The sequence below is a fragment of the Malania oleifera genome, chromosome 10, assembly GCF_029873635.1.
Source record: "Malania oleifera isolate guangnan ecotype guangnan chromosome 10, ASM2987363v1, whole genome shotgun sequence".
Lineage (NCBI taxonomy): Eukaryota > Viridiplantae > Streptophyta > Magnoliopsida > Santalales > Ximeniaceae > Malania > Malania oleifera.
Window position 1 is genome coordinate 36694937 of NC_080426.1, and position 72089 is coordinate 36767025.

General features: G+C 36.7%; 1 protein-coding gene across 4 annotated transcripts; it reads left to right on the top strand.

Annotated features, from left to right (window-relative positions):
• Positions 1-5861: 5861 nt before the first annotated feature.
• Positions 5862-54962, top strand: LOC131166072 (uncharacterized). 4 transcript variants are annotated; one of them, XM_058124306.1, is made up of 13 exons: positions 5862-6265; positions 16209-16393; positions 16468-16574; positions 20062-20142; positions 20956-21059; positions 21188-21274; positions 24574-24776; positions 46782-46983; positions 47079-47129; positions 47219-47317; positions 47453-47512; positions 48310-48434; positions 53565-54962. In XM_058124306.1, exons 1-13 carry the CDS (start codon positions 5996-5998, stop codon positions 54733-54735), a joined length of 2745 nt encoding a protein of 914 aa, XP_057980289.1. In that variant the 5' UTR covers positions 5862-5995; the 3' UTR covers positions 54736-54962. The 4 variants fall into 4 exon arrangements, with proteins under 4 accessions (XP_057980289.1, XP_057980290.1, XP_057980291.1 ...); XM_058124307.1 differs by having other exon boundaries at positions 48313-48434; XM_058124308.1 differs by having other exon boundaries at positions 16471-16574.
• The last annotated feature ends 17127 nt before the right edge of the window (positions 54963-72089 follow it).

A 72089-nucleotide genomic window follows, 5' to 3' on the forward strand; every position in this document is an offset into this window, starting at 1 on the left:
ATTCTCATTTTGATAACTTTGACATATTAGATATGTTATATTAGTTGTCAACATTTTGATTCATATTGCATAATAAGCTCAATAGTTGTTTGGTGAAACTCTTTTTTTTTTTTAATGTTTTTGATCTATAAAGTTAAATTATATTGACCAAATGTACATTGTGCATTTTGAAATGTTTGATTCTCTTGTTAATCTGAATAAGAGCTGCTGGTTGCTATTCTGTTTTAATTCTTTAAGATCTGTTGTGCCACCAAAGAGCAAGACAGAGAGAGCTGAATAAAATTTGACTGCAGTTTGGCTAGGCTTGTGCTTATATATAATACTTTCAAGATAAGTATAAGCCTTAAAGTGAGCTTGTTTAGCTCCAAGTCCAAATCAAGCTGGTATGGGTTTGACCTAGTGGAAGTATGGCTTGCTCTGTTCGCATGTTTGAAAACTCTTCTTTTAATTTTATGGGTATTTCAATGATTAGGTAACATGTTTAAAGTACTTACATTTAAGTACATGCGGTACACATTAATTGATTTGTCATTTAGTTTGTATAATAAATCTATTGTATTAGTGCTATTAATATTATTTTCTTAACCATCCAGTTTAATTTTTCTTCAATATTTCTCTTGCCATTACTGAAATAATATTTTACATATTTTATAAATTTAAAGTTTTTTTTTACATAGTTTTAACTTAAAGTCTTCTCCACCTCTTTGTTAGTTTTAACTTAAACTCTTCTCCACCTCTTTGTTCATTAAGCAAGACAAATGGAGCATCATTTTTAATAGTTATAGTAAGTTCATTTGTTAATTATGAATCCTAGATGGACACTTATTATGATTAAAATTTTTTTAAACTCTCATTTTTAGTCTTAATGTTGGTGTTATTTTATTGTACATATCCTTAATTACGTTAGAATACCTATTGTGTCTATATATATATAAACAAAACAGACAAACAAAATCAAGTCTTAGTCCCACTAAGTGGGGTCGGCTATATGAATCTTTTTTCGTCAATTTATGCGATTATGAGTCATTTTTTTTTATAGATTCAAGGATATTAAATCCTTACTCATCATCTCCTTCCAAGTTATTTTAGGTCTACCTTTTATTGTCTCCCCACAATAATTAAGTCACTCTTCCTCACAGGTGCACTATAAGGCCTACGTTGTAAGTGTCCATACTATCTGAGTCGTCATTCCCTTATCTTATTTTCTATAGGAGCTACACCTAACTTATCATGAATATGTTCATTCCTTAATTTATCTTTCAATGTTATATCACTCATCCAACTAAGCATCCTTATCTCGGCAACTTTTACTTTTTGGATATTATGTTTCTTCGTCGCCCAACATTCTGATTCATATAGCATAGCTGGTCTTATAACTGTCCTGTAAAACTTCCCTTTCAATTTTAAGGGTATTCTACGATCACATAGCACACTTGAAACACTTCTCTATTCTATCTAACCTACTTTAACTCTATGCATTACATCATGTTCAATTTTTTCTTTAGTTTGCATAATAGATCCAACGTATCGAAATCTACAAGTGCTATTTATTTTTTCATTATTAAGTTTAACTTTGTCTCCAATATTTCACTTATCATTATTAAAATTAGATTTCATATATTTTGTTTTATTTTTTACTTATCCTAAAGCCTTTAGATTTCAAAGCTTCTCTCCATAATTCTAACTCAGCGTCTACTCCATCCCTAGTTTTGTCAATTAATACAATATCATCTGCAAACAACATACGCCATGAAATCTCCTTTTGAATACTCTTAGTCAATTGGTCCATCACTAAAGTAAAAAGATAAAGACTCAAAACAGATCATTGATGTACACCTATGGTAATTGGAAAATTTCTAGTTCTTCCATCTATAGTCTTTACACTAGTCATTACTCCATCGTACATATCCTTAATGACATCGGTATACTTATAACATATATCATTTTTTTCTAAAACCCACCATAGAACTTCCCTAAGTATCTTATCATATGCTTTCTCAAGGTCAATAAATATCATATGCAAGTCTTTTTTTTTTCCTAAACTTTTTCATTAATTTTTTTAAAAGATAAATGGCTTATGTGGTAGATCTCCCAGGCATAAAACTAAATTGATTTTCTGAGATCTTCGTTTCTAACTTTAATCTTTGTTCAACAACTTTTTCCCATAGTTTTATCATATGACTCATAAGTTTAATTCCATGATAGTTATTACAATTTGAATATCTCCTTTATTTTTATATATAGGTATTAAAGTGTTTTTCTTCCATTCATTTGACATTTTCTTAGTTTTTACAATTGTATTAAATAAATTAATTAACCATATAATTTCGTTATCACCCAAGCATTTCCAAACTTCAATTGGGATGTTATCTAGTCTCATAACTTTCCCATTTTTCATCTTTTTTAGTGCAAACACAACTTCATGAACTCTAAATTTGTGAATAAATCTTATATTTTTAATCTTTTTCTCATTTGACAACTCTAAGTTTAAGCCTTTTATTTGGTTTTCGTTAAACAACTTACTAAAGTAATTTCGCCATCTTTCTTTAATATTGTCATCCGTAACCAAGACAATATCATCCACACTTTTTATGCATTTTATATTTCCTAAGTCCTTACTCTTCCTTTCTCTAATTTAACAAGTTTAAATATATCTCTTTCCTCTTCTTTTGTACCTAATCTATCATACAAACTATTAAATGATCTATATTTAGCTTCACTAACAACACTTTTTGCATCTTTTCTTGCCTCCTTATATTTTTCAAAGTTATCTCTATTTCTATATTTTTGCCACGTTTTATACCAAATTCTTTTTGTCTTTATGATTTTTTGTACATCTTTACCTCACCACCAACTTTCTTTGCTATTCGAGAATCTTCCCCTTGATTCACCTAAAATCTCTTTCGCTATCTTTTTAATAGAACTAGCTAATCTATTCCAAAGAGTATTTGTATTAATCTCATCCTCTAAGGTCCAATTCCCATCTTTGATCATTTTATCTTTAAATTTTATTATATTTTCTCCTTTTAGGTTCTACCATCTAGTTCTCCTACATTGGTTTCTTTTATCCATTTTCTTCCATTTTTTAATACATATATCTAACACTAAAATTCTATGTTGTGTGGTTAAGCTTTCACTTGGAATAACTTTACAATCCTTGCATAATAAACGATCTGCCCTCCTAGTTAAAAAAAAATTTATTTAACTTCTATTTTGTCCACTTTTAAAGGTTATTAAGTATTCTTCTTTCTTCTTAAAGCAAGTATTCATTATACTAAAATCATATGACATAACAAAGTTTAAGATCATCTCTTCAGACTCATTTTTGTCTTCATATCCATATCCTCTATGTATCCTCTCATAATTTTTATTATCTCTTCCAACGTGTCCATTCATATCTTCTCCTATAAATATTTTTTCAATCCCTGGTATGCCTTGTATAATACTATCTATATCTTCCCAAAATTGTCTCTTAAGATTTTCTGCTAAGCCAACTTGAGGAGCATAAACATTAATTATATTTATTATCTCTTGTCCTAATACCATCTTGATATTTATAATTCTATCCCTTACTCTTGTTACATTCACAGCGCTATCTTTTAAGTTTTTGTTTATAATAATGCCTACTCTTTACTTATGTTTTTCCTTTCCAATGTACTAAAGTTTAAATCCTGATTTATCGATTTCTCTAGCTTTCTCCCCCACCCACTTAGTTTCTTGAAGGCAAATTATATTAATTTTTCTTTTAATCATTGTATCCACAATTTCCATTCTTTTACCTATAAGTGTCCCTATATTCCAAGTTGTTAATTTAATCCTAGTTTTCTGAATTAACGTCTTTACTTGTTCACGTCCATAATGATGCAGGAACCCTGGCATATTTGAAAGTGTACCTGGGCGCCGTCACGGCGTGTCGCTTTGGGGCGACGACCTAGCCCACCCTCGCCCACTTTTTGCTACACCTAGGTGTTTCAAGTGCAACGTATCGCTCGTAGGGGACGCCCCAGCAAATATTCGGTAAGGATTCATATCATAGTGATCTGACAAATTTTACGCTGGCTGTTAGTTACCTAACGCAACCCTCCTCCTTAAAAATCATGTGCACTTTCCTCTTTCTTTTCCTTAAAATTTTATATTAATCTTCTTAAACAATATAACTTTTGTAGTCAATATTTCAAGTATAAACTAAATTAATTATTTGAGCCCCTTGTTGTTATCTTTAGTCTGTTTAATTATCCTTTCCTACAATTTTATCGCATTGCTCATGAGTTTAGTTTCACAATAGCTAATATAGTGAATATCTCTTTAATTTTTATATATAGATATTAAAGTGTATTTTCTTCATTTGCTAATCATTATCTTAGTTTTATGATTGTGTCAAGTAAATTAATTAACCAAATAATTCCATTATTACCTAGGCATTTCTAAACTTCAATTAAGTTATCATCTAATCCTATAGATTTTTCTTTATTCATCTTTTTAGATGCAACCGTAGTCTCATTTACTCTAAATCTATGAATAAAACTCAAAATTTTATCATTTCTTCTAAATTCATTACTTTTTGAGCATTAAAAATGAAAAATGATTTAAAAAAAAAAAAAAAAAATTACAATTCCAAAATTGAGATTTGGTGCATTCCAATTGTGTCTTTCAACTCCTTTTCCCTTTTAAATTTGTTTTCATTTTTTTCTTTCTATTAGAATTGAGTTCCACTTTTATTTTAACCACTTACTTTCAAGAGGTCATTGTGTAACAGGACTTCTATTGAGTTTGATTGTTATTCTTCTTCTTTTAAGAAAGCATTTTGGGGAGGGCGGCGGGCGTGGGGGAAATGACAAGTTGCCTTTACACTAACAAGACTTAAGTCCTTGCATGATGGTGTTGGCTCAAGGGGTTCATAGAGGCCTAGTTTATGTAAAATTGATTCCATTGCATAAGAGATCTTATTTCTTGAAAAGCTTCCTTGGGGAGTAAATGTAATAGGGTTTAAGTTGAACCATATAAACAATTCCTCTCATTTTGCCATCGTTAATTATATTGTATTTATTAATGTGATTTATTGAGCTTATTTTTAAATTAAAAATCAAAAACACCAATCCAATACATGTTGTTTTGAACAATTTGATCAATAAGAGTTGTAAGTCGGAGATGCATGAGTATGACTATGAAATTTGAGAGAGCCAGCAAGGGAGAGGGGAAGAGGGTTTATACACTTGTCATATATAATGTTGAGAGGGACTTTTTATTTATTTAAAGTATAGACCATTTATTGAGAGACATTTTTTGTCTTAAAACACGAGTCAAGAATAAAATATTCACTAGAGTTTCTCAATTTTGCTATTCCTTACAAGGGAAAAACATAAATAAAATGGCATCACATTATTTGTTAACTTTTTTATTTCTTTTACTTAATAAATTTTAACAAATTATGTGCTGGCAAATCATTTGTGATTTTTTTTTGATAATTTTTTTTGATAATGAATAAAATGTTTCAAGAGACATTTAAACACCTATCAATTTAATAAAGATAAACAACAAAAATGGATGGAGATTAGAATTGCAAACCTAGTACAACTTAATAAACTCTTCCTAGTATAATAAATAGTAATTGTTATATGATAAGATTCATTTAAATTTTAAGATTTTAATAAAAAAAAAGTTTATCTCCCATTGTAAAATTCAAATTCGGCCAACAAGCATAAACCTTTTTAAATCAAAAGAATATGTGAGAGGTCTACGAAACACTTGCCTGAATTTATACTGGTATTATCACGTGAACCCGTATCATTATGCGTGGTGCGGTACAGCTGTAAATCGAACGGCTGGCAGCCGTTAATAGAGGACTTAATTGGTGATAACCGTACCAAATTTACCGCAGGGAAATAGGTACGACGACACCAAAACTGGAAGTGTGAACCGCATTCTCGTCTCCGCCGAAGTGACCACAGAATCTCGTTGAGTAGGGTTTCAAATTCCCCGCCACTCTTCCCTTCTAATGGCGGGAGAAGGTGAAGGGCCGGAGACTCCATTGATGCCCAAGCAAGTCCCAAGCCCCAAGGACGATGCCCGCATTGTTTCGCAAACTAGTTCGTCTCTTCCACGATCCGAGAACGACGCCTCTCCATCGACGAAGAAGCCTGTGAGCCCCAAGGAGTTCATACTCTCAGTGGCTACCAAAATATCCTCACAGCCGCTCCAGAGCTCTGATCCCGACGTTTGGGGCGTCCTCACTGCCATCTCCAGCAACGCCCGCAAGCGCCACCAGGTCTAAAATCTTAAACCCCTATATATCCTGTATTTATTCTTTGGCTGGAACCGATCATAGACTTCAAGCTTTGAATTTGTTTTTGGTTTTTGTGAAACGCAATACGAAATTATGTTGACTTTTTTTGAATTTCACACAATTCCAAATCTAAATGTGAACTCCTTGCTTCTAACTGTCAATATCAAATTAGAGAACTACTTTGTCAAATTTCACAAATATTTTTATTTTTTTTAAAAATAATTATTTTCACCGTCGGTTGAGTTTAATGGTTGGTAGAGCGTGAGTATTTGAACTTGCAGTGTGAGTTATGAATGCAAAGGATTGTGGTTTGGGTTTTTGAGTGAGGTTGTTTTCAGGTGAAATTATCGAGCTGGAATTTAGGATTGGACTTGACTAGGATGTTTGGTGCATATTGCTTGTTTTCATTGTGTTTTTGGGCGCTATGGTTACAAATGCGTCATCTAGATTAGATCCATTGTGCAAAATGAGGGTCATCACAGAAAGATGTCAATGTGATCAAATTTAAATTAATTTGCTTCACTGAGATTTAGATGCTATTTGTTGGTACGGATGCTTTTATCTATATTAGCTCCATTTTTTATAATTTGGGGGTTCTTGCCACAATTAAAGTTCTATTATCAGATTCAAGCTTTAATGAAATGACCCAGTTTTGATTTCTCATTTCCATTTATGGTGATCGACTACTGCCTCCCTATTGCGTGTAATAGTTGTATGATGTAGGCCAGCAGAGAATGAAGAGAACAGAGAGAGAGAAGGAGGAGGAGAGAAAATGAGGAGGAAGAAGAACAAGAAGAAGAAAGGATGAGGGCGAAAGGCATAAATGTTGGGAGAGGAGCAAGGAGGGCAGTTTCTGATTCAATTTGAATTGCACAACTGAAAATGAAGAGGAAGAAGAACAGCAAGACGGAAGGATGAGGAAGAAAGGCAGAAATGTGAGGAGAGAGAAGCAAAGACTCATAAGAAACTAAAGATACCCAAAAAACCGTGAACTAACTTAAATTTGAAATTATAAAAATTTTCCAAATTTTATAATTATTTAATTACGCAAAAAATCCTGAACTAACTAAAATTTTGAAATTATAAAGATTTTCCAAATTTAAAAAAAGAATTTAATTTCTAAAATTATAGCTAATTTATGTGCCTAAAATTTTCCATAGGCAGTCCTTCAAAACTCTTTTGGCTGGAGAAAAATTGACCTCGAGTTATAAAATATTGCAGTAATTGCAACTTCATAAGATGGAAAATAGTTGTGCAAGTTGCGAAATTGTGAGGTGACATGAGCTGCATTGCATCCTCAATCGCCAATAGAAAGCAGCAAAACTTTTGTCCAACTACAAGCAACATAGAGTTCTCCATTGTCCTTGTGTTAAGTCACAAGTCTTCCAAACAAAAAATCAATTTAAAATATAATGGCAACACAAGAAAATATGTGTTTGGACCATTTGGTCCATATTCAAGAATGTTGGAAAAACAGTGCATTAGAGTTGGTTGAGGAGCATCCAGAGGGAGAAGAAGCAGGTGATGGAAGCGTTTATGTTATGGATGGAGAAGAAATCATCTAAAAGGAATTCTCGACGAAGTTTAGTAATTGAGGACTTTTCAACAAAATTAAAGCAAACTATTGTAACTCATACTTTGGGTTAGAAGTAGGCAATTGTGGTTCATGAATTGAGTCATTAACAAGCATTTCAGTCCTTGTAGTCCTTGAAGTTTATTGCAAGTTTCAAGAACCAAGTTTGATGACAAGTCAAGATCCTTCTCTGGTCTAGAAGAAGTGTTGATATCGTTTGGGGTGACTAAAGGCAAACCTAAGACCTCATGTTGATTAAGAGACTTATGAAGAAACTTCAAGAGAAGAGAGTTTATACAAGGAGGCCAACAAATCCTCCTAAAAGAAAAAGAGAAACGAAAAAGAAAGAAAAACAATATATACAAGAAAAGAAGGAAGAAAAAGTAGGTAACAAATCCTTTAAATCATGTTGAAATAGAAACCAAAATTGTCAAAATAACTTGAAGACAATAACCTGGAGCAAAACAAGAAGACAATCATGTTCCAAATCCTTAATCTAATCAATTGGAAAATAATGACCATGAAAAATGGGAGCATTTTTCCTTAGCCAGATCATTCAAATGGAGTAAAAACTATACCACCATTGTCTCCTTTCATCATTATTCTTCTGTCTAAAAGCAGTTAGCAAAATAGCCTCTAAGGAACTAGGGCACACCCAACAATCTCTAAATAAACTAAAAAGGTTATTCCATAAACTCAGGCTCCATTCTATACAACAATGAAGAAAGAGTTGAGCATGGTGCTAAGTACAAGCATAAGACATCACACACACGTCAAGAAATCTTATAAGGTCTTCTAATTTGTGTTGGATTTATGATGTTAACTTTATAAATTGGCTGTCTACACACAAACCTTAACCTTAGAGGGATTCTTAGGCCTATTCACTTGTGGGGGAAAAATTTCCAAATAATTACAAAAATGCCACTTTGTTTTCCAGTTTTCCTAATTTGTATAGGAAAGTTGGAAATATCTTTTTTTATTGTTTTCTTGATTTCTTACATATGTATTGGAAAAGTAGAAAACAAGGAGGCATTTTTGTTTTTAGTTAGAAATTTAGAAGTGGAAAATAAAAACTGTTTTCCACAAGTAAAATGACCCTTAGCTTTCCACAAATGATTAACAGGAAGACAAGAATGACGAGGATAAGAATAAAAAGATTTAGAAGAGAATCCACCATTGGCATCTATACCCCAAACATTGAAACCATGTAGGAGTAATGAAAGGATTCCAACAAACTAAGAAGCAAGTAAGGCTCCTCAAACTTCCCGTCATCAACATTTCTCTTTAAATTGAAAAGCCCATATATATTAAAAAACAGAGAAATAGGTGCATCTTGCCACTCGTCGACGATTCTGTCCACTCGTCGACGAGTCTTTGCTGCTGCCCTGCACCAAGACCACGTCCATATGTTTTTCCCTTTGTTTATAAACTCTCGAAGTATAAGAGCCACACCATAAACAACAATCTCCACCTTGGCAATTATAGGCCCCTTAGGAGAACCTGAAAAACATATCTGACTGCTCCACCTTGAATTCTGAACCTTCGGTTGGAACCGTCTCTTTTCTAGCACTTGGAGACATGTACCAAGTCCAAGCAGCGTCACTTGAACTTGCCGATGGCAAGTTCAGCTTCTACCATCAACCCCAATACAGTTGTAGATCTAACACCCGAAGACTTCACCCTAGGCTTCCAATAAGACCATCCCACAATAGTAAACACAAAAACTGCTACAAGTCTTATATTACCAAAGCCTCCTGCATAGTTTTCAACAAAACTAACAACTGACGATTCACTCTGTTGTCTGTTGAAACACTCCATTACACAATCGTGGAGGACCTTTGACATATCTTGGATATCACAGCCCGTCCTTGGGTACCGAGCGGTAGACATTCCATATAGATTATCCACAAAACTCCCCTAAGATAGCAAACAAAAGTCTCCCTGTACTTCCGTCCATAAAGCCACCTTGGGATAACACCAATCTCCCTGTAGCTCTATCCACAAAGCCACCCTGAGATAACACCAATCTCCCTATAGCTCCGTTTACAAAACCACCATGAGATAACACCAATCTCCCTGCAATTTTGTTCAAGCGAATCAGCAAACCAAGACCCATCTTGGCCGTATCCAACACATTCATGTCAAAACCTTCCAACAGAGTATCCAACTGATTAGCCTCAGTTAAAGCCTTTCCAGCCAATAACATGTCATTCACACACAACAGATACATCACTCCATGACATCCTATCATCCTTTTCCACACTGGAAGGCTCACCAACTCACATACCTAAGTAGTAGTCTGATAGTACATATGAGCCCACCATGATCCTGCTGGTCTCCTGAACTGAAAACTCCCTGCAATATGAACTTTGTCATCTTTGCCTTGAGTCTGTTGCTCCACCTGCATCACATGCCCATTCATACCGTGATACTATTAACCTGAGATAGAATTCCCCGCATTTCTGCCCCGAGTTCCTAACTCCACCTGAATAACATGATTGCTGCTATTGCAGTTTTTTGGCATTTTTTTCTCTTTCTTTACCTGAGTATGTTGCCCCATGACTTTATCACCAAACATCATGTCCTCGATCACCCCTTTGTTTGCTATAGGATCACCCAGCTTGCACCCACCTTTCTTATAACCCAGAAAGATGTATTGTTTGGACATAACACTAAGCCTAGATCCTCCATTACTAGAATAGTGCACCAGTGGACATCCACTCACAACCTAGTAGTCTACCGCAAAACCTGCTCACAAATCACTTGCAACTTTCCTATCTAGCAATACCTTTGACGATCGGTCACACGAGAAACCCACCATACTCATTGACTTCACCAAGAAGTACCTTGCAAGCCCTGCTCACAAACTTCTTGAACAAAACCAGCGTACTCAGCTCCAATGTTTGACTTGAGAATCTCTCTCCCGATCTGGTTCTCCACCTCAGCCACTGCATGAAGTACACCAAGACCTTTCGTGATAATCCCACGAAAAACATATGTCTATCCCTTGATGATATCATCATTGGTTCCCAAACATTTGAATGCATGTAGTCATCCATATGCTTTAATTGCATATGCCACAAGAAACCCGACTCAGACTCAACAGTTGCAATCCCACCTACAATTGTAACATCTTGTAGTGCAAAGATGTTTCCCGCTACTTTATCCCCTTTCATCACTATCGAGTTACCACACATTTTCATTTCTTTGCATTCAGACTCGTAAGGATATCCATTACGGTCTAAAATTTCCAAAGAAAAGACCATTCTTTCTTTAGACCTGATTCATGCTTTACATCACATATGACTTTTAAAATACCATCATACATTTTGATTTTGACATTTCCAATAACAAATATTTTGCATGAAATATCATTTTTCCATCAAAATACAACTAGTATAAACTGACCTGTCGGTGTCAAACCTTTTTCTAGGATAAAAGCATCCGGTGACTAAGATTCAAGAATCACCCGTGAGGCACTCCGAACCTGATGAAACACGTAGCATATCTCCAACACTACATTCTGAGTCTTTCTGCACTACACTTACATATTTTGATGAACCCTTAGACATATATCGACATTCTCGTTTTCACCAAACTAATGCTGGAGAATTCTCATCCATGACGTGATACAACACGTCCTTAGCCAAAAAAAGACGAATGATTGCTCCCAATTCATTTCAAGTCGTTGCATCCATGCTCTCCGGTTGAAATTCTGTATAAACCTTAACCATGCCTTGTTACAACATGAGATCCTTAAATTTGGAGGCCATATAACACTCTCTGATACCAATTGTTGTGAAAAATAAGGGTCTCTTCCAATAATGCGCAACGAAATAAACATTGTATAAAGAATCACACATACATACTTGCAACAAAGTAAATGGTGAATACAAAAAATATTCCACAATCATAGCAATGTAAAGAGAGTAAAGATAAGAGCAATGACACCAGTAATTACGTGGTTAAACAAAACCTACATCCACGGGAGCAGTCGACAAGAGATTCACTATGAAAATCAAAGTCTCACTGTACAATGATCTTTTCTCCTTCACTCACCCTCTCTTACTCTCTTACTCGCTCTCTCTCTTACATATTGAAATATGCCCAAAATGACATATATAATAGCCCCTCGGAGGTTTCTCTCCGAATACCCAACCACTCCAACGTTCAAATTCAAAATTTAAATTCTTTCTTGCAGCCCAACGACCACTCGTCGACGAGAACAGGGCACTCGTTGACGAGCCAGAGAAGGCCACTCGTTGATGATTTTGTCCACTCGTCGACGAGTCTTTGAACTTTGAGATTTCCTGGCTCTAGGTATCTCCTCGTCGACTCACTATGAAAATCAAAGTCTCACAATACAATGATCTTCTCTCCTTCTCTCACCCTCTCTTACTCTCTTACATTGCTATGGTTGTGGAATGTCTTCTGTATTCACCATTTACTTTGTTGTAAGTATGTATGTATGATTCTTTATACAATGTTTATTCTGCTGCGCGTTGTTGGTAGAGGCCCTTATTTTTCACAACAATTGATATCAGAGCGATTATTGTCATGGCATTGGGATCATCTTCTGCAAGATTTGGCGTTGTCAAATTTGTTGGAATCGGAAACTTTGGTTTGTGGTAGAGGAGAGTAAAGGATATTCTTATGCAACAGGGAATGACTAAGGCTCTACTTGGTGTTCAACTAGTTGGAATGGATGAGGCAACATGGAGATAATTGGAAGCAAAGGCTTTTTCTACAATACGCTTGTATTTGGACGATAAAATTCTCTATCATGTGATGGAGGAGGAATCTCCAGCGGCTGTGTGGCGAAAGCTTGAAAGCCGGTATATATCTAAATCCTTGTCGAACAAACTTTTTCTCAAGCAAATATTGTATTGACTTAAGATGGTTGAGAGTTCGGACTTGAACCAACATATCAACATTTTTAACCAAATTGTGAGTGATTTGGCACGTGTTGATGTAACATTCGAGGAGGAAGATAAAACATTGATGCTATTAAATTCCCTTCCTACGTCTCAAACTTATGAAAATTTGGTTACAACTCTTACATGGGGCAAAGATAATATGAATTTGGAAGAAGTCACAAGCGTATTGCTTGGTTTTCATCAAAGAATGGTGATTAGCAATGAAGCTTCACATGGTGAAGGACTTGTTGTAAAAGGTAATCAAGAACATGGGAGATGTAAGATCCAAGGTAAATCTCGGTTGCAATCCGGAAAGAAGAAGAAGGACGTGAAATGCTTTAAGTGCGGTGAAATTGGGCACATAAGGCCGAAATGTCTGGAGTGGAAGAAAGGGAATTCTGAAAATCAGTAAGGTTCGTCAAAATTTGCATGTGTAGTGGAAGGAGATTCAGAATGCAGTGATGGAGATATGCTGTGTATTTCATCGGGTTCGGAGTGCCTCACAGAAGACTCTTGGATTCTAGATATCGGATGCTCTTATCATATGACAGCAAATAGAAAATGGTTTGACGCCTACAGGTCAGTCAATACTGGTTGTGTTTTGATGAGAAATAATATTTCATGCAAAATACTTGGTATTGGAGATGTAAAAATAAAATTGTATGATGGTGTTGTAAGAATTATATATGATGTAAGGCATGTGGAGGGTCTAGGAAAGAGTGTTATTTCATTGGGTATTTTAGATTGTAACGAGTATAGTAATGAGTCTGAAAAAGGAGAAATGAAGATGTGTGAAGGCGATTCGATAGTGATGAAAGGAAAAAAGATAAAGGGAAATATCTATGTATTGTAGGGTGTTACAGTTGTAGTTGGAGATGCAACTGTTGAATCTGAATCAGTTACTTCGTGGTATATGCAGTTGAAGGATATGGGTGACTACATATATTCAGATGTTTGGGAACCAATGATGATAGCATCAAAGGAGAGACATGTATTTCGTGAGTTTATCACGAAGGGTCTTGGTGTACTTCATGTAGTTGCTGAGGTGGAGAACCAGATCGGAAGAGAAATCCTTATGTTAGACATTGGGGACTGAGTACTCTAGTTTTGTTCAAGAAGTTTTGTGAGCAGGGCAAGTTATATGCTGAGCTTGCAGGGTACTTCTTGATGAAGTCAGTGAGTATGGTGTGTTTCTCGTGTGATCGGTCTCCAAAAGTATCGCTAGATGGGAAAGTTGCAAGTGAATTGTGGGCATGTTTTTGCAGTAGACTACTCGGTTGGGAGTGGATGTCCATTGGTGCACTATTCTAGTGATGGAGAATCTAGGCTTGGTGTTTTGTCCGGACAGTACCTCTTTCTTTATTCACTAAGAAAGGAGGGTGCAAGCTGGGTGATCGTGTGGCAAACAAAGGGGTGATTGAGGACATGACTTTTTGTTGATAAAGTCATGGGGCAGTGTACTCAGGTAAAGGTAAAGGAAGAGAAACAGAAATGTGAGAAAACTGCTGCAACAACAATCATGTTATTCAGGTGGTGTTAGGGACTCAAGGCAGAAATGCAAGGAGTTCTAACTCAAGTTAACAATATCGTGGATTAAATGGACTTGTGATGCAAGTGGAGCAACAGACTCAAGGTAGAGATGACATTGGTCATATTGCAGGGAGTTTTAGCTCGGGAGAGCGGCAAAATCACGGTAAGCTCATGTGTACTATCAGACCACCACTCAGGTGTGCGAGGTGGTGAGGCTTCCAATATGGAATAGGGTGATAGGATGCAGTGGAGTGATATGTTTGTTGTGTATGAATGACATGTTATTGGCTGGAAATGCTTTAACTGAGACTTTAATCAATTGGGAACTCTATTGAAAGGTGGGTCTTGGTTTGTTGATTCGCATGGACAAAGCTGTAGGGAGATTGATATTATCTCATCGTGGCTTTGTGGATAAAGTTGCATGGAGATTAGTGTTATCTCAGGGTGGCTTTGTGGATGGAACTGTAGGGAGACTTCGTTTGCTGTCTCAAGGAGATTCTGTGGAGAATCGTTGTGAAATGTCTACCACTCGGTACCCAAGGACAGACTGTGATGTCCGGGATATGTCGAAGGTCCTCCATGATTGTGTAAATGGGGTATTTCAGCAGGCAACAGAGTGGACCGTCAGTTGTGAGATTTGTTGAAGACTCTGTAGGGGACTTTGGTGATATAAGACTTGTAGCAGTGTTTGTTCATTGTTGTTGGAAGGCTTTGTTGAAAGCCTAGGGTGAAGTCTTCGGGTGATGAATCTACAACTGCATTGGGGTTGAAGTTCAAGCGGTATTGCTTGGACTTGGTATTTGTCTCCAAGTGTTAGAAGGGAGACATAACCGAACCGGGCGATTCAAGTTCAAGGTGGAGCAGTTCATATGTTTTTCAGTATTCTCCTAAGGGGGCGTATAATCACCAAGGTGGAGATTGTTGTTGTTTATGGTGTGACTCTTATACTTGGAGTTTCATAAACAAGGGAAGGACGAAGAACATGGAGGGGCTGCACAGCAAGGACTCGTCGATGAGCTCAGGGAGCTCGTCGACGAGTGCCGCTTGGGTTGTGAAGAGAAATTCAAAATTTGAATTTGGACGTTATGGTAGTGGGGTATTTGGAGGGAAATCTCCGAGAAACTTCTATTTATGTACTTTTGAATATATAAGACTAGTGTATTGTTGTTCTTCACATTATAGTGAATATTGAGTGTCATTTTCTTTATTCTTATGTGATAAATTGTTGTTTCTCATCCATATTGGTTGTGTTGTTGAGGCTTGGTGATTTGTAGTAAGTTTACATCTTCCGCTGTGTGTGTGTGTGTATCCTATACTCAATTCAAATCACAACAAATTGCCCCACACCAAGACCACATCCATATGTTTTTCCCTTTGTTTATAAACTCTTGAAGTGTAAGAGCCACACCATAAACAACAAGGATTCATATAGCCGACCCCACCTAGTGGGACTTAAGGCTTGGTTTTTTTGTTGTTGTTGTTGTAGGGTAATCTTATTATTCTTCATTATGTTACATGCAGAATGTAAAGGTTAATGGCTGTTGTAAATTACATTCTGTTAGTTTTTTTCCTGTGGATAAGAGTTTGGCATGTGACTTACATTTTTACATAATAGGTCTGCCACATTTCATCAGAATCAACTTCCTCCTTAATTTGTCGACTTTGAGTGTATGCCTCCTTAGTGTTTTGGTTGCTTGCTAGAATGAAGGTGACAGAGCATTATGGTTTGAGTTCACTTCCTGCAAAATTTTTCTAGATGCTGCTTTTATGTCTTTATGTCCACATTATTATATTTGTTTTTTAGCTGTTGACCTGGCTTTTGTGCTGACGCTGGATATTCTTAAATTAGCATATTATAACTTATATATTGTTTGTGATTTGAGCTGATGAAAATATTGTAAACCAGGGCATAAACATGCTTTTGACTGCTGATGAGCACTGCATTGGGCGTTTAGTAGACGATATGCGATTCCAGATTGAATCAAATGCAATTAGTGCATACCACTGTAAAATTTATAGGAAGCGGGTTGCCACCGAAGATGTGGAGCATCTGTCCAACCTCTACACATCTGCCTTCCTGAAAGATACTAGGTTGTGTGTAATTGTAGGATTTGTTTAATGTGTTTTACTTTGTTAAAATTTCCTCATTTGATTGAGCTCATTAGCAGCACAAACGGGACATATCTCAATTGGGGGAAGTTGAAGAAGAACAGCTCTGAAGCTAAACTCCAGCATGGAGATATTATATCATTTGCAGCCCCTCCTCAGCATGGTAATGCTTAGCTCTTGAGAATGCATGCTTCCCCATGGTCTTGTTTTTGTCTAAGATAATTTTTTCTCTGAATGAGATTCATGCCTCACTGACTATAGTTATTTTTTACATTTACTTGCAAAATGGTAATTGTGAGGTTCCTGTATACGGGGTACTTTCACCTGATTATTTGTACTTATATCTGCTTTACTTATTTACTATTCTTGGCTGAACACTTGCTTTGAAGGGGGCATTTGTTTTGCATGTGGTGATGGCACCTCAAGATTAAGGCTAATGCTGATGAGGTTTATGGGATCACCGTGTCATCCATGTGGCAGAAATCTGAAGTCACCTTTTGTGATCTTACCATTTCTCAATCCAGTGATCTCCGTCCTGGTATTGAGGAGGGTGATCCAATGTCACCTAAGGGCAGCGATTCTGCAAAAGGATTTTGGGGCTGATGCCGCTGATTTCTTCCCTGCCCTAGTCCACAACATAAACAAAAAAATGCCCCTAGTCCCACTAGCATTAGATCAATTATAACAGCTGTGTTGTTGTATGATGTTAATTATACCTGCTAATAAAATAAATATTTATATATAACAATATATGATAAAAATACTATATAATACATAAATATAAATAATTAAACAAATAAGAGGTATGCAAACATATAAAACCATTGCTGTATGTTAGCATTGCACACATTTATTTGGAACAAAGCTCCCCATCTTATACTAATTTTATGTTACTACAGTGAACAGGTTTGATGCTAAATAAGATGCCTATTAAATCCTAACATGAAATAACATCAAAACCAAGTAATCTACGTCACTTGAATATTTGATTAAGGTCCTTTGACATTGCTTAATTAGTGGAAAGTGGAAACAGGAACTAGGTTCAAACTTCAAACAAGTGGTAGAAGAATAGTGTCACTGTTGCGAGCAATATGCTGATGCTGGTGATGCCAAAATGAAGGGAAGAAGCAGTTCCCTGTTGCAGTGTTTGCTGCCTTGAGGTTGAAATTGCAGACTGCAATAATGACAGGTGGATGAGCTGTCAAAGGTGTGTCTGGTTGGTAAGGGCAGTCAGGTTTGTCTGGAAAAATGGTGTCTTGTGGGTAAGTTCATGATCAATGAAGATGCCGGTGCCTGACCTCCCTTAGTCCAAATAATTTCTCAGTCGGGGAAGAATGCATGCATTCGTGCCCATAAGCAAATAGGCATCTCACTATGCATGCGCCTTATTTCTGAAGTGTGAAGTGAAATGCATGCCATTTTGTTGGTGTGTGCAGCCAACAAGCAAAGGTGTTTGCCTTTTGGGATTATTGCATTTCCAATTGCACCTTAGGGCATTTTAGCTACATCTGAAGAAGCTCCTGAGATACACTTTTTAAAACATTGCCTGATGAGAGGAAAGAAGAAGGGAGGCTATGAAATGAATTTCCAAGGGCTTTGATGCAAAACTCTAGCTGCAATATTTGCATCCTGCCCATTCTCTTGCAGTCCATAGATCGGTAAATTATTATCACTTCTCTCTCTCTCTCTAGGCCATGCAGTGGTTGTGGAAACTGTAATTACCAGCTCCTTGCCAGCACCATTAAAACCTATTCATCTTCTTTTATATTCAGGCAAACTTCACAAAGAAAAATTTAATTTAGTTTTTTTTTTTCCCCACTTTCCTGAGGAATCATATAGTGTTCCCTGTTCACCTTTTTTTGTTTTTGGGGGGAGGGGTGGTTAGAAGGTGTTGTTCTTGTTATTGTATATTTGCCTTCTATTCAAAATTTCAATTACGCTTTATCTGTATTCTTTTAGACTGCTATACTAGAACAGTATATGGGGTCTCTTATATATATAATAGCAAAAGAAAAGATCTCATTAGAAAGACAAGAATTTACAAAGAGGAGAATAAGACATCAAAAATCCAGAAAAAGAAAGATACTGAAACAAAAAGAATACTTTGAAATATCAAAGCAAAAATTCCTCCAATCTTGCTGAATATACGAAAAGCTTTCTCCCTTAAAGCAACCAGAGACAACACACTATAAAGAAGCCAAATAATGGATCTTCTCCCAAACCAGCTGTCTGCTCAATTTCATCCTGAAAAAATCCGTGCATCTCCCTCCAATCATAAACTCCACAGCTCTGCAAAAATTCCAAACTTCCACAGAGCAGTCCTATTCTTTGTCCTTCCAAAGCCCTCAAAAGAGATGGCCAACATTCTATCCACGGTCACTGGACAAACCCAAGCTTCTCCCAACACGCCAAATAAATTATTCTAGATGCTCCAAGAAAAATCACAATGTAAGAACAAATGAGGAGCCAACTCAGAATTCAAATAGCGAAGTACACACACAAATGCAGATAAGGCCTTCAAACGTCTCCTAATTTGCAACAGATTATTAGTTTTGATTATATTAAGCACAATCAACCAAATGAAAGGCTTAATCTTTTGGGGAGCTTTAGCCTTCCAAATATTTGAAAATAGATGAAAACAAGATGTGGAACGGGTCAAAAACTTAAGAATAAACTGAAAGATCCAAAGCCCTTGACGGAGTATCCCTATCTGAGGAAAGATTACTATTTTTCAATGATGACAACAAGGAGGAGAGTTCCATCATCTCTCTTATCATTTAGAGATCATTTGAAATAAAAGTTCCAAGAAACTGGAGGGCTACCTGAATGAACCACAAAAAAAAGAGAGATCATACTATCTTGCCCTAAGCTCAATCGAAAGACGTGAGGAGAAAATGTGGATAGAACATCATTCCCCCACCACGGATATTTCCAAAAGCAAATCTGAGATCCCCTCCCCACAACAAAATTAATGTGAGGAGTGAATACGGGATAAATCTGAGAAATAGATTTCCATGGGCTCTCCAAAGAACATCGCAAACACTGGTTTCCCACCCTTTTGAATCCAACCCATGCTTAATTTTAATCAATTTATGCCAAAGGGAATGATCTTCTAATGGAAAACGCCATAAACATTTAGGTAGGAGCCATGTTTTTAGACACCAAATTTACAAGACCCAGCCCTCCCTCCCTTTTAGACCTGCAGACCTCCTCCCACCTGACCAAATGATCCTGAAACACCCAACTCCTGAGTCCTGACCATAAAAATCTCTTAGAATTTTCTCAATCTTATTTGCAATCACCTTTGGAATTTTAAAAATTGACAAATAATATTAGGGAATGCTAGATAAACAAGCCTCAGTAAGGGTAATTCTGCCCCCAAAGGAAAAAAGTGCCCCCTTCTCGCCATCCAACCTCTTCGCTGCTTTTAGAAATTGACAAATAATATAGGGGTCTGATATGTTTTTAAGTTCCTCTTGTTTTGGTTGTTTTACTTCTTCTTATAGAATCTTTTCCCTATTTTTAAGATGATAAAATAGTCTAGATGAAGAGTTCTGTTTTGTGAGCCTGAACAAGCAATAATTTGAGTTTGAGAAAAAATAAATTATTTTCTTAGTTACTGATTTTTTTCTTGTATGATGTGGTTACAGAGCTTGCATTTGCATTTGTATATCGAGAAGTTATTAAATCTATGTCCTCAGCAGATGGTGCAGTTTTGAAGAGAAAAGCTGGTAAGACTCATTATAACATGAAATCATGTGTAGGAGCTGCTTACGTTCTTATTTTATTATTTTTCTTTTTACAGTTCTGAATGTATGTGCTGCTGTTCTTAAATGTTGGTGGACATCATAAATGAAGCATCTCATTGTTTTGATTGTTCTGGGTTTATGTGTTGGATTAACCCATTGTGTTCTGTTAATGTGAGTAGATTATCAATCCAGTTATTGTAGTATAGATATTCTAGTGCATTTCACCTTGTTCCTGGTTTTTGCATTGATTGGTCACAAGACTCACAACATTTGTGGTTTATAGTAGTCTGGCAATGATAACTAGTTCTTTTTTTTTTTTCTTCTTTTAATTAAATGCAATGATCAGATTTCGAAAGAATGAAAAATTTCGTAACTCGTCAAGATAGTAAACATATTTCCTAAGTAGATTATTCTCCAAACAAAGTTTTCCAAAATTTTGAATTGATCGATGTGTCCATAAACTTGAGTATTTGATTGTCATTACATTTTAAGTGTAGAGTGGATAATCAAACGTTGTGGTGGTTCTGAATATCTGATCAGAAATTAGCTATGCTGATGTTTTCTAAATTTATCTTATTAGTTCTTGACTTTTGTCGCAACACCTTTACTGTTAATGCTTTATTTCATTTGAGTTTTGACAGTTAACCAAGACATGCACTTGTCATGTAATGGATAATGTACTTGTTGGTATTTTTTGACTTTGATCACTCTTTATTTGGTTCAATATTCAAATATAAATCAAGCTGTCAATTTCGACTCGTCTATGCTTTGAGACATGGCTGTTTTTCTGTGAAGAGGATTTCGGTTCTGAAAACAAGAGAATAAAAGGTATTGGCATCGGTGCTCCTGAGGGTCCTATTTCTCTTGATGATTTTCGAAGTCTTCAGCGGTCAAACATGGTATCTTTCATTTTGAACATTAGACTATTGTGACGGCGAATTTTAAATATTAACTCGTGAAACTGAAAAATCATAATTATTTTTATTTTTACACAGTTCATAAATCTTAAATATTTCTATACATGCAGGAGTTGAGGAAGCAATTGGAAAATCAGGTCCTTACAATAGATACAATGCGCAATGAGAATCGTATGGCTGTTGAACGTCATGAAAATGTATGCTCTGCCTGTATTCTGATTTAGTGACAGGAAATGTATTAGTTTTGTGTTTTACCCCTTGTTGTATCCAAGGTCTTAAATTTCGATTTCGACTCAAATTTCGAAGCTCCAAAAGTACAGAAATTTCGACGGAAATTTCGATTTCGATGTCGATTTCGATTTCGATTTGAAAGAATAACGGAAACTAGTAGTAAAGCATGGAATTCTTTGTGAAACTTTAGAAATGGTTAACGAACATAAAAATATAAGTTTTAAGACTAATATATTACAAATTAAATACATCTATGTTTTGTATGAGGTGGAAAAGTTGTAAAATAGTATGTGTATCAAACATGTTTGTAAGATAATGTACGTTAAACATATTCAGTTAATGCAAATGAAATTCATAAATCATTTAAATATTATTTATTATACAAATATTGATAATTTAGATATGAATGGTTAAATAAAATATTACTATAAGTTTATTTTTTCATATAATTTCAAAAGCACTTGTAATAACCTTTTGTTTCAATAAAATAAATAAAATAAATTAAAAGAAAATTTTCACTTCATTCTCGTGGTTTCGATAAAGTTTGACAAATTTTACTAAAATTTCGAGGTTTCGATAAATTTCGGATGATTCGTTGAGATTTCGATGGAAATTATGCAAGACGGAAATCGACTGCAATTTCGATTTCGAGGGCGACGGAAATCGGAAATTTCGACAGTTTCATGGAAATTTAAGACCATGGTTGTATCTTGGTTTTGTGTGTTTATTACATTTTAGGGGCCATTTGGTATCATTGCCAAAAACTATAGAAACAAAAACTAAAAACTAGAAACAGAAATTAACTAGAAACCAACAACTTGTTTGGTTTATATTTATAAAGCTAATACAAATTTAAAAATTGAGTAAAAAATGTTCATTTTCATCTTTAAATCAAATATTTTAAAAATATGATTAAAATAATAAAATTACAAATAATGCACAATAAAAAACAATAATAAAAATAAAAATTACTTAATTCATATACTTTCAAATTTTATTTTACAATAAAAATTTTGTCGGGCGTGAAAATTGAAAAATACTAAAAATATTTTGTAATTTTATTTATTATTATTTTTTGAAAATGATGTATATTTTTATTTTAATTATATTTAAATTCATGTGATCATTTTATTTTAATTTTAATTTAAATGAATGATTTATTCCAAAAAAAAACTATTTCTTGATATTAAAATTTGTAGCCATGGGTTGTCAAAACAATTGAAAATCATAAAATCTGGTTTTTAGTTTTTTCGCAAATAGCTGAAAACTGGCAACAGAAACAGAAAACTAATAACATAAACAAACACGTTTTAATATGTTTTTTAACTGTGCAGAAATAGAAAGAGAAAATAGCAACTACCAAACAGGCCCTCAGCTTTCTAGCCTGTTTGGTAAAATTTAGCTGCATTTTCATAATATGTTTGATATTCTGTTAAAATTATTATCATCATTATTTCTTCTCACTGAAAATTTTTTGATGGGTCATGGTGAGTTTCTGTTGAATGGGATTTAAAAGATGAGGGAACCATTATGGGGTTATATCTTGAGTGTTGATAGTTTGCAAAGAAGGGAAACATGTGGGTGCATCGGTTCTACATTTATAAGAGGGACGCAGAGTCAGGGAAACTTGTGGATTACCCTGTGCTACATTTGTAAGAGGGATGGTGAGTCCATAAATCATTTACTGCTTTGTCATTTGTCTCCCTGCTACTAGAAGTTCAGAGTTGGTGAATTGTCTCTTGGGCTGTGGGTGGATTTGTGCCAAATTGATAGAGGAGCATCTTGATTGGCAGGGGCTTTTTGGAAGGGAAATTAAGGAGAATAGGCTTGGAGTTCATCCCTCCAGCGTTTTTAGGTTCTCGTGGAGACTGGGGAGAAAGGAATGATGGAACATTTTGGTGGCAAAAAAGTCATTGTTCAAGCTTTGAAAGGGCAATGGCTCAGGAGTTGGGACTTTCCATTTTTTTTGGAAGTCCTACACTTCTCATATGTATGTGTATTCATATATATTGTCATTGAGTTGTCTAAGTTAGGAAGCTAGGTGAAATGTGGTGGTTTTGTGATTTCATTTTTTTTTTTTTTTTCAGGCCATCCTTTATTATTCTCTTTTCTGTTGGTGCTTTATTTGTCTCTTCAAGATTACTATTAATGTTGGGGCTGCTGATTTACATAAGAATCCTCAGGGTGTGTTACCTTGAATTAAATCATAGGGTTCATCTTGATGAATTTGTTTGTCATGTTTTTCTGGGCTGAAGAACTGGCAGACTCTGTTCTTATTACTTGTAAACACGCTCAGGCTCCCACTCTCATGTCTATTCTTGGTTTGGAAATTTTGAAATTTTTTGAATTTGTGCATTAAGCTGGTTTTGAACGTAGAGACTTTAATAGCTTGCTTTATTGGTATTGTATGGGAATTTTCTAATACAGAAAATTGAATATTAGATATTGATGGTTCATATTTTTATTCTGTTTAGAAACTGGTAAGTTTGGTACTTGGTCTATTTTGTGTGTTTATTGACTATTTCATTGGATATTGTATGGGGGTGAAGTATGGCATATATTGATTTGGGAATATTATTCAAGTTGATAGTGTTGTTTTAGGGCCTTAATGTGCTTCTTTTTTTTATTTGATCATTGTTTCTCTGATCTTTTGCTTGTTTTTTGAAATTTGGGTTTTCTTTTCCCGGTTATTGTACTGAAAGAAATTCACTTTGCTCTCTTTTTCATTGATTTCCTGTTGTTCATATGTTCAATCTTAAAAAAGTGGATTAAACTTCTGTGAAATTTTGGTACTTCATTTACTTTCTTTAGTATAATTTTTTTTTTTATATAAATAGGAGATAAATTTTCTTGTTTAATTTAATAACTAATTAATCAGTACAGTTGAACTAATAAATTAAACTAGATATGTATAAACTCTACTTCTGATTGAGGATCAAGAGACAATGAAGAAGTTTATCTTCTGAAAAATTCTGTAATTTGCTTAATTTCAGTGAGATATCGAAATTGTTCTTGAAAAATTAGCAATGCTGTGCATAAAATTGAAGATATGAAGCATGCTTTCATGATGGTGAATTTGTGCCATTGCTTGAATTTTACATATGGTTCATTTTTTCTATTTTCCCACCATTTGTATGTTGTAATGCTTTCATGTTATGCAGGATTTGGTAATTTAGAATTTGGCTTTTGCTTGTACTTTAAAGAGGTCAGTAGCTCACCTGGACTTTAACTCTTTAAATTAAAAAAAAACAATATTAATCTGCAGGAACTGAAAGAGCTGAAAGACTCAATTACAAAATCTTACCTTGACCAACTCAAAGAGTTGAACGATTTGTTGGAGGTTAAACAGAATGAGGTGGTGGAGCTCAATAGAATATCAGCTGAACAAAAACATTCTCTCCATGATCTTAATGAAAGGCTAAGTGCTTCTATGCAGTCATGTATTGAGGCAAATGAAATAATGAATAGGTGAGACACATGCTCTTTTTCATAAACAGCAGGTGTGGCACAACTTTTGCCATCATTTTTTTTTTAATGTATTTAATTGCTACCTGACTAGATAATATTACTTTCCTTTGTGTTGTCTATGTTGTATTTTTTGCTTCAACAATCCCTGATAGTGCATTTTATTGTTATTTATATTATTGACCTAGGTTGTGATTTGTGAATTGGTTGTCTGGGATATCTAGCTGTAATTTTTAACTCTGCTGATTGATTTAAATGTTATGATGTTGTGACAATTATAAGTTAAACAAACTTTTTTTTTTTTTTTTCCAATAAAAACAGTTGATTTTTTAAATTGGCTCCATAATAAAGTTTGGAACATATGCTTATATGTAAGTGGTATGGGACAAAGCTCAAAATGTTAAGTGTTGTCTTGCAAAGAAAGGCAGCAAGATGGTTATGCAAGTTAAGAGAAAAGGGTTGAGAAGGATGAGGGATCACAAGAGTAAAGGCGAATTGGAGGAAAGAAGAGAGAATGAGAGGGGACACCTAGCCAATGGTATAATTCCAAGGAGAACAACTTGTTTACTTAATTCTATTCTTGAAATCTCTATGCACAAAAGGGTTATTAGAATGAGATAAGACACTCATAATTTCCTAGTATAACCCTAATAATGAAGACTCCTGATCCTATGGTGAAATTAAATCCCTATAATTAATTCAAATTTGAATAGAAGAAACCCAAAAGAGCAAAAACTAGTGGTGGATTAAAATTTTGTTAGTGGGGCAATGTGCACACATAAAAATTTATATTTACTTAGATTACAAATTATACTCTATATTATCTGCGTGCAAACAAAAATAAACATTTAAATCAATAAGTCAAGGCATTTTTAAGGTAAGTGGTCTATCAATGAATTTTTTCTTTCTTTCTTTCCTTTTTTAAGGGGTGACAAGCTAAGAATTTAATAACAAAAGTTATATTATTTTTGGGGGAGTTAGTGAGAACATTTACTTGTTACTCCCTTGCTCCTAGTGTTGATCCGCCCTCACCAAAAATCCTTTACTTCACTGTTGCAAGCTTACAGCAACTTCAATTCTGCTTCAATTCCCAAAAAGAAGTATTATTAATCTTTCAGCTCATGGGACATGGGTATGACAAGTCAAGGATATTGTGACATGCAAATCTTTATAATATAAGACATGATACATCAGGACACATTATTTAATAAATACATAATACTATATTAAAATATATTATAGGAGATAAATATTAAAATTATAAAATTTATATAAAACATTAGTAAAAAATCCAATATAAGTACATGTGTATCTTTTTTTTTTTTTTTTTTTTAAATTATTTATTTTATAAACAATCTTGATATATCACTTTTCTCGTTGTAATTGTCAGCAACTTTACTGTATTTTTTTTTCAAAACTAATATTGTGAATTTTTGTGAATAAAAACTAAAAAAAATTTATATTATAATGTATTATTATATGTCTAAGCTTGTTAGAAAAGTATCAAAGGAGTGCCAAGAAGTGTCCCACAAATATCTAACTTTAGAAATATGTTTTTGATGTATTCAAAAAGTTCTGGTAAATATCTGACTATAGAAATATATTTTATAATTATGAATATGTTTATGAAGTATTGGATACATGTAAAAATTTTTTCCAAACAAGTGTTGGTACGGGATGGACACTACATGGATATGGTACCTCTGTGGAAGTTCCTGTGCCACATGTCTGTGGTTATTAACTCAATAGCTAGTAAATTCATGAACTAATTTTAATTTATGATTACTAATTAAATTAGCTGAATTGAACCTACTTAATTTGGGAGATAAAGCAGGCCACACAGGTGCTGGGATATAAATTACTAATTATTCCAATACAATGCCTGAATCCATCCCAAATTTCCCCTTTCTTGCTAATATGCATTGCGTCATGTCACGAGCTAAGCTTGTTTAGGGCATTATGCTTGCCTGTGACCGCTTATCTCGTGTGCTTGGGATGAGTTTCCATCATGTAAATACTAGTGTAGGGTTATTTTCTACTAGTAGAGTCTTTGTAAGCCAAATAGGGCAGTATGACTCCTTGGTCACTTTGATGTTTCCTAGTGTCAGGATTATAATTACATAAAAACCTATGTAGGGGAGGGTGAGTGTTCATCAGTCATTGTAAAACTCACTAGCAATTGTCAACATGCTTAGCCTACTTGCCTCCCTCACTAAGTACACCATTTCAACGGAGGATTTGTTAATGAATTACGTTTGCTTCAATGTTTACTGCTTGCTTACCATGGCTTTCATGAATTGATTACTGTTTTCGCTGCTATCTGAATGAATGTTAATGAAAGTGCTTCGTGGATGAATGTTGATAAACAATAGGCTGGCTAGTTAAACAAGAGTGCTTTAGCTAGCTCCGCACGACCCTTCACAAGGGTGTGAAAATAGTCGGACCGTGACACTTGGTATCAGAGCCAAGTCGGTGACACTTGGTGAGAGCCCAAGGTTGAGTTGGTACGTGAATTCGATTGCCTTCGTTGTTGGATTTGGGAAGTGGTAAGTGACCATGGCACCAAACACTGCTGAGAGGATCAATGTGCTGGAAGCACAGGTTGAGACAACAACCAACACTATGGTTGCGGAGGTGGCCCAGATTAGAGAACTTGTTGATGAGGTGATGGGATCACAAAAACATCAAACAGGTTTGATAGGCGACATGTCAGAGGACTTTCGCCACACAGTTGAAACTTTGTAGTTGCGGATGGCTGATCTGGATGCAAAGGTGAATCTGATGGTTCTTGCTATGGGGAATTCCAACACTTCGGGAGTTAGCAAGACCAAGGTGCCAGAACCCAGGACGTATGGGGGTGCCCGAGATGCCAAGGAGTTAGAGAACTTCTTGTTTGATGTGGAGCAGTACTTTCGCGTTGTGAGGATGGCCTTAGAACAGACAAAGGTGGATACTATGATCATGTACTTGATTGGTGATGTCAAACTGTGGTGGCGTACCAAGTATAGAGAAATTGAAAATGGAAACTGTGTAATTGATAGTTGGGCAGACTTGAAGAGAGAGCTCAAGGCCCAATTCTTTCCTGAGAATGTTGAGTATAATGCAAGGAGAAAATTGAGAGATCTCAAGCATACGGGGTTGATCAGCGAATATGTGAAACAATTTTCTATTTTAATGTTGCTTCATCGTCTCAAGGGTTTAACACACCCAATGGAAAGGGGAAGAGTAAAATTTTGTGCTACTTGTGTTGTGGGCCTGATAGAGTTTTTGAGAGCCCTCACAAAGCATCACTTAATGCTTTACAGGCTTCCATTGCAGAGCAGGCAGTGGAAGACGATGAGGAAGAGAATGATGCCCCGACAGTGGGTTCAGTGCGCTGGTGAGCGCATTGGAAAAGCAGGAAAAAATACCAAAAGTTACACGAGCAAAAGGGTCAATGTTTGAGGACTTGAAGATAAATGGGAAGAGTACTCGCGCTGTGGTGGATATGGGGGCTACTCATAATTTTGTTTCGTAGTTGGAAGCATGGAGACTCAACTTATCCTTAGAGAAGGATATAGGACGCATGAAAGCAGTTGACTCTGTAGCCCAGCCTACTCTGGGAGTAGCCAAGCAAGTGACTGTAAAGCTTGGACAGTGAGAAGGTCATGTGAATTTCACAGCGGTGCCATTGGATAACTTTCCAGTCATTCTAGGAATGGAGTTCCTAAGGGGAACGAGGGCAGTGCTGATGCTTTTGGCTAGTTCCCTGTGTCTAATGGGAGATCACTCGTGTATGGTGCAAGTCGTTGCAACGAAAGGAGACGGCGGGAAGTCCCTTTCAGCCATACAACTCAATGAGGGATTGGGTCAGGGTGAGCAGACATGTCTAGCCATGGTGGTGGTAGACAAAGAAGTAGGCCAAGAGCTGGAGCCTACGACCATCCAAGCGGTGTTGGATGAGTATAAGGAGGTGTTTCCGGATAAGCTGCCTCACAATTTGCCTTCACGACGGACTGTGGAGGATGAAATCGAGTTGTTATCAGGAGTGAAACCACCTGCTAAAGGGCCATGTCGGATTGCGCCTCGAGAGATAGTAGAGTTGGGGAAGCAACTTGATGAATTGGAAGCGGGATGTGTTCGCCCTTCCAAAACACCGTTGGGAGCATCGGTGTTGTTTCAGAGGAAACATGAAGAATATCTACGGAAGGTGTTCAACAGGCTGAGGGGAAACAGTCTGGATGTGAAGAAGGAGAATTTCTCTTTCGCTTGGCAGAGCAACAAATTCCTTGGTCAAGTGGTTGAATAAGGTCGTATCTGGAGGGTTATGGAGAAGGTAAGGATGGTTCAAGAATGGAAGATCCCCACGACAGTGAAGGAGTTGCGTTCCTTTCTTGGCCTTACTAATTACTACAAGAAGTTCGTTGAGGGGTATTCGTGGAGAATTACTCCAATGACAGGACTACTGGGAAGGTATTATTGGCCGCACACGTAGGATGATGTGGTTGATTATACCAAAACTTGTCTCACTTGCCAACCAGACAAGGGGGAGCGGAAGAAATATGGTACTTTCATGGCCGCACCAAAGTACTGTTCGGCAGAGGAGACGACACAATTGTTCCTTGTGACTATTGTGAAACCTTGGGGTGTTCCCCAAGTTATTATTTGTGACCGAGACTTAATGTTCGCTGACAACTTCTTGACATAATTTTTCAGGATATTCAGGTCACATATTGACATCTCTTCGAGTTCTCACCGACAGACAGACGGACAGATGAAGAGATTCAGAGAGCTGCTAGATGAGTACTTGTGCCATTTTTTCAATGACAACCAAAAGAATGACGTGCAACTACTTGATGTGACTCCATTCTGTGGCAACGCCCAAAAGTGCTCAACAACCAACAAGAGCCTTTTTGAGCTTGTTACAGGCCAGCTGCCGCTGTTACCTCACACAGTGGGCGAGCCGCACAGACAAAAGAGTCCCAGGGTGTATATCTTCACCAATGAAGGGAGACATAATGTAGAGTTTGCCCAAGCCTATCTGGAGAAAGCTTCTGAGCAGATGAAGAAGTGGGCAGATAAGGGGAGAAGACCGCAGCTTCATGTAAGCTGCCTCAAGCCGTTCAACGCCAACACCAATGACCTGAGTAGAAGTCAGTTCAACAGAGCAGAGTTGAAGATAGTGCAACCTGAAAGACATGACGTTGAAGAGATCCTTGCAGACAGACAGTTCATATCCTCAAGGAAGAAGCGGCAGAAGTTCCTAGTGAAGTGGAAATGCCTTTATGACAAAGAAATCAGTTGGATTTCTGCGGAAGATATTCAACCGTTCGTGGACAAATTTGAAGTGTACCTACCGCCAAAAGTCTACGAGGACGTCAACCGCATAAGTGGGGGAGAATGTCACGAGCTAAGTTTGTTCAGGGCATTATGCTTGCCTGTGACCGCTTATCTCATGTGCTTGGGATGGGTTTCCATCATGTAAATACTAGTGTAGGGTTATTTTCTGCTAGTAGAGTCTTTGTAAGCCAAATAAGGCAGTATGACTCCTCGGTCACTTTGATGTTTCCTAGTGCCAGGATGATAATTACATAAAAACCTATTTAGGGGAGGGTGAGTGTTCATCAGTCATTGTAAAACTCACTAGCAATTGTCAACGTGCTTAGCTTACTTGCCTCCCTCGCTAAGTACACCATGTCAACGGAGGATTTGTTAATGAATTACGTTTGTTTCAATGTTTACTGCTTGCTTACCATGACTTTCATGAATTGATTACTGTTTCTGCTGCTATCTGAATGAATGTTAATGAAAGTGCTTCGTGGATGAATGTTGGTAAACGATAGGCTGACTAGTTAAACAAGAGTGCTTTAGCTAGTGCTGCACAGCCCTTCACAAGGGTGTGAAAATAGTCGGACTGTGACATGTCACCATGAGAGAAATTTTAAAATATTAGATGTTTCTGAGTAGACTGGAAAATGGTCTGCAAAAGAAGGATGAATTGTAATTTTTACTTCAAAAATTGCATATACTTTGTAGCTCTTACCCTGAAAAAGTCTTTTATTACAACAGCAGCAAGCCTTTATCCCAAGTGTTTGGAGCTGGCCCAGCTTGCTACATGGAATCATAGATCCTCTTCTCCATTCAAATATATTTATACGACATGTCTTGCTCTCCTAAAAATAAAGTTTTATTGAATCTTTTCTAATTAAAGTCACGTCATGTTCTTCGTGGTCTTAGTTTCATCCTAATAGTGTGTTCTACCTCATTAATCATTTTCCTTGTTGGCATCTATTTGGCCCCAACTGCACATAGTGAAATATGAAATGAGTCATTTCAACTACCCTTTCCCCTGAGCTTTGTTCTTAATTTCTCAACATCCATATAATATGTAGTTATATTTTATAGAAATATAGATATGCATCTACATTTCACACCTACCATTGAGAAAGAAATGCTTTGGAAACTTTTTGAGAGGTTTAAATCTTTATATTGTGGCTCAAATATCTTTAGTTCCCATCATTACTGCTATTAGTATGGTAGCTATCTAATAAAGATAAACAAAGTCTAGAAATGTAATTTAAATGCTTGCTTACATCTGTGAGTCCATATAACCAAGCACTATTACTATAAAAGACATCCAACCATTTGCTTGTGGCAATGCTACTTTATGTGTTTCTTTATATGTTTTAATGGACCCTGTAGTGACCTGATTTGTTCAAGATGGAGCTTAACAAGCACCAAGTCACCCATTTTGAAGTGCAACAGTTTCCTTCCTTGATCTCTTAACTTCTTCATCTACTTGGAAGCTTTCTTTAGGTATGCCCGGGCAATCTCTGCTTCTGTCTCTAGGTTTTGGTGAAAATGTATGCTTTTGAATGGTTTCCTCTGTACGACTCATCCATTGTGTGAGGTAACAACGACTGCTAGCCTATAAGAAGCTCAAAAGGACTCTTGTTCATTGTTGAGCTTTTTGGGATCGAATGTGTTCACCCAATTCTTTTGATTGGCACTAAAGAAATGGTGCAAGCACTCCTCTAAAAGCCCGTTCAATCTCTCCATCTACCCATCTTTCCGTGGATGATAGCTTGAAGAGATGTCAAGCTGTGACTTGAGGATTTTGAAAAGTTCTACCCAAAAGTTGTCTTTGAATCTTGAATCCTAGTCAATGATAATGCCTTGGGAAATACCCCAATACTTCACAATATGTTTGAAAAACAATTTTGTTGTCTTCTCTTTCGAATAGTACTTTGGTGGGGTATGAAAGCACCATACTTTGAAAATCTATCTATGGCCACAAGTATAGACCCTACGTCTTTGTCTCTAGGCAGGCTGGTGATAAAGTCAAGATAGAAACTCGCCCATTTTCTCGTTCATACTTGAAGAGGCTCTAGTAGCCTTGCAATCTTGTTATGCTCCACCATGTCTTGCTTGTAGGCAAGACAAGTTTTTGGGTATACTCGACGACCTCATCATGCATTTGTGGCTAGTAATACCTTTGCTTCAACAATGTCAATGTGTGATGCCATCCTAGATGACTTGCCTACATGCTGTCATCACACTCTCTTTGTAGTGTCTTCCTCAGATTTTTGGGTCGAGGCACAAAGATTCGGTTACCATATGTCATCGGCAATCCATCTTCTAACTAGAATTCGCACACTTTGCCTTCTTCGACCAACTTCATGAGATTTTGGGAAATTGGATCTTTGGTAAGTTTCTTCTTAATGCGCTCCCACATTGTTGTAGTAACCTTACTTATTGTCGAGTTATCATTTGTAAGGCTGCAATCTCGACCTTCTTGCTCAGTGCATCTGTGACTTGGTTCATTCGCCTTGCTTTGTATTCAAATAAGAAATCAAACTTAGTCGGGAATTCTTGGTGATAGGCCTACTTGGGTGATAATTGATAACTTTAGCTATGTAAAGAAGAGATTAACAACTGAGTTATCAGTTTTCACCACAAAATTCGACCCAAGTAGGTAATGCTGCCACATGTGAAGGAAATGTATCACCATTAGCATCTCCTTCTCTTGAGTTGTTACTTCCACTTTGCTTTATAAAGCTTACAACTCTCATGTGCAACTGGATGTCCATCCTATTTAGAAGACTTCTTCAAGCGCATAGTTTGATGCATCTGTCTGTACCTTGAAAGGTTTCATGATGTCTGGAAGAGTAAGTACTGGATCTCGCATCATGGCTTCCTTCAAATTGTCAAAGGCTCCCCAACACTTTTTGTACAGTTCCACCTCTTACCCTTCTTTAGTCGTTTTTGTCAGTAGGGTAGTTCTCTTTCCAAGTACTCCTCCACAAACTTCCCGCAATAGTTGTCAATTCCAAGAAATGAATGCAACTCATTCATTGTCGTTAGGATCTTCTAGTTTTAAATAGTTCTTACCTCTGAATATGACCTTTCTCGATCATATGACTAAGGAATTTGATGTTCCACCTAAGCGAAAAGCACTTCTCTCTCTTCACATAAAGGTTGTTCTCCTTTAGCATGTTGAACTGCTTCCGTAGATGCTCTTTATATTCTTCTAGAGTGGAATTGTAAACAACAATGTCATCTAGGTAAACGACAACAAACTTGTCGAGGTACCTATGAAATAACTAGTTCATCAAGGTGCAGAATGTTGCTGGCCCATTCATTAACTTGAAGGGCTTCACCAATAATTCATATGTCCCATACCATGTCACATAAGTTGTCTTCAGTACATTCATATATGCTATCCTCACTTGATAATAGTCTAACTGGCAAGTCAAGTTTGGCGAAGTACTTTGCATGACTTAGCTGACCAAATAGAACAACAAACAGAGGAATGTGATACTTGTTGTGCACCTTGTTAAGTGTGCGGTAATCCATTGACATCCGCATCCTCTTGTATGTTTCCTTTGAAACAACATTGGTACTTTGAATGGTGCTTTGGAAGGACGTATATAGCCCACGACCAATAACTTATCAAGGTTTTTCCTTAACTTTGCTAACTCTGGAGGTGCTACGTGATGTAACCCTTTAGCATGCGACTTCACTCTTAGTAATGACTTGATTTCATGCTCCACACTTGTCGTGGAAGTAAGTGACTTGTGAGGTAGTTTTTCTAATATCACAACTTTATACTCATCCAACACAGCTTGAATGGCAGTAGCGCCCACTCGTGGCCTACATCTTTGTCTACTACAACATGGCAAGATATGTCTATTCATCCCCTTTCTTCCTAGAGTTGCATTGTAGATAGGAATTTTTCATCGTCTCCTTTATTTGGAACGAATTGCACCATGCTATGGTGGTCTCCCATCAGACAAATAGAACTAGCTAATGACATTTGTACTGCCTTAGTCTTCCTCAAGAATTCCATTCCAAGAATCACTTGGAATGTAACGACCCGGCCCTTCATATGGACCCAGGTGTCACTCACTTATACCAAATACCTGTAACTGTTTAAGATATATAAACAACCCGCCCTAAACAGGGACATACGGGTATAAATCATACATGATCACGATGTAAATGTTACGGAAAAACATAAACATCCATTGGGATACCTATCAGTCTTATACCAGAGTTTACTAATACATCCACAATTACATAAAACCAGACATAGAATAAATCTTGTTGTCATAACCCTTCAAAAAGGACTTTGATCTAGGTTTAATACAAGATTCAAATTCTTACGTAAGTTAACCAAAAATAATCTCCCCAATCCTTTTATCTACTAGGACCGGCGTACTGATGGACCTGAAAACAAAGGTTGTAAGATAGGGTGAGACACCTCTCAATAAGGAAGAAAGTGTTACAACAGTGTGTGACTGCATATATGCACATTTTCATAAGAACTCATACATTGAAACATTTGTTTATAATACTGTATCATATAACATTGTTCTGCACATCAAATATTTAAATCATGCATATGATTATTAGAACACCTCCAGTTTAGTATGAAAATTTTCCTGTTTATCGCGTGGCACGGGTTGTGCACTGATTGCCTCTGACAGTGTCCTGTTCGTGCAGACAAAGCCGAGCATCTTTTATGATGCGACCGCCCCCTGGTTTAGTTTTACCAGCAGCTTACTAACTCCTCGTAGGTCGACCATCTAATATACCCATACTGATTTTCTCATGTATGGTTGCATTGCCAGCATCGGTACCTAGCCCTAGGAGTTTATTTCAACCCCCGAACTGGAGTATTTTTCAACCCCTTTATTGAAAGCTTTTTCAACTTCTTACGTTGGAGTATCTTTCAACCCCTATTACTGGAGTATCTTTCAACTCCTTTTGGTCACAAGCTGTGGTTCCAGTATCATATATATAATTTATAGCAAAATAGTAACCTATGCAATTCCAGTGTTTTTCACAAATTTAGATCATCACATTGGGTTCAAACCGGTGCCTTTCCACTTAGTTTACCTCTTTTTGCTTACTGATTCAGCTCGGTGTATCATCGGCTTCCGTTATTCACATTCTCAGTATAACAAGTTGGAACTTCGTTCCCATATCTATATCAATAGTATAGAAAATTCATACATTTCCATTTCAACATATTCAATATAACGAATTGGAACTTCGTTCCCATATCTATATCAATAGTATAGAAAATTCATATATTTCCATTTCAACATATATCACACAAGTTTAATTCCAAAACCCGCTAAATGATAGAAATTCCATAAACGTCATTTAAATGAATAAATAAAGGATTCGAGCATCTCCTACTATATTATACATACAAATAAATGATTTTCGTAAAGTTTGGAGATCATACACCGAAATTCTCGTTTTTACCAAAACCGTAAAATCGTAAAACCAGCATTTCTACTCGGTAGAATTTAGCAAATAAGCAATTAAATCATACATAATAACATAAACTAGCTTTTTAGCTGTTTAGTTTTAAAAAAAAATGACTGTTGTATTCAAATTCCCCTTACCTTAAACTCGAAACGAAACTTCGTACGATAATGATCCAAACCGACCCTGAAAACCTAGAATCACTGAACATAACCTTATATTTTCTTCTACTATCCAAATATCCAATTAAAACTAAAGATCAGATCCCTACCTCGATTTTTGGGAAAACCCAAAAATCTCCGAAATGACAATCTGATCCGTTAGAATTGTAGATTTTTCTCTTCTGATCCACGCAATACCCTCCGTCTTTGGAATCGAAGGACGAACGACGAACGACGAAGAATTCTAGAGAGAGAGAGAGAGAGAGATATTTTATGTTTTCTTAACCCCAAAGCAACCCCAAAAGAACCGCTTCGTCGACGAGGACGCTGACATCCTCGTCGACGAGGCTTTGAATTTCGTCGACGAGGATTTCCCGAGAACCTCCCAAAACCCCTCGGTATTCCCTCGTCGACGAGGCTCTGAATTTCGTCAATGAGGAACTATAGGGACCTCGTCGACGAAGGCGACCTTCGTCGACGAACCCTACTTATTTGAAGGTTCGGGTCTCTACAATCTCCCTTCCTTATAAGAATTTCGTCCTCGAAATTTTTTAACAATTATTAACATAACCTTTTCTTATAATTTCGCTTTACTAAAAAGTTGACTGTCACCTACAAAGTGACTTTGGTCCAAATTCATTACATATCCTCACATATGGCGGAGGAATACCGTGGTTACACAAAGGATACATTGGAAGATTACATATATAAACAAACTCTCCCAATGATCCCATCATTCAATCTATACCACTTACACTACTATATACCTACGTACTATCAAGTAATTGCGGGTACTTCTGGCGTATTTCAGATTCTAGTTCCCATGAAGCTTCTTCTGCTGCATGGTTACGCCATAATACCTTTACGAGAGGTATTTCCTTAGTCCGTAACTGCTGCACCTTCCAATCCAATATCTGCATTGGTACTTCCTCATACGATAAGACATCACTGATCTCTAGAGGTTCGTAACTCAATACGTGTGATGGATCTGGTACTTCCTCACTGCAGACACGTGAAATATATCATGGACTCTAGATAATGCTGGAGGTGAAGCCACTTGATAAGCAACCAAACCTATCCTTTCAAGGATTTCAAAAGGCCCGATATATCAAGGACTTAGCTTCCCCTTCTTTCCGAATCTCATCACCCCTTTCATCGGAGCGATTCTCAAGAATACCATATCTCCTACCTCAAATTCCAACTCTCGTTGACGAGGATCAGCATAATTCTTCTGTCGACTTTGAGTTGCTTTAATTCTTTCCCTGATCAATGCTATCTTTGCAGAGGTCCGCTAAACCATTTCTGGACCTAGTATCTGCCACTCACCTACTTGATCCCAGTACAATGGAGATCGACACTGACGACCATACAATGCCTCATAAGGTGCCATCTCAATACTTGCTTGGTAACTGTTGTTGTCTGCAAATTCAACAAGCGGTAGATATCGTATCCAACTATCACCAAACTCTAGTACACAAGCCCGCAGCATATCTTCTAACGTCTGAATAGTCCTCTCCGAATGTCCATCCGTATGTGGGTGAAAAGACGTACTGAACGTCAATCGCGATCCCAAGGCATCCTGTAAACTCTTCCAGAAACGAGATGTAAAATGCGGATCCCGATCTGAAATAATAGAAATAGTGACACCATGGAGTCGTACCACCTCCTGTACATGAAGTTCTGCCAGCCTATTCAGAGAGTAGCTGACTCTGATTGAAATGAAATGTGTAGTCTTCGTCAACCGATCTGCTATAACCCATATGACATTTTGCCCATGCACCATCGTAGGTAAACCCGTCACAAAATCCATCGAGATGTGTTCTCACTTCCGCTCAGGGACGTCAAGTGGCTGAAGTGGTCCTGCTGGCTTTTGATGCTCTGCTTTGATTCGCTGACATGTCAGGCACTGCTCTACAAATTGGGCGATCTCTCTTTTCATGTTGGTCCACCAGAAAGATTCCCTCAAATCCCGATACATTTTTGCACTACCAGAATGTACAGTATAAAGTGATTGATGTGCCTCCTCTAGAATGACCTGTTTAATCCCACCATCATTCGGTACCCAAATTCTGCCACGAAATCTCAATATCCCATCGCCAGAGATACTGAAATCCGGCTTTAACCCCTTCTGAATTCCTTCCGTAATCTCAACCAATTCACGATCCTCCCTTTGCGCCACACGGATCCTCTCCTGCAAAGTCGGTTGTACCACCAAGCTAGCAAGGACAGCCTGGTGGTTTCCTTCCACTACCTCCAAACTCAACCTCTCAAGGTCCATACAGATCTGATGCTGAACCTCCACTACTGAGACTAATGCATCAACAGACTTCCGACTCAAAGCATCAGCTACCACATTAGCTTTTCCTGGGTGATAGCTAATAGTACAATTGTAGTCTTTAATCAACTCAAGCCATCTACACTGTCTCATGTTGATCTCCTTCTGGGTGAAAAAGTATTTAAGACTTTTATGGTCGGTAAAAATCTCACACCTTTCACCGTACAAGTAGTGCCTCCAAATTTTCAGTGCAAACACTACCGCTGCTAATTCCAAATCATGCGTCGGGTAGTTTTTCTCGTATTCTTGGAGTTGACGAGAAGCGTAAACCACTACTTTACCCTGCTGCATTAGAACACAGTCAAGACCCTTTTTCGAAACATCACTGTATATAACAAAACCACCATTATTGGATGGAAGAGTTAGAACTGGAGCAGTGACCAATCGCCGCTTCAGGTCTTGAAAACTCAGCTCGCACTCATCCATCCAATCATATCTCACGTTCTTCCACGTAAGTTTTGTCGAGGGACCTGCTAAACTGGAGAACCCTTCCACAAACCGACGGTAGTAACCTGCAAGACCTAGAAAACTTCTGAGCTCCTAAACATTTTTCGGTCTCGTCCAGTCCACTACTGCTTCTATCTTACCCGGGTGCACTGATCTACCTTCTTTGGACACCACGTGCCCCAGAAATGCAATCTGTTCAAGCCAAAACTCGCACTTCTTCAGTTTAGTATACAACCTCTTATCCCTAAGCATTTGCAATACTAGCCTCAAATGAACTTAATGTTCTGCACCACTCCTAGAATATACTAGGATATCATCAATAAATACCACAACGAACCGGTCTAGATATTCGTGGAAAACCCTGTTCATCAAATCCATAAATGCTGCAAGTGCATTAGTCAAACCAAAAGGCATAACCATAAATTCAAAATGGCCATACCGGGTTTGAAATGCACTTTTCGAGATGTCCACCGCTTTCACCTTCAGCTGGTGATACCCAGATCGTAGGTCAATTTTAGAGAAGATTTGCGTGCCTTGAAGTTGATCAAACAAATCATCGATCCTGGGTAGCGGATACTTGTTCTTTATCGTCACCTTATTCAGTTCTCGATAGTCAACGCACATCCTTATCGACCCATCCTTCTTTTTCACAAATAACACCGGTGCTCCCCAAGGAGAAACACTGGGTCGAATGTACCCCTTGTCAAACAGCTCTTGAAGCTGTTCCTTTAACTCTCTTAGCTCAGTTGGAGCCATACGATACGGAGCTTTCGATATCGGCGTCGTACCCGGAGCTAATTCTATGGCAAATTCCACCTCACGGTCCGGAGGTAATCTTGGTAAGTTCTCTGGAAACAAGTCAGGGAATTCGCGTACCACAGTAATCATCTCCAATTCCCGTTCTTTTGCTGGCGTGTCTTTCACAAATGCCAGATATCCTTGGCACCCTTTAAGGAGTAGTCTCCTAACTAGCATAGCAGAAAGGATACATGGTGTAGAACACACACACGATCTAAGGAATTGAAATTCCTGCTTTCTTGGCGGTCTGAACAGCACCTCCCTCCTGTGGCAATCAATACTGGCATAACTGGAAAACAACCAGTCCATCCCTAGGATGATATCAAAGCCATACATGTCGTATACCACAAAGTCAACTGGTAGTATCCTTCCCTGTATTTCAATTGGGAAGTTCCGAACTACCTTGCTACACCCGACCTTAGATCCAGACGGTGTAGCCACCAGTAGTTCATAATCTAACAATTGCACTTCTAATCCACACAATTTAACAAAACCTCGGGAAATAAAAGAATGTGTTGCCCCGGAATCAAATAATACTACAGCTTTATGAGGAAGCACATAAATGATACTTGTGACTATATCACTAGTGTTCTCAGCATCACCAGGAGTCCGAGAATACACCCTAGCTAGGGCCGTACCCCCCTGCTGACCGCCACGTTGTGTCGGAGCATTCCCTCTGTATTGCTATTGCGAGGCTCCACTATTCCTATGCATCTAACAGTCTTTCATCTGATGTCCTTGTCTACCACATCGCATACAGGCCCCCGTAGACAACCAACACTGCCCATGGTGTATCTTACCACATAAAGAACAACGTGGAACACGTGCGGTATTCTGGGACGTACTACCACTGTTCTTCTTCCACTTACCCTGTCCTGCCCTCGACAAAGAATTAGGAGGCGCTGGCCTTTTCTTTGTAACCTGAACCTCTGCATCCTCTAGCAAACACTCCTTTGCTATCGTGACTTTATCAACTAAAGTAGCAAAGTCCTGCAACTGCAAGATCGCCGTCTGCTTACGGATCTCACTCCTCAGACCCTTCTGAAACTTCCACGCCTTCTTCGCTTCATCAGGAATCACGAATGGAGCAAATCGAGACAGCACCTGGAATTTGGCAACGTACTGCTGCACTGTAATGATCCCTGCGTCAGATTTATGAATTCCTCCATTTTCGTGTTTCTAATTGTGACCGGAAAATAACGTTCAAAGAAGAGCTCTTTGAATCGGGCCCACGTCAACGCTATTGGTATCGGTCGGTGCTCTTCCATCTGCTTTACAGACACCCACCATCTCTCAGCCTCCCCTGCCAACTTAAATGTGGCGAAGGTGACTTTCTACCTCTTAGTGCAGTTCAACACGTCTAGGATCTTCTCGATTTCTTGGATCCAATTCTTAGCACGAACTGGATCTGCACTGCCCACAAAAGCCAAGGGCTTCAACCTGGTGAACTGCTCAATGGAGCAACCCAACTCAGTTGTAGGACGATCCTGCCCCCTATTCGTCTTCACTACCTCAGCCATAAGCTGCTGTGCGAAGTCACGTAACACACTAGTGGAGTCATTACCAGCCTCAGGGCCGTCACCCTCACTACTACTGCCACCCATGTTGGCAGTGATATCCCTGGATTCCATCCTGAAAATAATTACGAGAACCCATTAGAAAGGTAATAACCTACCTATCAACTACTACTATCACAATATAAGGTCAATTCTCCAAGTTCACATTTTCAACAGTACATACCCCATAAATTTGACATCCTCATTCTAACTCAAATTCCACTATTCTACTATGACACAAAACTGTCAATGGATTGCCGTGATTTTCTTGAACCTTTTGATTAATCTAGAAAAACACAGAAGTCTATCAATGGATTTACGCCTCCAGATATACAAAGCAAAATCCAAGGTCTTATCCTTGTCCTATATTCTGGTATATTCTAGACTATCACAACTAGCAACTTCTTACTTTAGCACATATCCCTAACCAGACAGCATGAATCAAATCATACTTCCGACTGGCTACGGGCTCTGATACTAACTATACGACTCGGCCCTTCATATGGACCCAGGTGTCACTCACTTATACCAAATACTTGTGCCTGTTCAAGATACATAAACAACCCGCCCTAAACAGGGACATACGGGTATAAATCATACATGATCACGATGTAAATGTTGCGGAAAAACATAAACATCCATTGGGATTTCTATCAGCCTTATACCAGAGTTTACTAATACATCCACAATTACATAAAACCAGACATAGAATAAATCTTGTTGTTACAACCCTCCAAAAAGGACTTTCATCTAGGTTTAATACAGGATTCAAATTCTTACGTAAGCTAATAAAAAATAATCTCCCCAATCCCTTTATCTACTAGGACCAACGTATTGATGGACTTGAAAACAAAGGTTGTAAGATAGGGTGAGACACCTCTCAATAAGGAAGAAAGTGTTACAACAGTGTGTGACTGCATATATGCACATTTTCATAAGAACTCATACATTTGAAACATTTGTTTTTAATAATGTATCATATAACATTATTCTGCACATCAAATATTTAAATCATGCATATAATTATTAGAACACCTCTAGCTTGGTATGACAATTTGCCTGTTTACCCCGTGACACGAGTTGTGCACTGATTGCCTCTGACAGTGTCCTATTCGTGCAGACAAAGCTGAGCATCTTTTATGATCCGACCGCCCTCTGGTTTATTTTTACCAGCAGCTTACTAACTCCTCGTAGGTCGACCATCTAATATACCCATACTGATTTTCTCATGTATGGTTGCACTTCTAGCAATCGGTACCTAGCCCTAAGAGTTTATTTCAACCCCCGAATTGGAGTATTTTTCAACTCTTTTATTGAAGCTTTTTCAACTTCTTACGTTGGAGTATCTTTCAACCCCTATTACTGGAGTATCTTTCAACTCCTTTTGGTCACAAGCTGTGGTGCCAGTATCATATATACAATTTATAGCAAAATAGTAACCTGTGCAATTCCAGTATTTTTCAAAAATTTAGATCATCACATTGGGTTCAAACCGGTGTCTTTCCACTCAATTTACCTCTTTTTGCTTACTGATTCAGTTTGGTGTATCACCGGCCTCTGTTTTTCACATTCTCAGTATAACAAATTGGAACTTCGTTCCCATACTATATCAATAATATAGAAAATTCATACATTTCCATTTCAACATATTCAGTATAACGAATTGGAACTTCGTTCCCATATCTATATCAATAGTATAGAAAATTCATACATTTCTATTTCAACATATATCACACAAGTTTAATTCCAAAACCCACTAAATGATAGAAATTCCATAAACGTCATTTAAATGAACAAATAAAGGATTCGAGCATCTCTTACCATAGTATACATACAAATAAATGATTTTCATAAAGTTTGGAGATCATACGCTGAAATCCTCGTTTTTACCAAAAACCGTAAAATCGTAAAATTGGCATTTCTACTTGGTAGAATTTAGCAAATAAGCAATTAAATCATACATAATAACATAAACTACCTTTTTAGAGGTTTATTTTTAAATAAAATGACTGTTGTAATCAAATTCCCCTTACCTTAAACTCGAAACGAAACTTCGTACGATAACGATCCAAACCGACAACTTGGATTCTCGAAAACCTAGAACCACATAACATAACCTTATATTTTCTTCTACTATCCAAATATCCAATCAAAACTAAGATTAGATCGCTACCTTGATTTTTGGGAAAACCTGAAAATCTCCGAAACGACAATCCGATCCGCTAGAATTGTAGAATTTTTTCTTCTGATCCACGCAGTACCCTCCATTTTTGGAAACGGACGACGAACAGTGAAGAATTCTAGAGAGAGAGGGAGAGCTCGGTGGTAGAGAGAGAGAGAGAGAGATATTTTATGTTTTCTTAACCCCAAAGCAACCCCAAAAGAAGCTTTAAGGCACCGTTGACTGAGTCAACTTCGTCGACAAAGCGGTGGCTTCATCGATGAGACTCTGAATTTTGTTGATGAGGATTTCCTGAGAACCTGCCAAAACCCCTCGGTATTCCCTCGTCGACAAGGCTCTGAATTTCATCGACGAGGAACTATAGGGACCTCATCGACGAAGGCGACCTTCGTCGACGAACCCTGCTTATTTGAAGGTTTGGGTCTCTACATAGAAATCATCCAATAACACGACTGTGAATTTTGCACATCCCACCCACTGTCTAAGTTTTACAGTCGCTTGGCTACTTTAGGAGTAGGCTTCCATTTTTGCATTTTTGCTTGTGAGACAAAGTTACGGGTTGCCCCGATATCAATCATAGCACGGGTGCTCTTCTATTTGATCCATAGATCCACAAATATTAACCCTTTTGTTTGGGTATTTTTGCCTCTTTTGTTTGCCTCTCCAATGCGTTAACTGTATTGCACCCATACTTGGGGTTTCCTCCTCATCCTCATCATCTTCTAGTGCTCTCTTTGCAATGGAAGCTTGTAAAGCATTGAGTGATGACTTGTGAGTTACCCTTACTATCGAGAGTGTGTTGAACGATTGAGACGACAAAAGTTCTTTTGAAGTTGATGCCTTAGTGTAGGTTCCCCCACTTTTGGGCTTGCCCCCTTTAAAGACTTTCTACTATTTCCACCCACGCCATTCTCATTGGACATTGGGGAACTCTCTCCAGCATATTTAGTCAAGCATTCCGTGACAACCTATGTTGTAGACAAGTCTTGAACTCTTTGTTGATGAAGTTTTGCCCTTACCCGTGGTTTCAATACCCTAAAAAAAAAATAGAACTTTTCTTTCTCCGACATGACCCAAACATCCAACATCAAAGTAGAGAGAATTGCTTAAACACTCCTTGATTGAATTAGTGTGCTTAAGATCTCGCAACTTCCGTCGATCATTGTACTTGACATTCTCAGGAAAGAATTGGGCCTTGAGCTCTCTCTTCAAGTTTGCCCAACAATCATCTAAATAGTGTCCATTCTCAATTTCATTGTACTTGGTATGCCACCACAGTTTTGTTCCACTACTCAAGTATATTATTGCCATAGATACTTTCTCCTACCGAGTCAGTCCTCATTGCATCAAAGTATTTTTCCATGTCAAATAAGAAAGTATCTAACTTCTTAGCACATCAGACACCCATATATGTTTTGGGTTCTGTCACCTCTGTTCCTCTATACTCCATAGCATTGGAGTTTCCCGTAGCTAGGACCATTAGGTTCATCTTAGCAGTTAGATCTGTCATTTGAGCCTATAAAGCTTCTACTGTTGTGTGGAGGTCCTCTAACATCTCTATGGGACCCTATTGATGTTGTTGTGATCCCTCCAATGCATTAAAACGTTCAGCAAGTTTGGCCATATCCACGGCCACATAGTTGGCTATCTCAGCCTATGCCTCTAGCGATTTGATTTCCTTAGTATTGGTTGGCATCATCTATTATCAATGCTTCGTACAATCCCCCTATGAAGACAACGGAATTCATGTAGCAATTATCCAAGCTTTGATACCAATTGTCATGGGTAGAACATTTTGCACCTTATGAAGGGCCATGCAGCACTAGCTAAAGCACTCTTGGTTAACTAGTCAACCAAAGATTACTACAGTTTATCACAAGAACACATTCACAACAGTTGAATGAAAAGTAAGTGGAAGCAGTAAGCAATTCATGAAAGCAAAAGACAATCAAGCAGTAAACATTGAAGTAACGTAATTCATAAGCACCACCTCTGTAAGCAACGTGTGCTTCGTGCGGGAGGTAAGTAGGCTAAACACGTTTACAAAATGCTAGTGAGTTTTACAAGACTAATGAACATTCTCCCTCCCCTAAAGAGCTTTATATGCTATTTTAAGCTTTAGCACTAGGAAACATCAAAATGTTCAAGGAGTCATACTCCCACTTTATGCTATGGCTTACACATACTCAAAGCATAAAATGTATACTATTATTTACATGATGGTAACCTATCCTATGCATACAAGATAAGCAGTTACAGGCAAGAAATATTGCCTTGAACAAGCTTGGTTCGTGACACTAAGCTCTTTCCATTTTAGCAATCTGCCACCCTACCCTTATTATATTCATAATATGCCCGGCACTGCTCAGTCCGTATTCAGGTGGATAACTTTTAGTAATGAGACTAGTCATTTATAGATACCTCTTGACTGAGTATTTTCATGTTTAGAATTGACTCTTGTTCTAGTCTCATGAACCAATAATGTATGGCTACAAATAATTTACATAATGAGCCTTCGTCTTGAATGTTTCTAGTATATTAGTGTACGGATATTGTTATTTGTTAGATTCCACTCTACCTAAAAGCTTAAGCTGTTAGGTTGTGGTCCAACAATGTATATCAAGCCTTAACATTATTTTTTTTAGAAGGATAAAAACTTACTGTCAACCCTTCTTGCGCCTTTTTTATTTTCGATACTTTATATAAATTAGCTAAACAATTACTTGATTGATAACGTATTATAAAAATTTAATGGCAATCCCACTTCCCTTTTTTTTTTTTGAAGATTGAGTGATCTTTTCTCTTTATTTGTCTCTTCTTCTGACTTGGAGGCAATGGATGGAGACAGCTTTGTAAAAACCGAGTGTAGCTACCACTTTGATTTCTAAGGGAGTGTGTCACTTTACATATAAAAACTCAATCTTATTGATTTTAAATGTATATGATCCATTCTCTTGTTGTCCCTTTCTTCACAAATCTCAAGTGTCGTATTTGTTTCCCCATATACGTGTGCAAAAACATTGAGATGGGAGGCAGTTCTTACTGCAATTCATCTAGAATCTGGATTGGAAGAGACTACTTTGTGAGATGTTTTCTGCACTTGCCCTAGTATTAATCAATGACTGATGTCACTTTACCTACCAGAGGCACACTTTAATTGATGGTTATTTGAGTCTTTCTTTCTTTCTGTTACTTAGGGTAATACTTCTTTTCGCTTAATTTTTATTTTTATTTTTACTGTAATATTTCCCCCACTCAATAAATAGTGGTGCTTTTATTGCATCTAACTCTTAGAATATACGGACTAGTTTTTGCATGTTGGATGCTGGTTGTGCCTACGAGTCAGTTTTACCCGCTCATGTTAGAACATTGGGCTTGGCTAAATTCTTGAATAATAATGTTATTCTCCCATCACAGGCTTTGGTCTGAAGCCAAGTGTCCATCTAGAGTCCTTCTGTCAAATTTATGCTCATATGGAAATATTCGTTTATGCATTCTGAAACTTCTGTTGAATGAGGACTGTGTTCCTTGCATTGAAATGATTACTGCCCAGCAGCTGTGCACTTTAGTTAGTGATGGTATTTTTGTGCCATATGTTCGAGCTTGGAATTTCAACCATTTCGAAGTGTAGGCATGACATAGCAAAACTCTTAGAGGTGAATAGTTCTTTGATGTGTTAGTTTTGTGAAGAAAATGTTCGTCTGCAAACTATAATTTGTGATTTTATAAGCATTGAGTGATGACAATATCCTTATTTTTTCTTTATTTTAGTCAGAAGGCTTCTATATCTGAACTTAAGGCACAATTAGATGAAGAGCGAGATCAAAGACGGGAAGAACGAGAAAAGGCTGAAGCAGATTTAAAAGCAGCAATACATAGAGTTCAGTCTGAGGCTCAAGAGGAATTAAAACGTCTGTCTGATGCTGCCCTACGACGAGAAAGAGAGCAGCAAGAAGTTATTTATAAGCTTCAGGCATGAAAGACTTTGACCTTTCTTTGAAGTACAGATTTCATGTATGTATGGTTCATTTATAGAAGTTGATTGAATTAGCCCTCATTTACTCTCAGGAATTGGAGAAAGAAAGATGTTTACTGGTGGAAACTTTGAGATCCAAGCTGGTATCATTGGCATTGCTGTATTCTGTGAACCATAGCAACATTTTTCCATACTTCATCTGGGTTTTCAGGATTATTTTTACCCGCTGCAGGAAGACATGAGGCAAAAGTTGGTAATCTCTGACAACAAGGTTCATCAGCTTGAAACACAAGTTTGTGAAGAGCAACAAGCCTCTGCAAGTGGAAGAAAAGTATATGCACCTTTAGTTGGCTACTTAGATTAGAAATCTAATGATGCGATTACATTTGTATCAGTGCATGTTTTGTTGCATACCTGTCTCTGAAGTGAGGCTGATGTTTATCTTGCTCTTGTGCATCTTGAACAGAGGGTGGAAGAACTTGAGCATGAAGTAAAAAGATTGAGGAAAGAGCTTGACAGTGAAAAGGTAGAAATGAAAATCTTCATTCGTCCTTTTTATCTGCTCCAAATGTCTTCAATGTTCAATATGAAGTTTTTTTAGGCAGTATGGTCCTCATCTTCATACTTGATGCCGCATAATTGTTCTGTTGAAGGTTCAAAAAGTTAAATATAAAAGACTTATTTGTGTCCCCTTAGAAAAGGCATGGATTATAGCAAGCAAGGACGGCAGCTTTCCTGAGTAGTTACCGTTGCCAATCTTCACTTGCTTGGGCCCTGCCTCAAATTTCACTCTTAAGTTAGTTCCCCTCCTCCCCATCCCCCCCCCAAAGGCGACCTTTGGGGAAAACAAAACTGGTTTTCCTCAAACATATTTGTTTTTGTTTTGTTTTATTTTATTTTTTTTGTTTTTTGTGGGAATGACATGTAAACTGCTGGTGTGCCGCAATATTTGGCATTTATATGATTTGCCGCATGGCAGACTATGATTAATTAGACTAGACATACTGTGAATTGTGAAGTATTTTGAAAATACTATGAACGAGTATATTGTATGTGTGCAGACAAGCAATCTTCCTTTTAAGTTATTTTATTGATTTTTATCAACTATCTATTCTTTTTGGTTGGTTAGTTGCTTGGTATATATCTGAAGGATATTGCATTGCATTCCAAAATGGTTCCTTTTGCTTGTGATTAGATCTGATGGATTTTAGCATTGCTTCCAAAAATGGTATACATTAGCATTTGAGCATCAAAGATTTTCACGTAGGCATCTTAATAAAGTTACTTTAGTTTTAAGCTGACGCTTTTTGTTGTTGTTGGTAGCAGGCAGCTCGAGAAGAAGCATGGGCTAAGGTTTCTGCCCTAGAACTTGAAATTAATGCTGCTTTGAGGGATCTTGATTTTGAGAGACGGAGGCTAAAAGGTGCCAGGGAAAGGATTATGCTTCGGTAAGAGCCTAGAAACCATAGATATTAGCTCTGATATTTGATAATAAGAATTGACATGCATTATTCTGATCTTTAACTATGCACATATTTCAAACTATGTAGTGTGCTGATAGCATATGTTTGTTTGTTTATTTTATTTTATCTTATTTTGTTTTGTATTGTTTATAGTCAGGTTGAATTTCTATTTTTATTTTATTTTTCATTTTCTTTTGGCTTTCTTTTATTTTATTTATTTGCCTTGATGTGTTATAAATATGTTTGTTTAGAAGAGATTGATCTGTTGGATAGGAAAGAGGTAGAAAGGAATTTGATGTGAGAAGGCTGGCTAAGAGGGTCTTGTTCAAAAGCAAGCTGGAGGAGGTGATCTTTAGGGAAGTGAGGAAGTGGAGGAGGAAGAAAAAATTTAAATGGGTCAAGGGGGGTGATTGCATATCTAGATTAGTTCATAGGTTGATGAGAAGGAATTTTATTAGGGATTTGGAATTTAGGGAGGTTGAGGTTATTCCTAATTCCTGTTTGGAGAGGAGCTCAATTTATAGTGATAAAGTGTTTTTGTTGGAGAGGGCCTTTTGAGGAGAGTGAAGTCAGGGTGTTGGACTTTGGTATGGAGAGGGATAAGGTATCATTTGGTTTTAATATAGCTTTCCTTCAGATTGTTGGGACGTGAGTGGGGAGGAATTAGTGATTGCATATAATAAGCTCTATTATAATGAAATTGTGGAAAGCATTAATTCTACCATCATTACTTGGAGTTACTATATCTTAGGCTAAAATTGCTTTTGTGGATGTTATTTTAGTAGCAGATGAGGTTGTGGAGGATTTGAATAAGAGGAAAGAGAGGGGATTGTGTTGGAAATAGATTTTGAAAAATCTTATGATCAAGCTGGGTGGAAAGGTTATGGATAGAAACGATTTTGAGGAGAGATGGAGGACATTTACAGGGGATGCTTGTCTAATGGTTTCTTTGTTAGGCACTATTAATGGTCAACCTGGGTCTTGGTTTAATTTGAGGGATGTTAGACGACAAGGGGACCCACTTTCTCCTTTCTTGTTCATTCTTGTGGTTGACAAGATTAATAGATTGATAGATAGGAGGTTTTGTGAGATGGGCAGGAGTGGGGGCGAGGGGGTAGTGGTATCTTATACTTATATGACACGATTTTTTTTATTAGGTGATCATGATGAATCTTTTTTCAAATGTGCTATCTTAAAATAAATTGCGGAAGAGTGGGATAGCCGGTATTAACTTGAGTGATTCTTGATCTTTGGATTTTGCCTCTTTAGCTGGGTGTTGTGTTTTAGGGTGGCCTTTGACAGTTTGACTTATTTAGGGTTTCTTTTGGGGGATAATCCTAAGTCTGTTGGGTTTGGGCCCCTGTGGTGGAGAAGGTGTCTAAGCGGCTTGATGGATGGAAGGGTGCTCCTTTTTCTTTTTTTTTTCTTCTTTTTTTCTCTTTAGGTGATTGTATTACGCTCGTCACCCTAGTATCCCTCTATATTTTATGTTCATTTTTAGAGTCCCTGCAGGAATAGCTAGGAGAATTGAGAGAGGGATGAGATATTTCCTCTAGTATGAGGTTGGAGAGAAGCAGGGACCCTTGTGGCCTGGGGTTGCCCTAAAATTTTTTAATAGGTTGGGAGAAGGATCATTTGGTTAGTTGGAAGGTAGTGTGTAGGCCAGAGGAAGATGGTGTTCAGTCTTGATAATTTGGTGTCTAAAATATTGTTTTTTTGGGTAAATGGTTATGGCGGCCCTTAAAGGAGAATTCCCTTTGGCACAAAATTTTTAAGAGCAAATTTGGCATGCATGAGAATGATGGGATGCAAATATGGAGACAAGATGTTCCTTGGAAGTCTTTGGAAGCACATTTCACAGCTTTGTTTTCTTTTTATTCCATTTACTGAATTTGTTCTTTGAAACTGGTCTCTCATTTGTTTCTGGGAAGATCTGCTCTGTTCACTCCTCATCTTTATCGCCTATTCTTGTTTTACAATGGATTCTCTCTTCTTTTGATCATTAATGGGGATAATTTTCTTGGAATTTTTTATTTTTGTAGGTATCTTAGTGATAGGGTGCTTGAATTCTTAGGCTTGTTGTGTTTGCTCAAGGGGTTCTATCCTTCTAATAGGATGGACACTCAATTATCAACTCTTCATTTTTTGGGGCATTTTTCTTGTAAGTATTTTTGTATCATTTGATTTTGGTAAATGTGCCATTTGAGCTTTTTTATTGTATTTGGAAGGCCAAAATTCCCTGGAACTCGAAGATTAAAGCTTTTGTTGGTTTCTTGTTCTTAATAGAGTTGACACGAACAATTTGTTACAGAGCAGGAGACTTTGTAAGGCTTTATCTCCGGATGCATGCTCTCTTTGTTTCAGTAGTCCAGAATTGGTTTCTCATCTCTTTTTGCACTGTTCTTTTTCTTGGAGGGTTTGGAATATAAGCTTTTTGATACGTTTGGGGAGAGTTGGGGGTGTGATTCCATCTGGTGGAGGATTTATTGGCTGCTTCCTTTATGGGGTGTTGTAGAGGAGTTGTGAAAGTGTAGGATTTTTACTGTTTTGTGGGGTATCTGGTTTGAGAAGAATGCTTGTGTCTTTATGGGGAAAAAGGTGTCTTTGATATTTGCTTTGTGATACAATGGTTCAGTATTCGACTTCGTTTTGGGCTTTTGCGGATGGGTGTTTTAAGAGGGTGTGTTTTTCAGACTTGCAGCGTGATTGGAAGGCTGTATTGTTTTGATTGTAATTTTTTTCTTTATATTTTTTTCTTAGGACTTCTTGTCCTTCTCTTTTATGTATACATTCTTTCTTTTTAATGATATTTTTTCCTTTTCTATAAACAAAAAAGTAATTCTTACTTTAAAATTCCAGATTGCTGAAATGGTACATCTTGCCCCTTTTCCCATTTCATACTATGATCTTGAATTTCATTCATTATGTACTTATCTATAGTTTCTTGGCTTCAATCAATAGATATGTTATCTCAAAAGTTATTGAAGTATTGTGGCATATAAATCCTGTCTTTTTTATCAAATGTCTCAACTTTTTAAAAAGTTATTCTAGATTAAAACTTGTTTTCAGTTGTTATGAACTCGATAATATTTGGATTTTTCTTCTTTGATTTGATTCTGTTTATTTATTTATTTTTGGGGGCCACCCCCGCCCCCGGGGGGGGGTGGGGGGGGGGGGGGGAAGGCAGGAGGTAGGTAAAAATTTATGGCGACCTTTTTTTTTTTTCCTCAACAACAATAGCTTCCTGATCTTCTGTTACTATCCAAATCAATTTCTGAACTATAGATTGCTCTTTGCACCACTTGATTTCCAAATGCCAAATTTTATTTTGCTTCCAAATCCTGATCTAAGCTTGCAGGCATGTGATGAGTGTAGTGGAGTCCCTACCTGAGGTCAGTAGTTACTAGTTAATGTCATATTTTGTGCACTTGATGCAACCTTGGTTCAAGCACTTAATTTGTTTTTTGGATATATGAAAGGTTGAGGAGAGTCTGAATTGCTAGTTATATGGCTCTTGTATCAAATATGGAATCTTAATGAGTATGTTCTACATTAGGTCACGCAAAGCTTGTAAAGTTCTTAACAGATGCACTGCACTGTCACAGGACTTCATGGTACATTGAGGCAATTCTGTTATTGAGAAATTCAAATACTTACATTTATGAAATAGCATATAATATATGCTAAAAAAGAAAGTGGGGAGAGCATTTGATCCATGTGAAATTTTGGTTGTGAAGAAGTTGGAGCTTGGAAGAACTGTATAATGTCTGGCTAAATTCCTGTAATCAAAGATCAGTTCTATTCTTTTACTTTTCTTCAAACCAATGTTACTTCCAGCAGCATCATGCATGTGTACTCTGTATACTCTTACACCCATTCCTGTTCACCCACTGAGGTATATATTTACTTCTGTAGATCCTCATTTGCTGGTAGACTGGTCTTATGGTCCTTGTTTGGAGTAGGTGATAAGGGTATATGCTGTTTGTTAATGGTTTTTTAGTCTTTTATTAAGTGTGTTAGTTTAATTAGTGAGAGTTAAGGGTATTATGGTCATTAGAATGTATTTAATTTGTATTATAAATAGAGGAAGAGACCTATCTTTAAGTCAAGTCAAAAAGACCTATCTTCAATTTAGGTCATTCATTTAATCAAAATCTCAACAGCTGTTGATTATATATTTAATTTAATCCTTCAACTCAAATTGGATATAGGTTTATGCTTTATATGAGAATCTTGTTCCTTACCACTGTTTGTTTTAATATCCAGGGGAATCAAGTTCTTATTGCTAGTAATATGAGAGTGATGCTGAAAACTGTGGAAGAGCTATTTCCTATTAGATTTTGAGGTTTTGGCAGTGGGAAGATGCTAGAATTTTATTGGCCTTGACAGTGTTTGTGCTTTAATGGCTATTGTGTGGTGCATTTGGTTAGAGGGGAACTTGACAATTCTTCCCAGAAAAACCCTCCCAGGGTGTTTGCTTTGGGAGAGGTTGGTCTTCTATGCCCCTCCATGGTCGTGGAATGATGGTCCTCTGCTTTTTATAGTTTCTCTTCCATTAATAAGTTTTATTTTCCTTACATTTGTTGTCCATTGACTGCATATTTTTAGTTAGTGGTATCAAAGTAAGGGCAAACAGATATGAAATTAATCATATGTTGCTAAACATCATCAGTTTTCCATAATTCCAAATTGATGGTTTCCTCTCAATTTTTACAACCTTTTCCTTGAGTTTTCCAACATACATTTATTACTGAATTTTGTCCGTGCTCCAGCTCCTCAATTGTTCATCCTTTTTCATTTAGATGCTTATTTTATTTCTGATGTCAAATGGGTATCCAACTCGCCACTGCCTGCTTTGCTGTAAGTTCATAGATTAAAATCAAGATAATATTCTTTCCCTAAGTTCAAAATTGCATGAAAGCATGCTCTGAATCATAAATTATCATAGTAATAATGAATGTCAACTTAAGATTTGCATCTTTTCAACATCTGTTGTGCGTAGTAATTGCTCAGTTACACAGATGTGGACAGCCAGCTTTGCTTCTCTCCCAACAATTTGACATTCAAACATAGAGACAGATTTTCTTATTTCAAGCATACGTGACTGTTATGCAGAGAAACACAGCTACGGGCATTTTACTCCACAACCGAGGAGATTTCTGTTTTGTTTGCAAAGCAGCAGGAACAGCTGAAGTCCATGCAGAGGACTCTGGAAGATGAGGAAAATTATGAGAACACATCAGTTGACATTGATGTCAATCCAAATAATGTAATCAAGGGTGCTCCAGTCAGGGATAGGGAAGTATCAGGGTATCAAAGCAATGGCACTGCCAAGGCAGATTCTGCTACATCAGCCCAGAGGTTTGTCAGAGATCAAATTGAGACTTCTAGTAATGGAGCCAGTGTTACCGAGAAGCATGAGTGTGGCTTTAGAAGTCAGGAGGAAGGCCAAAACACCCAAGAGGTGGAGTTCACAAGCACCGATAATTTGGTAAAAGGTGGTTTTGGTTCTGACATTGATGGTATTGGCACAGCGCCAGCTTTGGATGGTGACCTCTTTGGAACTGAACAAGTTCTTGAAACTGAGAGCCCTGGGATCAACAGTGTTCGGAACATCGACATGAACAAGCATAGTGCTTCTGCTGGAGACACAATGCAACTTGATGATGAAGCCCATGTAAATGAAACTGAAGAACAGGGCCGAATAATTTGTGGGGAGAGTTCACATCCCTCTCAATTAAATAATCCCATTGAGACTCTAAAAGCCTTGGACGATACTGAAGGTGGAGGAACCATCAAAACAGCTGATCTACTGGCTTCTGAAGTTGTTGGAAGCTGGGCTTGCAGCACCGCACCTTCTGTCCATGGGGAGAATGAAACTCCAAGAAGTAAAAACGATGGGGAAGGGGGTGCCACTCTACATGATTGCAATGGTCAGGCAGCTGAGAGTCAAAGTACACCGTCTTCCAAGGCCGTTGCAACCAGACTGAATCAGGAACGTCAGGCCCTCAGCGAGATGATCGGAATCGTTGCTCCGGATCTGAAGGAACAGTTTGTGGGTGCTGTGGGTGACGGTTGTGATGAATGGACAGAGAAGAAGAGTTCTTCGTCTGACTCTGATACAGAGGGTGACACTGACAATGACAACAGCAATGCAGTTACTGCTGAAGGTGGATCAATGTCAGATGCAGATACTGAAGACTGTGACCAAGCTGATGGGGATCAAAACCCTGATGATGCAATGGACGAAGATGATGAAGCTACTCAAGAAGATTCTATCGGATAGGGAAGGGGCACGTGTAAATATATGTATAGTTCTCTTTCTGTTGTTATTATTGCAATTGGGGATAAAAGCTGTAAATACTAGAGCCCTCAAACTGGAGTTCTTTTTCTCGGTGATTAGGATTCCATTTTCTTATTTATGACATTGTTAGTTGTATACACAGGTTTTCTTTCCCATGATGTGGAATGCCATCCATAGCAAATTTCGGTTGGTGCAATGCCATCAGAACATACAGTGGAGCAAACACTTATTAGAAGGCAGTAATGTTGAAAAATCTACACATCAAGTGAGGAGTAATGGGGCTTTTGGTCCATGCCCTCATCGTGTTCCCAGCATATTAGCTCCACCTTCTTTGTCGAGTCAAATAATAACATAATGATGCATGATAGCTGATCTTTCTTCATTGCTTGTCCTTTTAGATCTTTAGAAATATATTTGAATTATTAAAATGTGAAATAAGACTGCATCATCTTGATAGATGGAAGATGATTGTTATAGTTAATAAATTGTTTTTCCTTTAAGAAAAGAATTAAAAGCACTGCTGAAGATGGTGGTTCTAGTTTAATTTGGGGACTACAATCTTGGCCTCTTTTGCTAAAAAACTTCCTCACATAAAGCATCTTTAGGTTTAAGGAGCAAATTCTATGCAATCTAATCTTGTAGTAGAGAGGCCTGTTCTGTTTTTCGGCATTCTATCCGAGTTATTAGCTCAGTCCTTGCAATGGAAATTTGATAAAAAGTTTATAACATGGTCCCTTGGGGCTTGCCTCCTTTCGCCCTGTACAGGCCAAGATCTTGTCTTCTAAGCATGGCTCCAAAATGTCTGACTATGCATTCATGCTGAGCTTGTTGGACATGGCAGTGTCGTAGATGGCATCACCAAATTCCAATTAATAATAACTTTTATCTAATCAAATAGTGTTTGCCAAATAAGAGAATTGGCGAAATCAAGCTGAACGTATAAGCTTTGCAAGGCTGAATAAATAACCATGCTATATATCTGAGCGTAAAGCATGACATGCCAAGTTTAAGAGTAAATTGAAAAAAATTTATGCTTTGTGAAAACGAGGATAGATTCTTTGTATTTTGCTGATCATCCAAAGAGAAAATAGCCTTTGGTAGCTTTCAAAGATTGTGAAGGCAAATAGTATCGGGAACCATCATTGATATGCTAGATGGATAATTATGATAAGGCTATAGGCACAACTACAATCGACTAATTGAGTGATGATGATAGCAACCACAAATATATAAAATTGTGTCACCCTAGTAAATTATAGAGTATTAATCTTCAAACCAGATCAGCATATTAAATAAGAGGTCAAGGTGGATAATTAATCTTGGCCAAAATAATTATTCATGTTCCATCATCGTTAAGATCTTATGGACATTTTTCTACATCTGAGCTTATGAGGAAACACATTCTTATAGTATTATAAATAAAACATAATGCTGGTGACCACCCCCGCTTTCACCCCCAAATAATTTTTATTGAGGACTATAAGTGCCTTTTGCGTGCATAATTAAATCAAGTGGGTTGTTAAGAATTTAGAAAACTCATACTTAAATGCAAGCATAATCAATTTTGGCGCTCATTGGTGACTTTTTCCTTCTTCTTTTTTAATAAATTTATTCTAAATAGAAGAATCACCATATTTTCTTTGGGAAGCACACAAACAACATCCTAGAGTGACATTTGTTGACATAAAAAAATAAACCCTTATTATATACATTCACAGGTTGTTGGTGATCACCAACAATTAATGAAAAAAGAGTTTCGAAGACACTTGAGATCTCTCAAAGCCTTTTTCAATGCTTAAATTGGTGTAGAAAATGAGAAAAAATGTTAGCAGTAATTGATCTTCCTTATTACTTATAGTTATTATCTATTGCTTATATCATATATTATATTTTACCTTCCTTTTCTCGTGCTTCCCTTTTACGGACCTCCTCTAGAGAGTTTTACCCTATTCTTATAGGGCGTGACCCTTGGCATTGTAATGGGGGTCACGCGTCAATAATGACATATAGTGATAAGGGAGGTCATTGCTGCACAATGGACTCTAATAAATTGTACTTATGAGTTTGCTAGGGTGAGGATCAATTTTGTCCTCATCAAGTCTTAGCTATTATGAATCCTTTATTCAATAATAATAATAATAGTAATAATAATAATAATAATATTCCATTCAAATATGAATTATAAACTTAGCCTCTTTAAATAGAAAGGTAAATTTGCATAATTAATATCCTTTGCAAGGACACTAATAGTATCAAGTGTTGGGTCTTGTAGTGATTTTAACAATTATGATTTCAAAACAGTCCAAAATTTATTGTTGGGTAGGTGTTAGGATGAATGCTAAAACCTCCAATGTTAAAAAAAAAATAAATAAATAAAATTATTTTCACATAATAATTATTATGGCATATCACTTTATGTTTATTTTGGGACATCAATTACATTATAATTTGTCCATGGTTAAACCAAAATGCTCAAGTTATTGTATGGTATAACTATATAAGGAATTTGAATAGCATTCCAAATATTAGTATAATTTTTTATGTGAAAATAGACGTTGCAATCAAATTTGGTGTTAAGGTTGTGGGTTTGGTTACAAGCAAACTAGTCATAGAGACAATTATTAGTAATGATGGAACCAAATTGCAGAAATATATATATAATGCATTAGATTTTTTGTGTGCATATATGATAGGTAATTAATTTCAATCTAATTGACATGGGCAACTATGACCTCAAAAATTTTGATAAGTCTTATTTCAAAGGAGTCCTAAGTACATCATCGTGCACTCTTCTTCAGAATAAGTCTAAAACATACAAATTGATTCTCATTAAGTATCTTATCATAAGTCTAACCAAGTTTTATACAACGAGTGAAATATCTAACTACAATTAAACTCATAAACTCTAATTAGGTCAAGATTTCTTCATAATAAGTCTAGAACATACAAATTGATTCTCATTAAGTTTCTTATCATAAGTCTAGTCAAATTTTATACAATGAGTGAAATACCTAACTAGAATTAAACTCATAAACTCTAATTAGGTCAAGGTCTCTGCATTCACCCTATCATGCATATTTATGCACCGGTTAATTTCACGATACTTAATTTTTTATTTTTTTGGGATTCATGTGAGATTCAGACACGTCTTACGCTATACAAGAAAAGATAATTCATCTCTTATTCTATAATCCTTTCCACTTTCCCTTCAAAATTCAAATATGAAAGTTCTAACATAGAAATACCAATTTTCATTACTAAGATACACTACTAGATACACCATAAGCTCATAGACATTTAAAATCAAAAACTATAATCAATATGAAAGCATTCAAAAAAGTATAATAATAATAATAATAATAATAATAATAATAATAATAAAAAATCTTTAGCAGCCAAGACCAACGCCTTCACTTGAGTGCGGCAGTGCACGTTGGAAACTGTGAAAGTGAAAATCAAGTGCATTGACATTGTTTCAGAAAGAACTTCTTTCCCCATATGCCTTAGTAAAATTGCATGTGTCCTTTTCTTCTCACCCCTCCTATGCCTATGCTTACCCAAATTTATTAATTCACTTGATATTTGATACGGTAATTTTTTTCTTCACGTGGGGCATGGAGCTATTTGCCACAATGCCATATTATCCATGCTGCAATTTTTAATTAAATAAAAAAAATGCATAGGCCAGCAATGGCCCATTATATTATATTAAACCCTTCGGAAATTAATAATTGCATGAGATATTAAAATTTTTATAAATTAATAGACCAAATCACTAAAATATTGAATCAACTTTTGACCATAAAGAGAGTTAGTTTTCTCGTGTGGTAATAATAACAATATTCAGTAATTCAAGATGGCATTTCATATACATTTTTTTAATTAAGTGCATTTATTTTTCAACATTTCACATTTAAATGATGATCGCGTTGGACAATTCATTTACAATAATTACAAAATACTAAAGATCATAAATGGGTTCATAGTTCAAAAAAATAAATAAAAATTCAAAATTACATAGTAACTAATAGCACGGTGTATATCGACCTAATGATGAAGAAAGCAAAATAACTTTCTATTTGAGAAAAAAAAAATTAGAGTAAAATAGTTTCTTCAAAAACTTGTTCATTGTTAGGAACTAAAATAATGAACTATCTATATGAAACAAACTTAATTTCCCAAAAAATTTTATTGATTTTCATAAGTTGAGAAAATTTTTAAATAAATAGTGATAGAGGGGCAAATTTCCCTTGCGTCTCCATTCTCCAAAATTTAAATGAATTTTCACGTAATCTTGAATTTTAAGCACAAACATATTACACGGCAAAAAACAATTGGTCCTTAATAAGTTTAAATAAATGGTAAATCAAATAAATAATATGATAGTATAAATTATTTCCATCCTTTTTTTTTTGACCTTTTATTGTTCAATTAAAAAATTAAGACAAAAAAAAAATTATTAACTATTGTAAACATTTCTTTCCTTGATATGGTCTTAATCAAAACAAATCATGACAACCAAACACTTCTGTTGATTTGAATGCGCAGCGGAAATACACATGACTCTAAATCCGAACGAATAATGTAAGCACTCAATGATAAATATACAGAAATTAACAATCAACCACAATGAGAATAAAGGAAAGCAATAAAATCACATGACACAAGAATTTACATGTTTCGGCAATGTGCCTATGTCCACGGGAGCAAGCGACTGATTTTCACTATCAATTCGTCAAGCTTGTCAAGCTTACATCAAGAATTACAAATATAATTTATATACTAACCCTATGCGTACAGGAGACTTAGACTACATCTAAAAAACTCTTGTAGCAATCCCCGGAGGAAAATCTTCTAAAATCCCTCAATCTACTGATCTCCTGATTCAAAATTTGTAACATGCGCCAAACAAAATCGTTGACAGTTTCAGGCAAACCGTTGACGGAAAGATATCAAGAGCTTAATCCTGCAGATGAAAGAAACCGTCAATGGTTAACCACTGAGAGTAAATCGTCGATGCAACTGTTAATGGTTTTCCTTCTTCAACCTCCTTCCTTGTTCTTTGCATCACTATGCTTCCCCGGCATATGTGTTTCACTCAAATATGAGCCACATCTCCAACAATCTCCACCTTGGCGAATATTCACCACTTAGGAGAAATATGAAAGCAAAACTCGCTGCTCCACCTCAGATAGTAGTTTGGGGCCGCCTCCCATCTAGCACCTGGAGATGCTAACTAAGTCCAAGCGATGCTTGAACTTGTCTGTGGTAATAGGAACTCTACCTAATTGAATACACATCTTTTTGAACGGTCCTTTAAACCACAATGCTACCTTGGCAGCCTCAGCCACTGCCAAGTACTCCGATTTAGTTGTTGAAAGTGCAACCTGAGACTGTACCCTAGACTTCTAACAAATAGGCCCTCCTACAACATATCCTGTTATAGACCTCCTGTCATCCAAGTCCCCTGCATAGTCTGCATCCACGAATCTCACAACTGACCAATCGCTTTGTTGCTTGCTGAAGCACCCCACTGCACTGGCATAGGAGACCTTTGATATGTCCCGAACATCACCGTTTGTCCTTGGGTACTGAGTGGTAAACAGTTTACATTGATTTTCCAATGATGTATCGGTGACCGATTTAACATTAACTATGCTAAACCTCTCCAACTCCTTCTTTTTGAAACTGCCCTGAGATAACCACAATCTCCTCGCAGTTTTGTCCATAAAGCCACCCTAAGATAATCTCAATCTCCTTGTAGTTTTATCCTTGCAAATCTCTAACCCAAGAAGCATCTTGGTCGTACCCAAAACCTTAACGTCAAATTCCTTTCTCAAAAGAGTTTCTAACTGATTATCCTCAGTCAAAATCTTCCCAGAAATTGACATGTCATTCACATGAAACAACAGATTAATTACCCACTTGCATCCTATCACCCTCTTCCCCTCTAGAAGCTCTACCAACTCCCACATCTGATTCTTATGCAGTAACTTCATCTCCTCCACCATAGCACTCATCCATCTATTTTTCCCTTTTGTCGTGTACCGCATCTTGAAAAATAGTAAGAACCTTGCTAGTAGTAATAAATGCACAAGACATCAGATCATCAAATTTATACTTGGACGGTGGCTTGAAAGTGTATCTAGGCCCATTGTGATCTTGCTAGTTTCCAAAGTTAGAACTTCCTGCAATATGAACGATGTCATCTCTGCCCTGAGTCTGTAACTCCACCTGTATCACAATCTCCTTCCTACTCTAGTTTATACTGTGATACTACATGTCTCTTGAGTTAGAACTCCCTCCACTTTTGCCCTGAGTCTCCAACTCCACCTGACAACATGCTCATTCATATTGCAGTTTTCTGACACCTATTTCTCTTCATCTACCTAAGTATACTACACCATGACTTTAATCTCAAAAACCATGTCTCCAACAATCGCTACCTTGTTTGTCGTTGGATCTCAAAGTTTGAACCTCCCTTTCTGATACCCCAGAATGATGTACCATCTAGACATTTAACTAAGCTTAGATCTCACCTCACTAGAAACGTGCATGACTAGACCTCCAAACTCTCTCAAACCAGAGAGGTCTACCACATAATCTGTCCAAACCTCTCTTGCAACTCTACCATCTAGTGATACCCTTGGCAATTGGTTAATCGAGAAACACTTTGATGTAGGACGGGTATGATCAGCCTAGTCCTATGGTTCAACCCTCACACAAGCACATACACTCAAACACTTTGATTTAAGAATTTAATTAACTAAACATAAACACCATAAATTATGTGACATTTCACATGTTGTCGGATTTTGAAAAGGTGTATGATTTTGTTTAGAAAATAAGTCCCAATGGTTCCTTATCAAGGAATCAAACTTTATGCGGAAAGATATTAATTTCAAAGTCAAAATTGCAAGTTCTAAGTTAACAAACTAATATTCTTACAATTGATATTAGCTAGCAAGTGACAATATTAAAATCTAATGATTCAAATGACTTATCAAATATGGAATTTTAGGCCTCAAGAAAAGGTTTACACATTATAAAGCAAGGGTTCAAAACAAGTACCGAATTTACCAAGAGATTCGTTGAATGACTTGACGTTGTTCAACACGAGTTTAGACCACGTCGTAAGTCCTTCGTACAAGCTTTGAAACACCAATATAAAAGTAGCAATGGGGTGTAGGGGAGGTGGCTGTGTGGGCGTATAATGGGGAAGACCGTGTGGGTGTTTTAGAGAGGAGGCCATGTGGGTGAGAGGGAGGAGGGGGGGGGGGTGATGGTATCGCTGGATAGAGTGGTCTCTCACACTTAATCTTCAGAGAGAACATCGTAACCTCATACTACACAATCAAGAGAATGGACAAAGCTTTCAAGCTTCAACAATGGAATTCTTTTCGAACGGTACAGTCACCCTAATACCTTCTAGTTTTCTCATTTTTCTTTACCAACATTTTTATTTTCCTTTTTTTTCAAAAAAAAATAAAAAATAGAAACATGCAGATGTGCACATTCCATGCATTTTAAGTTGATAGAAAATAAAAGTTGTGAAAGAGGATGGAATAGTTAATGAAGTTATATATATCTAGTTTTTCTTTATCCTTCAAACTATAGTGCTTCATATAGTCTATAATTTAAAATATTTTATTTAGGAATAATTTTAGGGTAAAAAACCACCAAAAGATAAAACTTTTTTATAAACACTATATTTTTATTTAGGACAAAATTATTATATATTAGTGTATTAATTAGAATGAAGATCATCAAAGTTTGTGCAAAGTATTTACTTAAACATTCAATATTTTTGCCTCACTTGAAATATCTTTCAAATTACTTATAGAAACAAGAAGGCCTTAATGGGATTAATGATGATAATTGGTGCCTTCCTCCTGCCCATCGATTGAAGCATTCACTAAGTTCAAATAAAACCATTATTTTCATTTTATTTTTTTTTTAAAAAAAAAATTGTTGGTAAAAATCTTCTTCATTGCTTTTGAGGCTGCTGATGTCTTCTTCCTGTTGACATTCTGCCCGTGAAAGTTCATTTGCGCCATTATTTTATCATTTACTGTCATGATGATGGAGGGGCGTACACCATTGATTTTCATGGAAAATCTATTATTTTTTTGTGCATATATATATATTGCAGTGGATGTGAGATTGAGTGGAAGAGATCATAGATTTCTAATTTGAATTGGAAGGGATGGTGATGGCCATTTGGACCATATGAATGATAATGATGATGAGGTGCATGAACAGATCATCCATTGTGCATACGTACCAAACTACCATCAAGTATTTTGTAATGCTTCCCTATGAGTGCTTCCTCATACATTATGTTTGAGTTAGGAAATTGAATTTGATTGGAAAAAAATAGAATGATAATTTGGATGGATAGTGACGAAATCAAATTATATTGATTCGATTTGATTTTTTTTTTTAATTTCATTTCATTCATGTATACTGAATGTGCAGTTAGTTATGTTTAGTTTTGTTGTCCTAATTTGTTTGGTTGCTGGTGTTGATTTTTTTTTTTGATGGTTTTACTTTACTCTCCCTTTGATTTTATCTTATAACCACGGTATTTATCTGCCAAAAGTGAGGGCATATTGATAAATAAATGGAAGTGCCACCCTCTTTTAGTTAAAAAAAAAAAAGTGCAGTTAGTTATTTTAGTTATTAACTTTAATTGTTTTAAACTTATTTATTAATTTCTCCCTTTGTAAATTTTTTATTTATAAATAATACAATATATTTGAGGCATCTTATAAGGGAAATTTTTTTTTTTTGCCAAATGAATAAAATGAAAGAACATACTCCCAAAATTGGGATAGTAGCTCGGTTTGAGAGTCCTTAGTTCCCACACCTTTTAACATTTGCTCACCATATTTATCTAGTTCACCAATTGGTTTACTCGTGCTTAGACAACCCATTTAATCCAACATCATATCATAATCTACCCTCTCAAATCCTTTCAAAAATATTATAGTTCATACGAAGTAGGACAATGCAAAATTCCACATATCCCAAATAGAGTAAAATTCTAATCCTATTAGAGAATAAGGTGATGACCATGTAACTACTATGTATACTTGAAGATGTTAATTGGCCTAAAGAGCTATTAATTGAGCTAGAGTCTAGAGAGAAAAAAAAAAAAAACTTCTATAATTTGGGTATTGAAAGAGAAAACAATTTTCCCTAAAGGATGGTTAAGATCATTACTAGGATAGACAATAATTCATGAAAGAGTCTACATAAGACTCATTACCATTTCACATCAAAATACAAAAAATGAAGTAGTATCATTGTAATAATAATGGATCAACATATCATTTAGAGATGTTTAAAGCATTGATGATTCTTCATGAAGCACCATAAAATACGATGTGCAAAAGATTTACCAAAATATTGAATAAGCTAAACAAGATATGGTATTTTAAACTTAAACAAGGTTCCATAAGTTACTTTAAGTACATAGATTTGTCACTCTTTATTAATAGCTACGTTAGAAGTAAGAGGTTGTTGATTGTCCATTTTACTCGAACCCTTTTTCAACTTTTTTATTTTTATTCTAATATGTCTTATTCTAGAAAGTAAGCTTTGTGCTTTTTGAAAAAAGGGGGGGGGGGGGGGGGAGGGTTAGCCCATTCTTCAAAATTGGGTCTTCTATGAAAATGCAAAAATACAAAAATATAAAAATACAAAAATGCAAAAAAATCATGCACAAAAAAAGGGTCCATATGCCCTCATCACTTACACAAGCCTAGCCAAAAAGCCCCTACTCCAAAATTCAAGCCAAATTCCTCTTAATTCCCAAAATTAAGGTCTAATTGAATCTTTTGGTGAGAGGTGGGAACTTTTCTTTTTGGTTCGACAGGTGGCTGTCATCAGGCTCGTTATCTGTGAGCACTAAGGATATTTTGAACAAGAAACTGCGTATTAAGAATTGCTAGTTAAATAATAATTGGATATCTGATTTAGTACGGGAATTGGTTGGTGCTGATAAAACAAGGAAAATTTTGCAACAGGTGCCGGCGGGTAAAAGTGGGCAGGATATTTTTGTCTAGAAGCTTGCCCCAGACTGTAATTTTTCTACAAAAATAGCTTGGGAGGCAGTGAGGAGTAGAAGTGATAATTTTTTGTGGAATGACTAGTTTTGACATTCTTTATTACCCAAAAGAATCTCAATGTGTTTATGGAGAGCCTGGTTTAGATGCTTGGCTGTAGATGATAGAATTCAGACAAAAGGAATATCGATGGCTTCGACTTGTGATTGCTGCGTTCAGAGAAATCAGGAAAACATTGATCATATTCTTTCTTTAGGAGAGGTGGCTTCAGAGGTTTGGCATCGGGCTAGTGTAGCTTTGGGGTTTCCTTTCCAATGATCTCTTCTTTGGAAAAATAAAATGGCAAATTGGTTCCACTATGCAAAAAAATCGTCTATTAAAGGTGTTTTAATCGGGCTGATTCCATGTTTGATTACATGGTACCTCTGGAATCGAAGATGTAAAGCGAGAATTGAAGGAGTTTATCAAAGTGCAGATCAGATGTGGGGAAGTGTTCGATTCTGGGTTAGTTTTATTACTGAGAGCACCATTTCTTTTCAAAAATTGAAGAAGTCGGACATTAAGATTTTAAATGAGTTTCAAATTAAGCATCAGGGAGTTTGCGATAGGCCTTGAAAAATTATTTCTTGGGTTAAACCTCCAATAGGGCAGATAAAACTTAATTGTGATGAGAGTTGTAGGGGCAATCCGGATACTTCAGGAGGTGGAGGAATTATTCGGGATTGCCATGACATGGTAAAAACGACTTTTTCAAGTTATTTTGACAATGGTTCGAATAATAGTGCGGAATTAAAAGCAATCAGGGAAGGAATTCGTTTGTATAAATATTTGCATTATGTTAATGTGATTATTGAAAGTGACTTGCGAATTGTAGTTGATTGGCTTCGGAAAGGTAGATGTACTTTGTGGTAGCTTTGGGAATTTTGGGAGGAACTCGTGGTAGAGTTAGAAGGAGTGAATGTCATGGTGATGCATCAATATAGGGAAGGCACTAGTACGACTAATTTTCTTACTAAAGAAGGAGAAATGGGAAATAATGTAATCTACAAAAAATAACACCTTCTACCACGTTATCTAAAAGGTATCCTTTGGATGGATAAGTGGGGTCTTGTTTCCGTTTGTCGTTAGTTCATCTCTAGAGTTTCGTTTGGTGTATTTCGTTTTGTTTTTGGTTTGTTTTTATGTTTTTATCTCCTTTATTAGTTATGTTTAATTTTGTTTGTCCTAATTTAGTTGGTTGGTTTTAACTTGTAACCACGTTTTTCCTCATCCAAAAGTGAGGGTTTATTAATAAATAAATGGAGGTGCCGCCCTCTTTTAGCAAAAAAAAAAAAAAGGCCTAATTGAATCTTAATCTTCTAATTGAAGCCCAAATACATTTTAATTTCTAAAAGTAAAGCTTAATTGGACTTTAATTTTAAGGATAAGACTCAGTTGAACCTTAATTAAGCCTAATCTCATCGTTGAGACATTTAATCCTATTTTTAAACACTCTAATCATCACCAATCTTGCTTTTGGTTTTCACAACGTGTTGTTTGGTGGGATAGGGTCATTTGACCCAATGTCCTTCCTCCATGTGTCCTAAGTGGTCATCCCCTAGTCGCTAAAATTTCTTTTTGTCTTATTCATTAGGACGCTTATCCCAATCTCCCAAATATCCTTCCTCTAGATGCCCTAAATGGTGGCCACCTCCTATTAGACAAAAATTTCTTTTGCCTTATCCATTGGGTCTCATTTTCCCAAAACCCTAATGCTCAATCAATGAGCTTTTCCCAACATACCACTCTTTTTCCTCACTTTTTCACGTATAAATATTCTCTTTGGGGGTTAGGGAATACACACGCATACACATTTTTCCTAAGCATTCTCCTACTATCATCTTTCCCATTCTTCTTTCTACCTTCACGCTCAACACCGCCCTCTCACTCTCCCAAATAGCAAGAGGAGAGCGTGATAAAGATTATGTGAGGAAAGGAGAATTTCTTCATACTTAAAGTTCTTACTCTTCCACCCTTTCTAATATCATTTTCTATGGATAAAAACATCATTCTTTTTATGCAAGAAAAAAGGGAAAAGTGAAAAAAAAAAAAGTAAGAGCAAAATTAAGTGATGGAGGGAGAATTTCTTCATGCTTGAAGTTCTCACTCTTCCATTCTTTTCCAACCTCATAAACCAATTTTCCAAAAAATAAAAAGTAAAGAGAATTGAAAGTATTATGTTCTCTTCCTCTTCTCTTTTTTTATTTATTTATTTCTTCCTTTATCTTGGTGGTTCTCCTCTTATGTTTCTCATTTTTTTCTTTTATTTTTAAATATTATCACCATTTTGATGTGAAAATGTGCATAAAATAAAAATATTCAAGACATGAAGTAAAGTGATTAAAAAATATCTTAATGAAGCAAACTAGTTTGTTACATAAAAATGGTAATTTTGATTAATCACTTTATATTCTTGCATTGGGTTCAGGTGCTTGAATTTTGAAGCCCAAAAGTGGGTTGTTTTTGTTGTTTTTTGTCCCACATTGGTAGAAAAGGTTGTTTTGAATTTTTTAAATTATTTGTCCCACATTGGAGAGAAGTGTTTTTTGGACTTGAGGTTGAAGCTATATAAAGAGCTCAACTCTTTATTTGTAAAACACACCTCAAAGTTGTACTTTGTCAAGAAGTAGTGGACTAATCATCGGCGCTCGAGGACGTAAATAATTCTATACCGAACCTCGTTAATTTCTTGTCTTGTTCTTTTTACTGTTTTATTATTAGTTTCTCCATTACTTCTTATATATTCAATAGCAATAGTTGTAGTATTGGTGTTTGGCACAAGTGGGGTGCCTGGCACAATAATTGGTATCAGAGCTAGGTTGAATAGTATCGATACGGAGGTGTTCCTCTATTAGGATCCTTGATTCCACATTTAATGCCTGAAAAAGACCTTGTCTAAGCAAGTGCTTAGAGACCATTGCGGCTCAGTCGCTCCCTGGAGGTTGGTCTGGTCAAAATGAAATTTCATAGAATAAAACAGAGTAAACACAGTTGGTACGTACTATTCATCTTAGGCCTTTTGCTTTGTTGGTTGCTATTGAATATATAGAATATGACAGAAACTAGTGCAGCAATAGAAGAAAGTTTGTCCACACGAACTCCAACCCCTTCGGCTTCGACATCATCATTGAAGACGATAGCTAATGTTTGGTTTGAGGTGAAAAAATTTAATGGTACCAATAATTTTGGTATGTGGCAATGTGAGGTGATGGACATCTTGTATTAGCAAGAACTAGATATTGCTTTGGATGATAAACCAGTAGATATGGGTGACAAGATTGGGAAAAGATCAATTGTCAGGCATGTGGTATGATTTGTCCGTGTCTCGCCAAAAAATAGAAATATTGTGTTATGAGGGAGACATCTACAAAGAAATTGTGGAAGACATTGGAAGATACATTTATGACCAAGAGTCTAGAAATTAGCTCTATTTGAAAAATAAATTGTTTCGTTTCTAGTATCAATCAGGTATTTCGATTAATGACCACATAAATGCTTTCAATAAAAATTTTTCCGATTTGTTAAATTTGAATGAAAAGGTGAAAGATGAGGATAAAGTCATATTGTTACTGATTTCTCTCCTTGATGAGTATGAACATTTGACCACCACTTTATTGTATGGGAAAAATAAAGTTACTTATGATGCTATTTGTACTGCATTGATTAGTACTGAATGCAAAAAGAAGGATCAAAGGGTCCATAAGGAAACAGTAGAAGCATTAACAATAAGGGGACGTTCTCAGAATCGTATATCTGGAAGGAAGAGTAAATCTCATGGGAGGAGTAAATCTTGTGGGATACCGGCTAAAGATGAATGCGCTTTATGTCGTGAAAGAGGGTATTGGAAGAAAGATTGCCCTAAATTACAGTAGAAGAATAAGGGCAAAGCACATTCTAATGACAATATAGCCAATGATGATGGAAGTGAGTCATATTTTTCTCTTATTGGAACATCTTCGTCACATTATTTTGGTGAGTGGGTTTTGGATTCTGGTTGTTCCTATCACATGTGTCCCAATAGGGAATGATTTTCTAATTTTGAAGAATTAGATGGTGGGGTTGTTTTTATGGGAAATGATAATACTTGTAAAACAACTAGAATAGGATCAATACAGTTGAAATGTAAAGATGGAACTATTAAGACCTTGACTGATGTTAGGTATGTTCCAAGCCTAAAGAAGAATTTGGTTTCATTGGGTGCCTTAGAATCTAAAGGGTTCACTATCACTTTGAAAGATGGAACCTTTAAGATTAAATCAGGTGCGCTGGTGGTGATGAAAGGAATAAGGAAAAATAACTTGTATTATTTAAAAGGTAGTACAGTTATTGGCTCAGTAGCTGTTGTTTCTGAGAAAGATGCAGTTTCAGATACAACCAAGTTATGGCATATGCGATTAGCACATGCAGGAGAAAAATCTTTGCAACAATTAGCTAAGCGAGGTTTGTTAAAGGGTGCAAAGGTGTGCGAACTTGAATTTTGTGAGCATTGCATTCTGGGAAAACAAACTAGAGTGAAATTTGGCACATCAATAGACTGAAGGTATTTTAGACTACATCCATACAGATGCATGGGGGCCCATGAAAACGACTTCGTTGGGTGGTAAGCATTATTTTGTCACTTTTGTTGATGATTTTTCCAGAAGAGTTTGGGTGTATTCTATGAAACATAAAAATGAAGTGTGTGATATTTTCCTTAAGTGGAAAAAATTAGTTGAAACTCAAATTGGCAGAAAGATTAAACGGCTCAGATCAGATAATGGTGGTGAATACACGAGTGACTCGTTTATAAAGGTATGTCAGGATGAAGGTATTGCTTGACACTTCACAGTTCGAGATACACCACAACAGAATGGGGTGGCAGAGGGTATGAATCGAACATTGCTGGAGAAAGTTCGATGTATGTTGTCTAATGCTGGGTTAGACAAAAGGTTTTGGGCTGAGGCTATTAGATATGCGTGTCATTTCATCAATCGTCTACCATCATCTGTAATAGGGGAAAAAACACCCTATGAGGTATGGTCTGGAAAGCCTTCTAGTGATTATGATTCTTTACATGTATTTGGTACTATGGTTGTAACGTCCTGCTTAACTTATCACATAATAAACATAAATAATAACCACATCAACTCGAACCCGTGGGTAGCGGGGATAACCTGACATAAACAGTGGAAACCTAAGCAGTAGTAAAAATAAATTTCATCCATCAAACCATTAATTACATAATACCAGAGTTTACTACATCATCAAAATACTGTAATTATATATATCAAAATAACCCTAGGATCATACAACAAAATCTCCTGATCCTAGATCAAAATCTTACCCTCCTAGTGGGGTATCTCACTAAACTCAACGGCAGCCATAACCCGCCGGTCTCTTAGGGTCTCCTGAAAAATTAATTAAGTTCAGGGGTGAGAAACTTCTCAGTAAGGAAAAATAAACTAAATACAGCTATGTGGCAATATGAATATTTAATGCAATTATAAAAATACTACACATTTCATATATCTGTAAACATTCATCATAATATATCGAATCATTAGATACTTTCATATTTACTAATAATTCATATAGTTCATAAAACATCTATTATATCTGGTAATACTGAAAACCCACTCAGGATGGATAACTAGCTGATATCATGTATTACCCCCCATGACGGGTTGTGCAGTCCGAAGGCGGGACCCGACAATGGCTGACCGACCACTGCCGAGTAAAAAATGTTTGTAAGTACGATGGGCCTGCCACACCCTGGTCCAGACTGCCAGGTGGACGTCCACACTCTACTAAAAGCCACATCGACTATCCATCTCCCACCACCTTGTGGGGCGGTTAGCACTAATCTGAACATAGATATCTGATCTATATATAGCTACGGTACCGTGCTCTTGAATTGAACTAAACTAACATCCGGGTTCTGATAACATATAGTACATGATAATATAGCATCTTTCATAATTTCATAAATACGGCCTCGTGCCGAAATCATTTTATATATACACGGCCTCACGCCGGAATTATACATAAATACGGCCTCGCACCAAAATCATACATAAATACGACCTCGCACCGAAATCATACATAAGTACAGCCTCGTGCCGAAATCATACATAAATATGGCTTCATGCTGAAATCATACATAAATACGGCCTCGTGTCGAAATCATACATAAATACGTCATTCTGAAAATAATCAATTTATTATGTATTTGTCAACATCATAATGTACTATATATTTTCATAATTTCTCAAACCATACTTCATTCATATCACTATCATATCATAATATTTCTCCACGTAAAATAATATTTATGCCACACATTTGCTGTATAAAACCATACATTGTATTCTAAAAATCATGATTTCTGGCATCTCATACATATATACACGTTTCAACATAATAGCAGTATTTTTTTCCCAAATGTGCATTTATTCCATAATATTCAAATATCGTACATATTTTTCAGGAAATCAATTTACTCGTAAATAATAGTAATTTGCGTGAAAAATAACTGCTTTAGTTTATCCTCTTACCTGGCTACTGAGAAAAGCCCCTATAAACTCCGGTCTCACACCCGTAGGATTTCCTAATCAATACCCTGAAAATGAAAACTCTCAGTATTAAACTTCATTATTTTCACGTGTATATCATTTCCTATAACTTCCGTAAGACTAAATTTGGCTTAAAAAGTTTTACCTCAACTCAGGGATGATTTCCAACTTACTTTCACCAACGATTTGCTCCAACAGATTTGGATAGAACTTCCCCAGGAGCGTCATGGTGGCTTCAAATTGTCGAACCGATATAAATTTGGCCCGAAATAGAAGAAAGAGGGAGAGGGAGCCGAAGGGAGAGAGAGAGAGAGGGTGAGTGTTTGCTTAATTTTGAAGTTAAAATCTGATTTTTTGATATTTATAGGACTGGGTTCGTCGACGAGACACGTCATCTCGTCGATGAGTCCTTTAATAATTTCGTCGACGAAACCCACTCCTCGCCGACGAAATTCAGGCTGTTCCAAAACCTCTCTCAGTATTTCCTCATCGATGAATCCCTTGTGTTCGTCGTCGAGGCCTCTGATAATTCCCTTCCTCTTTATTATTTTAAATACCATTTTTTTTCGAATTGTCACAGGTTTATTATCATGTTAAAGAATCTAATTTGGATCCAAGAGCCAAGAAAGTAATATTCTTGGAGATAAGTGCAATAGTCAAAGGATACCGTCTTTGG

Coding starts and splice junctions, on each gene's coding strand:
- LOC131166072 (XM_058124306.1), top strand. CDS start 5,996: ATGGCGGGAGAAGGTGAAGGGCCGGAGACTCCATTGATGCCCAAGCAA. Junction 47,318..47,452: donor CCTCTGCAAGTGGAAGAAAA/GTATATGCACCT, acceptor CATCTTGAACAG/AGGGTGGAAGAACTTGAGCA. Junction 48,435..53,564: donor AGGGAAAGGATTATGCTTCG/GTAAGAGCCTAG, acceptor ACTGTTATGCAG/AGAAACACAGCTACGGGCAT.